This window comes from Podarcis vaucheri (genome assembly GCF_965113315.1).
Source record: "Podarcis vaucheri genome assembly, chromosome: 1".
In the NCBI taxonomy this organism is placed as follows: Eukaryota; Metazoa; Chordata; class Lepidosauria; order Squamata; family Lacertidae; genus Podarcis; species Podarcis vaucheri.
Window position 1 is genome coordinate 104,081,172 of NC_138759.1, and position 72,089 is coordinate 104,153,260.

A 72,089-nucleotide genomic window follows, 5' to 3' on the forward strand; every position below is an offset into this window, starting at 1 on the left:
TCTGGAACTTCCTAAAATGATATTACTTCCGTCTTTGCTGAAGTGTTAATTTTGTGTTAGTCTCTCGTAATATAGAAATGGATCTGAAAGTGAAAGATCTTAAGGAATAAATGCTCTGGAAATGTAGCTTTAAGAAATATGATCAGTGAAGATATTTGAAGGAGATGTTTATAAATCTTTGGATCCAGTGCTAACTCAGTGCATTCAACAATCTCTGCAACATAAGTGATAGTTCACAAGTTTGTGAATAGTACATTAGAAGTGGTGCATCTAAGATTTTTTAAGAATGTTAAGTCATTGTGAATTGTCAATCAATTCACTGTGGGTGAGAGGTCAGAAGTCTGAATGCTTCCTTGTGTACCAAATGCTCTGCACAGTTATGAAGGAATTGAACTGTGGTCCTGGACTGCTTGTGTATATTATGTACAGGCTTGTATGCCTTATTGCAACTTGTATGTGATTATAGGGTCAGTTTGTAGTTTTACCAGATGCCCTGAGGCTCATCAAACATAAGGTAGAGGGATCCACCATTGCTACTGTATCTAATTCTCTGTGTGTGTGTGTGTGTGTGTGCGCGCGCGCGCGTGCGCACGCACGCGCACAAGTAGAGGGGGGAAATTGAGATCTCTAAAATTCCTTGAGCAGGTATTCCAAGGGGAAGAGCACATGATTGACAACTGAAGTCTATAAAAACAGATAAACAGCCAGGAGGTGGTCAGATCAAATGGGTCTCAAGTGATATGCAGAAGTTTTGGGGAGCCTGGGAGGAGCACGTCAAGGGGAAAAAGCCCTATTTGTGAGCAAACAATCCTGCTAAGAGCCTGGTAAGCCTAGGAACTGTTGTAGATCATGGCTAAAGGATTGCAGTTATCCAGTTTGAGTTTGTTTTTGCTCCAAAGGGAATGTTTTGGGTTTTAGCATCACATTTATTTCTATGTAGAATTCACATGTCTTATAATCTCTCTCTCTCTCTCTCTCTCTCTCTCATATTTTAGCAAACTCAAATCCTAAACCTCGTGTCATCCCTGCTTATTCCATACCAATAGCTTTAACCTCACATCACTTAACTAGGCATTGGGGAGACTCCAGGGAAATTTTGGAGGCTATTTGATAAGGGGTAGCCTGGCAAATAAGTAATCTCTTATCTGGTGGTGGTGTACATTCAGCTGGGGAAAGGAAGGATAAAAGAGAGTACACTCTGTTGTGGCCAGGTTTTCACCTGGTGGCCAAGGTCCCATGAAAGACGTGGCTGCCACAATATAGAACAGCCAAGAAATGCAATATTTGCATCTGCAGACAGCTTTTTAAAAAAATGGGATTGAGGGACTTTTGACGACACCCACCAATGAAATGCATCCTCTAGAAGGTTGGCCAAGGGTGCTCAGGCTAACAAATATAGCCACCATGTGTGGAAAAGTTTATCATGGGTGCATAGGTGAGAGGGAGGAGGTGATAGGTCAGCTTTCAACTGCAAAATAAAACATGTTTATTTGCTAAGTGTGCAGCCTAAATCTCTGCAGCCTGGAAAGTGTGTCATGTCTTCTTCACTTTTGAGCCACGTTGATCCACTCCTGAAAATTATTGAGGAGAGCTGTTTACAGTGGTGATCTGAAATGAATTGTTTTGCTATCCTCCTCCAGTATGTTGTATGCAGGAGCCAATCTGGGTGAGTATCAGCTTGGTTGCTGTTTTTCCAAGGTGTACTGACTTGTTAATAATTTTGTCTTTACTTATTTGCCATGTTTAGCTCCTTTGATGTTCAGTTAGGCCACAGATGAAGAAGACCTTTGTGTCAAAACGGGTCAAGCCGATGTATATTGCATACGACTTCCCCTATTAAGCGTTTCTTCTTTGGGTGTTTCTATATGACAATGATTTTATTGTATGCTTTAAAAATAATAATATTAAATTTTCCAATTTAACAAACCAATAAAAACCACATCAAATCATTCCAATTCATTGTATGCTAAGTACTCAGCCCACTTTTGCGTCAAACTAATCCTGCCCCTGCTGTTGTCATGGCAAAAATCAAGTTACTGAATCATATTGTTTACAAAAACTTTAAAAGATTATTTATTTATTTATTTATTTTGCAAAATTCACTGGGGATTTAATTTCTAGAGCCCCGATGTGAATATTGGACAGGGGCGTGTTACTTTAGAGAAGAGAATGGGGTCAGCATTATGTGCCCCGATTTTGATTTGCCCTGTTTACAATAGCTCTCCTCTGCCTGTGTAGTGGACTTAATTTTATTCCCGCGCTCAGGCTGAGATGCGCAGCAGGGATTGCTTCCCCAAGCCAAGGCAATATCAAGTGAGAAGAAGAGCCTGCTGCCAGTGCAGGTAGAGGCCTGCATAATGGAGCTGTGACATTCTGAAAGAGGCTTTCTATTTTAACAACTTTTCGAGTGTGGAGTGAAAGACATAATGCAGGCGGTGTAATTGAAGTGGGAGAACGAAACATTAAACATGCACAGAAGGGATTAGAGAGGAAGACTTTGGGGGTTATTAAATTTTGGCTCAGTTGTTATCTATCAGTACTGTCGGGCGGGGGGTGGGGAGTTAAAGCTCTTTGCAAGAAGAGAGAAGCGAAAAAGATTATTACCTGCCTAGGAGTACGTAAAACCTTGTTAAACTATAAAAGTTATAGGAGGGGGGAGATCATTCTTTATTATGTGATATCGTGTTCTGTAAGCTATCTTTCCTTCCTCAAATTGACTAGGTCCTCTTTCTTCCATTTTTGTGTGTTTTTTTATAGAGCTGTGAATTCTGGAAATCATCTCATCCTGATGGGGGATTTAAGGTACGTACATGCCATTGTACTTTCTGCTAACGATTCATGATCACTTGACTTCAAAGGAAGGCTTTCCCTCCGACGCTGTATAGTTCAAAAACAGTAGCGTTAACATAGGGAACATGCGAAGCTTAATATTTAGTGCCTAATGAAACTTTTAATGAGAAATCAGGCACGATAGCAAATGTTAATGTGTCATTTCCAACCACGTCCTCACAGATAGAATAAACAAAGAATAGTGTTTTAAAATTGCAGCAAATCCATTCACAACTGAAGCTGGAAACGCACTAAACCTGTAGTGAAGATTTTGAAGGTTGCTAGGAATATTCTGCACTCCTTTTTTGAAGCGTGAACCCTTCTCATCATTAGTTATTTATTATTTATCAAATGATTTATGAAGCATGTTTAGGAACATAGAAAGGTGCGTTATACAGAATCAGACCATTCACCAATTTAGCTCTGTATTGTCTGTGCTGACTACTAGTGGTTCACTGGGGTTTTAAGTAGGGAACTCTCTCAGGCCTACTTGGAGATTGTGGCATTTGAACCTGGTACCTTCTGTATGCAAAGCAGATGCTCTTTCACTGAGATTTAGCCCTTCCTTCAGGGCATATCGCCCCTCTAAGACAGTATGCAAAACTCCACAGAAATACAAGACAGACAAATTAAAAACCCATCACCTTAAATGAAGTGGTAGCACTTCGTTCTTCACAACAGGCCTGACCTCTGTTCCTGCCACCACCTTCTGTCCTGGACACCATGTGTAGAATGGCTGCAGGTGTTTGAGAACTAAACTTAAGACTGGGGGAAAATGAGAACCTGAGAGAAACCTGAATGGATATGTTGGCCCATCCCTACTAATAATAATAATAATAATAATTTATTATTTATACCCCGCCCATCTGGCTGGGCCTCCCCAGCCACTCTGGGCGGCTTCCATAAAAACCAAAAATACAATAAAATATCACACGTTAAAAACTTCCCTGAACAGGGCTGCCTTAAGATGTCTCCTGAATGTCAGGTAGTTGTTTATCGCCTTGACATCTGCTGGAAGGGTGTTCCACAGGGCGGGCGCCACTACCGAGAAGGCCCTCTGCCTGGTTCCCTGTAGCTTTGCTTCTCGCAATGAGGGAACCGCCAGAAGGCCCTCGGCGCTGGACCTCAGCGTCCGGGCAGAATGATGGGGGTGGAGACGCTCCTTCAGGTATACTGGACCGAGGCCGTTTAGGGCTTTAAAGGTCAGCACCAACACTTTGAATTGTGCTCGGAAACGTACTGGGAGCCAATGCAGGTCTTTCAAGACCGGTGTTATATGGTCTCGGCGGCCGCTCCCAGTCACCAGTCTAGCTGCCGCATTCTGGATTAGTTGTAGTTTCCGAGTCACCTTCAAAGGTAGCCCCACGTAGAGTGCATTGCAGTAGTCCAAGCGGGAGATAACCAGAGCATGCACCACTCTCGCGAGACAGTCCGCAGGCAGATAGGGTCTCAGCCTACGTACCAGATGGAGCTGGTAAACAGCTGCCCTGGACACAGATTTGACCTGTGCCTCCATGGACAGCTGTGAGTCCAAAATGACTCCCAGGCTGCGCACCTGGTCCTTCAGGGGCACAGTTACCCCATTCAGGACCAGGGAATCCTCCACACCTGCCCGCCTTCTGTCCCCCAAGAACAGTACTTCTGTCTTGTCAGGATTCAACCTCAATCTGTTAGCCGCCATCCATCGCACAGGTTTTCGACTTAGCACACAGAGAATGAAGCTCAGAGAAGGAGGCTCGCCATTCTTGATTCAGTATGTCAGAGAATAAGACAGAATAAGACAGAAACCCCATGGTTCAATGCCATAGCATTTGTTCTGTCCAAAAAAGGGAAAAAAAGAAATATATTTCTTGAGGCCAATAGGCTTTCTAAGGAATGAGGCAAAACTCAGATATGTAGACTCTTGAGAATTTGTTAAATGAGTAACTATATCAAAGTTGGTTTTACAAAGTTGTGTGTTCCTTCCCCCTTCCTGAGCGCTTTGGGCACTGCTGACCAGCCTCCCTGTGCACGTGGTTCAGGGTCAACAAAGTAAAAAATGTCCATGACAGTGCATGTACTGTTTGTAGCATGTGAGCTACCTGTGGGAGCTTGATAAGGAATACATACGAGGATAAGAAAGAGTCACTCTTTATTCCTGTCAGTGGGCTTTGCTTTTGACTCTCTGGATCGATATTAGCCCAGCATTGGTTACTATGGGAATGAAGCTTTTCACTCAATAAACCCCAAGTTCCTTTTAAAACAAAGGTGAGCAAAATACTTTTAAAAGAAGGTTTTATCCATTTTGTGCCTTGAGGGACTCTGTAGCCATCACTTTAAAGGTACTTAGACACTTTGAAATGCAGAATATTATGATCTAGCTTTGGGCAAGTAAAGACTTAAAACCATTTGTTTATCCTAGAAATCAATGCCAAATTCATGTAGAAATCTATAGCCTCTGTGAGCAAGGCTGGTGCATTTGAGCTTATAGATAATACAGCCATTGCACCCATGTGTACATGTTGCACAGGACAACTCGCAACATTGTGTCCATGTTTGATTAGAGGGACTAGCAAACAAGAGCTATTAAACCAAAAAAGATGGGAACATTTCCCAAATTTGTATGCCTGTGCAAGGATCACATGGTATTTCTTGAAACATTCCATAATATTTTGCTTTCAAATGTTAATATAACTGCTTTACTGGTCATTGTCATTCAAACTTCCATTGCACAGGGCTGGATGGTGGTAGACTGAGTGGAAGCATCCCTCAGCCCAGTTTGCAGGGCTCTATCAGCCTCTTGTCAGCTACCTGTGGAGCAATAGCGGCACATCACTCCATTGGTGCAGTGCTCCAGCTTCTGCCTGCCAGACATGTGAGTGGCTGGAAGTGCTGTCAACAGAAAGTCCCAAAACAAGTCTTGGAGGGAATGGGGAGGAGGTGGGACTGCTTCAGCCCATGATCTGCCAGATCCTGATCCAAGTCCATCAATAACATCAGGCCTGATCTCTGGTGCATCATGTGTGGGAGGTCTCCAGATGCCGTGCTGGCTCCACAGGGCTGGGGGTGAGGTGAAGATCTGTGATCCAGAATAAAATTGATCCAAGTATGGTCAGATGTTTTAATATACGGTGTACAGTGGACGCTCGGGTTGTGAATGTGATCCGTGTGGGATGCACGTTCGCAACCCGCAGCGTTTGCAACCCACATCTGTGCACGCGCGGGTTGCGATTCAGCACTTCTGCCAATGCGCAAAGCACAATTTAGCGCTTCTGTGTATGCACAACCGCCAAAACCTGGAAGTAACCCGTTTCGGTACTTCCGGCGGGTGGTGCTGTGGGTTAAACCAGAGAGCCTAGGACTTGCCGATCAGAAGATCGGCGGTTTGAATCCCCGCGACAGGGTGAGCTCCCGTTGCTCAGTCCCAGCTCCTGCTAACCTAGCAGTTCAAAAGCACGTCAAAGTGCAAGTAGATAAATAGGTACCACTCTGGCGGGAAGGTAAACGGCGTTTCTGTGCGCTGCTCTGGTTCGCCAGAAGTGGCTTAGTCATGCTGGCCACATGACCCGGAAGCTGTACGCCCGTTCCCTTGGCCAATAAAGCGAGATGAGCGCCGCAACCCCAGAGTCGGTCACGACTGGACCTTTACCTTTAACCTGAAGCAGCTGTAATCCGAGGTATGACTGTATGTGTAAATCTATAAATTAAAAAAAGAAGTCCACCTTAATGTCCAGCTCATATTTTCCTCCCTCTCTCGTAATACTGGAACTTGGGCACATCCCAGCTGAATGCTGGACAGAGAAGAGAAACTGATTCTTCATGCAACACATCATTAAACTAGGGAATCTGCTTTCACAGGAGGTAGTGATAGCCACGAATTCGGATGGCTTTAAAAGAGAATTTTACAAATTCATGGAGGATAAAGCTATCAATGGCTACTAAGCATGATGGCTATATTATACTGCCACAGCTGGAGGGAGTGTGCTGTGAGTACCAGTTGCTGGTCATTGCAACTCTCAGCACTCTTTAAAAACTGCACTTCCCATGATTCTTTTGGGGAAGCAATGACTGTTTAAAAGTGCACACCCTGCTTTAAATGTTTAATACAGATGGGGCCCTGGTGCGGGAACAGCTTCCACATTAGGCAATAGCATGGTGTCTGTGTATGAGTTTTTTCTACTTCCATTTACCGTATTTTTCGCTCGAAAAGACGCACCAGACCACAAGACGCACCTAGTTTTTGGAGGAGGAAAACAAGAAAAAAAAATTCTGAATCTCAGAAGCCAGAACAGCAAGAGGGATCGCTGCGCAGTGAAAGCAGCAATCCCTCTTGCTGTTCTGGCTTCTGGGATAGCTGCGCAGCCTGCATTCGCTCCATAAGACGCACACACATTTCCCCTTACTTTTTAGGAGGGAAAAAGTGAGTCTTATAGTCTAAAGCCATTCAGAACTAAAGTTGTAGTGGTTTATGCAAAGGTAAGCATTCTTATCTTTCCCTCCCCCTCCCCCATCTGATCAAATCATGGGGAATACGGAAAGTGCTTAATTAAATCCAGAATTGCATTTTTGACTCTGTAGAAATTATCTTAAAAGTGCTTTGTTCCCCCCACCCAAGCCCTTAACTCGCTAGCACTTCGCCTTTCCCTTGCTCTTTGCAGTGATGAAGAGACGAAGCACTTGAAAAGTTCTCTTTGGGGCTCAATTCATGGTAATTCTCCTCTCTGCTCCCTGATGCTGATGGATCAGATGGAACAAGTGTTCTGGAAATAAATCACATTTGGAATGAGATCGTGACAAAAGAATGACTGTGGATGTTTCAGAGGCTCCCCTGGATGGTGCAGTTAGAGCAATCTGAAGTGCCTGAGCGACCGAGCAACTCTGTGGTGGGTAATTTACAACGCAATCTTCATTGCCAGCTTGCAAACTGAAGTGTTTCTCCGGCAATCACGGTGGTGTGTTCGGTCAAGGAATGCCGTGGAAGGAGGAGTCAGAAATTTGAGAAAAGAAATTATGATGACGCTGATGAGGGATGAATGCCAAAGGGTTGATGGGGGACGAATGCCTCCATATTGTCATGACAGGAACAATAAGGGATGGTGGAGCAAAGGAGCAACGACAAGGAGACTCTGCGCATTGGTGGCATTGGCCTTTAAAGATTTGTTCAGTGTATATCCCACCCTTCATCAGTTCTCAGGGTGAGTTGCATCAATGGCTACTAACCCTGATGGATAAGTTCTACCTGTCAGAGGGAGAATGCTTCTGAATACCAGTTATGGAAGCAGGGATGCCAACTTGAAAAAAAAAATTGTAAGCCCTGCTCCACACAATTGACCACAAGATGATACACGGCATACCATTTGAATGGCAATGACCGTTCATTTGGTGGTGGGAGACCACCTCAAGTATTTTATTGGGGGTGTGTGTGAAGAGACCTCAGCCCCTAGAAATTGGCTCCTATGTACAGAAGGAAAGAATGTTGTTGCATTCTGGTTCTGTTTGTGGGCTTCCCTCAGGAATCTGGTTGGCCGCTGTGAGAACAGGATCAGGTCCACTGGCCTGATCCAGAAAGGCTTTTCTTATGTTCTTATCTTCATGCTATAAAACCATGTAATAAAAATCAAAATAAAAGGCAAAGCAATTGCAAAACAGTAGCAACAGTAGCAACAGCAGCGAATAGCAATGCAATAATAAGACTGCAGAGAACTATCGCTAGTCACCACCAGTTGGACATTTACTCAGCTTCCCCCCCCCAAAAAAAAGAGAGAAATATTTGCCTGTACTGTACAAATCTAATTTGCCTATACTTGGAACACCCTTCACTGAATCAGGCAGACTAATATAACAGAGAAGCTCTTCCCGTGGTTCCAAACTCTGGAAGTGATAGAAGTGAAATATATGCAAGATCACTAAAAACCCAAATTGTACTGGAAAGGCATGCAGTGCAAAAGTCTGGCCACTGCCACATACATATTTAAAGTGGTGGGCATTAAAATTGCAATTAAGATACAGCATTTCACCAGAGTACCTTCAATAAACACAAATTAATAAACCAATCAGCAACAAGAGCAACTTCAGGAAAATTATAGCAAACATCATATAATCTCACAGAGATAAGTTAGGAAAGCCTAATGTGAATTTGTTTAATGTGCCGGTTAATTTGGGGCATTGGTGGTATAACCTTCTCCAAAGGTGCTTTAACGAAAATAATACAAGCTGAAGAGCAGTTTTATCTTTTGTCTTGGGGACATCATCACTTGGCTTTATTTATTTTGATTTCGTTCTTTCTCTGAGCAATTCAGGGGGATATATAGAGTACTGCCCACTCCAATATTATCACAATAAACTATGAGGTTGGTTTGGCTGAGACGCGGCAAGCTTTGTGGCTGAGCATGGATCAGAGTCCAGTATGAGACACACTCTACCATGTTGGCTCAATGTTCTGATTTCTTGGATTACAATGAAAATATTTTATAAACTGTTTATTTCATCTATATTTTGATCATTGTATTATGTCTGCTTCTTTTTATTGTCTGCTAATTGTATCAATATTTTCATGGAGGACACTGATGTTGATTCCTACTGACCGCTGTGGGTATATTCTACCTTCACTGCCCCTGAACAGCAGCTGCTAGGAATTGCAACTACAGAGAATGCTGTTCTGCTCAAGTCTTACTTGCGCGATTCTCTATGGACATCTGCTTGGCCAGTCTTAGAAAAATGATGGTGTGCTAGATGAACCTTTCGTTACATTCAGCAGTCTTTTCTCATCTGCCTGTTTACATTTCATCAGATACGACTAACTGTTATTGTATTCTCATTTCTGCATCAAAGTGAAAACCAATTTGACACAATTCTGTATGAAGCAAGTTTTGAAGTAGTTGACTTCCAAAAATTCTACCCACCTCGCCTCTTCCAAAAGAAATTTCAATCACCAGCAACAACACCATCTGTATCTGTCTCTCTTTTTTGTTTTTTTGTAATAACAAGAATATGGCAAGCAGTCCATTTCAGCTGCTACACATGCAAATGAGCATTTTTTTTCAAGGCTGTTAATCAATTAAACTGGAGTTTGGGCAATAAAACAACAGGGTATAGTGCAAACAACTACAACAGGGGTGACAGCCTCTTTGGACCCTGTGGAGACAATTGCAAACCAGAGAAGCTGTGATGGGCACCACATACACACACTGTAATAAAGCACACACTGTTCTATGGGCTTTCAAGCCTAATTTGAGTAGGGGAGGTGGAGGCACAGGCACAAATGTGCACCCACAGGTGCCACACTGGCAATTCCTGGGTTACCAGATGCACAAAAGTGACCCCTCTAGTATACCAGGCTAATTGTTAGCCACTTGCTTACTTATCACCAGTGTTTATGTTCTGTGTCACACATCACAGTACAGGTGTGTCAAGGAGCAAACATGGGAATAGTGTCTTACTGTCTTAGAGCCAGTGTGGTGTAGTGGTTAAGAGTGGTAGACTTGTAATCTGGGGAACCGGGTTCACTTCCCTGCTCCTCCACATGCAGCTGCTGGGTGACCTTGGGCCAGTCACACTTCTCTGAAGTCTCTCAGCCCCACTCACCTCACAGAGTGCTTGTTGTGGGGGAGGAAGGGAAAGGAGATTGTTAGCTGCTTTGAGACTCCTTTGGGTAGTGATAAAGCAGGGTATGAAATCCAAACTCCTCCTCCTCTTGTTCTGTGGTAGAAAGAAAAGGGAAGAACATAAAACAAGCTTGCTGGATCAGGCCAATGACCCAACGTCCTGTACTCTCAGTGGGCAACCAGGTGCCTGTGGAAAGCCCGCAAGCTGGATGTGAGCACAACAGCACTCTGCCCACTTGTAAACCTGGAGGTTTTATTAAGTTGAATGATGCGTGTTACAGCCTCCCCCCATCCTAGCCACAGTTTCTCTACTACTTCCTCCCTGGGGCTCCACCTACCAATGTAGAATAGTGACATAGAAAGTAGGGATGCATGAATCAGTTTCTTTCTGTTCTGTCACTTAAAGTGTGCATTTTCAATGTGTTTTGATACATTTTTTAGCTTAAAAACCATTGGGTTTGCACACTAATCTTGGATGTGCAGATCGTGTCAATCCATAAAAGAATTCACAAATATCAAATTCCTCACTTGTCCCTAGTTGAAAGTATACACATTCCCAGATAGTTTCCTGTCCTCTTCGTAGAAACCAGGGGTGGGAAGGACAGACAGTCTAATTCTAATCTATGTTTGTTCAGAAAGAAGCCTAATTATTGCCAATGGGACATACACCCCTTATAAGTAAGAGGGTTTTTTGTGCTGTTCTTGGCATCTGTCTGTATTGGGAAACAATGGGGGAGTGCTTCACACAAAAAATTGCTTGCCTACCCAAAACTACACCCACTAATAATGTCAGGCTGTGATAGCAGCAAAATATAGGAGGAGGAAGAAGATGTGAGCTTATTGGCCCAGGAAGGAGAAAATACACAAATCATTTTATAAGTGAGATATTAAATGCATCGGATCTCAGCATAATTTATGCCTGGTAATTCTTTCAGCACCAACAGAAAGATCTGTACCATGCTGACATCTCTAAATTGTGCCCCACCACCTCTTAGTGAATAATTCTGCAAAATATTTGTCCAAACTGAGAGTTTGTACCTAAACTAAACTACCTGGCATTAAAAACAAAACAGGAGAGCAGCATATATGAGAAGGAAAGAGACTGATAGGGAGAAAGTACAGCAAATGGTTGGGAAAAGGAAGAAAAAATATTAATGATGGCTGGAAGAAGAATCAGAATTTAATTTAGTCTTCCTCCCAAATTAAAAATAAAATAAAAATAAACACCTATTCTGCCCAGTATCTGAGGGCCTCTGGTACTGCCCTCAGACGTGGAAATAAAATCACTGTTGGCAACTGCACTGGTGTGACTGATCATGTTTTCTTTTCAAACCAGAGGGCTGACTATTGCCAAGGATCCATGTCTCTGGTAATTCAACCTTTGACCCAGCAGTCAGTGTTCCAATGCAGGTGTCCTCCTAGAATGAAAAGTAAATTGCACTGAGCTCAGATTGGCAAATAAGAACCTTTGCACCACTCTGTGCCCACTCAGTTTTAAAATGACTCAATTTGGTGTTTTTTCCAAGGTTTCCATGGCAAATGTATGCAGAAAGAAATGTTTCCTTTAATTTTTTTTGTAATATTGAGCTAGATATTCATGTTAACAAATCTCTTAATGTGAATGTTCCTTTTCTAAAAGTGGAAATTCACAAGGAAGCAGACAAAAATGCCCCTGTAACTTCTAGTAAGATATTCAGATTCAAAACGGAGCAAGATGCCTGAACCTTAACAATAGTGGAAAGGGTAAATCTGGAAGTACAGGAGATCATCATGATACGTGCCCTCCCCAAAAGCCATGGTCAAAAAAGACAGTCCAAAACACACAAAGACACACACCACTACCCACTAAAGAATGGCAGCAACACAATACAATAGTTACCTCTGAGTAAGCTCCACTGACCTGACTTGGTTGATCTGACTTGGTCCACATCCATACCGTGATGCCTGTAGTTTGTTAAAAGTGCTGAGAGTTGTTAGGAGACTCCTGTTCCCCTCATAGAGCTACAATTCCCACATTTTCCTGTCAAGAAAGATTGATTGTTATACCACTCTGGGAGTTGTAGTGCTGAGAGAATAGAGTGGAGTAGCGTGGGGGGGGGAGCACAGGAGTGGTTGCCCCAGGTGCCAAATTGTTAGGGGTGCAAAATTTCAAAACCTGGTGCTGCCTCAATACAGCTGCACTGGGCTCCATTGAAAACGACTTCTCTATGCAAACCAGGAAGTTGATTCTGGTCCAGATGACAGAACGGCTCTTAATCTCTGTGGCTGAGAACTCCTGGGTTCCGTGGACACTGTTGGGCAGTTGAGCGCATGCATACTTCACCTGTTTCCATCCTTCCTTCCCACCCCCATCCCCTCGTGCAGCCCTGGGCACTGGCAACCCTTGCTATGCCACTGCAACAGTCTCCAAATACCTCTTTAGCACACTTAACAAATGACAGCTCCCAGAATTCTCTGGGGAAAGCCACGACTGTTTGAAATGATATCATAATGTTTTAAATGTATGTTGTGAATGTGGCTTTTGTATCAAGCTAGTTCCTATCTTTCAAGAGAGACCTTGAAAAGTTATTGTGGTACAAAATTCGCTTTTGCCAAGTGCTTCTGAGGTGCTCCTGGAATATGAGCTATGACCTTCTGGTAATGTGGGAGCTTCAATAGAAGCTATGAAGTTTTGTTTTGTTTTGTTTGTAAAGGAAGTCACCGTTTCTCCTTTGCTGATTGGTCCTTAAGGCATGTGTAAGCTCAAGTCCTCTGCTGCGGGTTGCTTCCTTTCATGCTGCTGATGTGTAGATTGGATGCATACAAATGGTTTGTTGCTTTCCCAGTCTCAAACAGCTAGACTAGCTGAACATTTCTTTCTTCCCCTTGTCTGGGAAACATGTACTCCTTATTATGAAAGGTTCCTGAATGGCCTACTGTGTAATAGCTTAGCTGAATGAAAACAAATTTAAATATAAGAAATGTGCTGGCTTGTTTTTTTTTCTCTCTTTTTTTAAAGCGAGTTGTAAATACTCTTAGAAACAGTATGGGGCCTTATTAAGTTTGAACCTCAGGTCTTTCAACTTCCTGGTGAAAAAGAGAACAAATGGAAAATGCATGAGAAAATAAGTAACCTCTGTGATTTCCCACTTTAACTCGAGCCCAGATATATTTGTCAGTTGTTAATTACAGTCATATTTTTCTAACACCTTTAAAAAAGAAACAGCAAGCGAAAAATTTCAAAGAGAGAAGCTGAACCAGCTGAGAAAAGTTCAGGTTTCTCTAAATATGCGGTAACCCGTTGGGTAGGGACGGTTTTGTGCTTCTTGAAAATCACGTCCTCAGTACTGAGAAGTTTTGATTACTTTCCAAACTCATTGAAACAAAATCAGCTATTCACTTCAAAAAGAGACCACCCTGGCGTTACTGCACAGGCCACTCTTATTATTTTGTTTTTTAACCCACCATTTGTTATAGATGCCAATCTGCTTAAACATCTACCCCACTCCAAGCATATTTGGGACAATACTGTATGTTAGTAGAACTGAAAACACTGGATTCAAAGGGGAAAGAGATCATGAATTGCCAGCAGTGGCAATACAAGCAGTAGCACAGTAGCTAGCAGGGCTCCTAACAGCGACAGTCTTTGCTTATGGCTGTTGCAGATTCCAGTAACAAGCAGTCTCATTGTGGCTAACAGAAAACCATCTACTGTGGCAGCCTTTCCCTTGTCTGGTTTTGTGTTGCTGTTCACTACAAAAATCTCCCCTATCCTGCTACACTGATGCAACTCTTTCATACTAAGGCTGAATATATTGCCCTTGGCTGTACTTGAGGGATGATTCCAACAGATTCCACATGAAAAACACCTAAGTCTCTGTAGAGATGGCAGCACCGAATCAGTGGTGCACACCCTCCTCGCGTGTACTCTTCACCAAGACCTGAGGAAGGAGATTATCACCCCTCTTTTATTTTCCATTCCGGGTCGTCCAACCACTGCCACAGTGACTTTTCTCCTGGCAGATCTAGAGGAGCAGATGACAGCAAAGGTTGCAAGGTGTTTAGCTGGGGCAATCAGAATAAGGTCCACTATTTGACTGCTGATTCAGGACCCTAAACTGTGCTTTATTACAATTTACTTTTTATTTTGTTCTTTGTATATCACAATGCTCTTTTGTTGCTATGGCCGAAGGTAAATGCAAATACAGTCGTACCTCAGGTTACATACGCTTCAGGTTGCATACGCTTCAGGTTACAGACTACACTAACCCAGAAATATTACCTCGGGTTAAGAACTTTGCTTCAGGATGAGAACAGAAATCACGCTGCGGCGGCGCAGCAGCAGCAGCAGCGAGAGGCCCCATTAGCTAAAGTGGTGCTTCAGGTTAAGAACAGTTTCAGGTTAATAACGGACCTCCAGAATGAATTAAGTACATAACCAGAGGTACCACTGTAAAGTTTCATTCATTCTTTCATAGTAATATGTGCAATAGGGTTGGGCCTTTTGTTTTGAATTCAAAATGATTAGAGCCCCTTTGGGCCACTCAGGGGAATTATGGCAGAGCTTGGAGAACAGAGCAGCGAGAAGCGGAGTATGAAATCATTGTTTTAACACTCGGGTGGCCCACAGGGGTTTCAAGTGGATGTCACCAGTCCAACATGGAAGCATGGTCCTCTCCATTTCCAACTACATTGACCAGTCAGACCTTGAGTATGACCATGTAGTCTTACCTGAGAAAACTATAAAGGTAAAGGTAAAGGTACCCCTGCCCGTACGGGCCAGTCTTGCCAGACTCTGGGGTTGTGCGCCCATCTCACTCAAGAGGCCGGGGGCCAGCGCTGTCCGGAGACACTTCCGGGTCACGTGGCCAGCGTGACATCACTGCTCTGGCGAGCCAGAGCCGCACACGGAAACGCCGTTTACCTTCCCGCTAGAAAGCGGTCCCTATTTATCTACTTACACCCGGGGGTGCTTTCGAACTGCTAGGTTGGCAGGCGCTGGGACCAAACAATGGGAGCGCACCCCGCCGCGGGGATTCGAACCGCCGACCTTTCGATCGGCAAGCCCTAGGTGCTGAGGCTTTTACCCACAGCGCCACCCGCGTCCCCTGAGAAAACTATACAGAGGTGCTATTTTAGCTGATGCTTTCTCTTTGTGGCACTTTCTAATAAAGGAGAGAAGATCTGACAATTTTGGTTTTTTTCTGTTTGTCATTTTCCCTCATCTCCAGTATTCCACATTTCCGCACCATCTTGCAATTTTATACATGAAAATTTCAGTGCAAATTTCTCCTACTATCCACATTGCCTACTCTACGGATTTTTGCAAAGCAACATCCTCTTCCATAATGGATTTCTATATGTTGTTTTCACTAACATAAGCAAACTTTATCCGGGTATAAGATTTGAAGCTGTCAGGGTGGAGCAGGAAGGTGGGGCAAAGCCACCTTGTTTTTCTGGCATCTGACTTGAAAGTAAAGCAAAACAAAAATCCCTGAAAGTTACAAAGCTGGTGATACCCAGTGCTATTTTGCAGGAACTTACCATGAATGCCTCCCTTGTTCTCTTACAATGGCAATGGCGCCCACCTGAGAGGTGTCAGAACTCATTTCCGGTGAGTTCCAGCTGAAAGAAAACCCTGCTAACACCCAAAGTCAGCAGCTTGGTTACTGTTTATGAAACCATTTGTGGACCATGACACATGGTGGATAGGTTTCATTTGACTTGGTGGTTCCCAAGTTGTGTAAACAGAGATAAGGGGTGCAAAGTCATCATGGAGATGTGCGTGTTGCTCAGTATCAGTCATGGGAGAAATATCAGTGATGAAAGAAAAATTTCCTGAAAAGATAGCTTGTTTATCTCTGCCAATGGTCTTCCTGTAAAATGTACCATTACAAGTGTGGGATGGGTTCCAGATTGCATTTTTTCAGCTGTGGGGCAATGGGAAGGCACCATCGGCCTACCCAGACTCTCCACTGAGTGTGTCTCCAGTCCCCTTGAAAGTGCCCCAGAATCCTTTCTAACATGGCAGGGTTCTGCAGCAGCTATTAAGGGGAAACAGTTCCCTGAAGAGTGAAAGCTTGAAAGCCACTGACTTAAATATAAGCCTAACCAGGCGCCTACATTTCTCTCCGTACAACTGTGTATATTTATTTGCTTGCTTTTCAAAGCCGTACTCAAGGGGGCTTATGACTAAAGTAAAACACAAATGTCATAAAAGCATAATAGGCAGCAATTACAGCGTGCATAAAGGTATAGCATGCTCGCATTGTAAATACGGTAGGATACAGCATTACAGCTCTCAGAAGACCATTGCAAAGCAGGGAGAATTGGTCGGGGCAGAATATCCATACAATGAGGTTTTTTTAGCCTGCCTTGCTGCCTGAAAGATACAGGTAATCTAAGCAGGGACCGTAAGACACGCTTCACCTCACATGTGTGAGGAGGGCCAAAGTGCTGTTTGTTTGCATACTCTCATTCTAATCACATAATTATCTGACAAGAAGTCGGTAAGTATAGCAGGAAAAGCATTTTATGCTGCCTCTAGATAGTATCACCACTTGTAATTTTTTCCCTCTCCAGAAGAAAAAGAGGCCAGTGTGTGTGTGTGTGTGTGTGTGTGCGCGCGCGCGCGCGTGTGCGTGCAAAGCTATTATACCTAAGTGGGCTGCACACCCACAATTATCTCACTGAAACAGGAAAGTAAACTGGGTGGCAAGGAAACAGAGGCCATTCAAATGGCAGGTAATAGAGCAGATCTAATTAGCGTTAAGTACCTGTAATCCTAGGAGATTTACTTTGTGATAAAAGCGAGAGAAAGTCCCTTAGGTATGAGTAATATGTCCCTCGCCAGGTTGGCTGTGTCAGGTGTACTGTGTCAGCTCCAGTGAATACAGCCTATTGATCCAGGAGGGCTGGCATTCTCTGCCACAAATTGAATTTAAATTGCTTACACGAGAAAGACATCTGGCATACTAAGGTTTACCTACTTCATATTCAAAATAATTTCCCCAACCAACAAATAGCTTAGTTAAGCCACTTCCCCATCCTGTGTATTTATTTGGAAGATAAATCTAGGGTTCCTCCTGCCCATTTATTTTTTAAAAGTTCTGTTACAGACAGATTTCTGTGACCAAATTATACTACTTATACCACAGTAGGTAATAAAATGATAGGACATCTGAGCAGATACATTAATGTCAACTAAATATATTAGGAATGTGTTTACCTCTACAGAGTACAGCACCTTTGCCTTTGATTTGATTAGTAAAGCAATATAATAATAATACACTAACATTCCATTTCCCTTTCACAAAAGACTGAGCTAAATAATTGCCTTTTGTTTTTCATTGCAGGGTTATTAAATCAGCATATATTCTTTTGGCACAGCAGCAGCTTTATTACTTTGAGGCAGAAGATGCTTTAATTAGAAAAGTTACTGTTGGAATAAAAGGTGCTTTCAGTCACACATCACAAAATCAGACGAAGTTAGTAGCTCTCTCTTTCTGTAGATATACGGCTGCTCCAAATTGTTTCTCTGACGTCTCAAAGACGTTTAGTCAAGATAGAGCAGAAAACAGCTGTTGAATTGTCTATATTTTTCAAGTGTGGCCATTGCTTAATTTTCTGTTTTTAAAAAAGGTCTCAGGGCTGAGTGGGAGCTATGCCTCTCAAACCTAGATAACCTCCTAAATTCCGAACTGTCGCTATAGTTCAGCCTGCTCCAGCCTCATGTTTTGCAGCACTCAACAACTCCAGTCAACACTGCTATAGGTTTTGATGAGGATAAATCACTTATCATAGGTTCAGAGCCCCACTCATCTTTACTGTTGACATTTTCCATAGTATTTTCCTAGTCTTTAAACGTATGGATCAGAGGTAAAAAACAAACTCTTGTTTGGCCACACATAACATCACAGGTTCAGGTCAGTGCTTGCAAGTTCAAAGAAAGCACCGAGTGCTATCTCAGTGTTGTCAGGACAAGGTTCTTTTGGACTATCGTTCATAAATTTGAGCAAACGCATAGATCTGATGACAAGACCAATTTCTTGTTTGGTCACATACTGCATTTCCCATATTCCTGAAATGTTTCCCTCAGAGTTTTGGTGCAACTTCATCTAATTCACACAGAAAAGCTGGAGATGGGGTGGAAGAATCTGGTTCTATCTAGTCCATGTCAATTTTGCATGCATTCCTTCACAAATCCATTCTGTGCCATTTCTGCAAATAATCTGTAATGTGTATGTGTGTTTATGTGAGTACACACACACACACACATTTATAATTGCATTTATTTTTAAATGCATATTAAATACATGTTCTTTTCAACCGAATACGTATTGGAATATGTATTTTCTCTCAAAGTATGTGTTTTTAAAAATAGTTCCCCCTAAAATAGGCCTATGAATATTGGTCAAAAACCATATCACAAAATTCAGGAAAGCCTGGCATGTGAAGGATTGTTAGGTTCCTGCCTGTGTATTAGTCCAGAAACCAATTTCTTCTATACCCCTAAATCAGCCACCTGGACCTTTGAATACCATGAGCAGAATGACTTTTCCTCTCCTCCTTATGCATGTCCCCTGTTTAGGAGCAGATTTGGGCATGGCACAGGGCAGGAACCAGGCGGAAGGGGGAATGTCCTACCATGCAACTATTCTGCTTGTGGATTTATTTAGTTGAATACTGCCCAAGGTTCCAATCTGGGCTTTATTGCTCTTCATGTCCATTCTTAAGTGGTATAAAGTGGAAATTACCTATTTGTATCAGAGAACACGCATACAGATACAAAGCCCTCTGAATTGCATGAAATCAGTGTGACTAGTCTGTGGATAGCTCTGTAATTTTATAAATTAAGAGAGTGCAACTTTCACAGCCCTGAGTGCAGGATTCGTAACCTTAGAAGCAGATGTTATGGCATCCGTACATAGCAGAATTAGGTCCTAGAGTCCTGGAATGGTCAAGTCAGCTGTGCCACCTGCAACTTGAAGTGACACAGTCCACTCTGTCACCTCTGGTTTCTCCTGCCTTGAGTTCTGCTGTGTGTGTAGAGCAAGCCTCAATGAATGTGCCCCAAAAATCCAATGAAGAATTCAATTTTCGCCATGTCTAAAATTCCCCAGTGAAATCACCTCCCTCCCCTCTCTCAACAAAATAGATATTTTCATTTTAATAGGGACTATTGCCCAGTAATTTTTCTTAAGTGTGTGGCTGATGATCTTGTAACTGCACCAAGTATTCATCTGCAACTTCAGAGTGACATTTTAAATTGCTTTTGAAGGCCCTAAACTGCTATTTGGACAATGTCCGCTTCTCAAGAAAGCAAGATACAGACTAGACAGCTGCTTTTTTTCTCACTCATTTCACTCTCTTATTGGTTAACTTAGTGGAAAAAATGTAAATTTTCCAGGGACTTTAGGTTGGAGGTATCTCAGCCAAGGTGGATGTATGCTTGACTTGAGGCCTAATTTAACTCCCATGTAGTATTGATTGACTCGGACCACCAGGGACACTTACAATCTTCCTTTGCTAAAGGTAGACAATAGTATGAAAGTGAAGTGTAATAAATGCCTCTGTTCAGTCCCATGTCGATCTACAGCTGCTGCTTTCACCTCCTTTTTTTCCTTGCCATTTTGAGTGCATCAGTATTTCACGTTTATTGTAGTGTGATGAAACACCTTTCAAAATGGCCGGAGGGACACTCAGCAGTAAGTGCTTAAGCAATACACATTGGAGTGAACGGGGAGACATTTGAGGTCAAGGAACTTGAAACAGAAGCTGAATCAGCTGAAAGCAGAGGTGCAGTATCTTCTGCAAAGTAAATATAGATTACAATCCTGAAGTCACATCGATCTGCTGTGGGATGATAGGTCTTTTGGCAAGAGGCAGAGCCTAAGGAAATGAAATATCTTACACTGATCTAGGATCTAAGTGTCACAGACAGGTTTAGTTTTATTTAAAAAGTCCAGCTATAAGTTAGCTCACTGAGTGCATGAATGGGGAAGAAACATCTTTAGAAATACACCTGGATCTCTCTTATTCACAGTGGAATCGGAGTTATTTGGACACTTTACAAATAAACAGAAAACTGAAATTTGGTACTGTTGTAATGTATGGTGTCCTGATAACTGGAAGTCTGAAATCATCACTATACTGTGCTTCTTATTCAGAACACAAAATCCTTCTTCTGGTGTCACAACTAGGATAAACATGAGGGGGGCAGTGGGGATGAGTGCCCCTCCATCAATACTCCCACCATATTCCAACTCATGAAAGGTGTAAGTCTGACACAGGGAACCGCCTATATTCATGGGGTCTCCTGATGAATGCAAGAACTCTAGTGATGGGAACGGCAACATAGGGGAACAGAGATAGCAGGCTGGTCTCCACTGCCTCATTCCTCATGTGTTTGCCTTAATTCTAATGCCTGAAGAGGACTAAAACTTACCTCCTAATAGGAAGAAATATTATTTCTTTTTAAAATCAATTTTTATTTAAAGTTTTCATCATTAAATACAATGTCAATCATAGTTGTTCTCCGATCCAATATGACCAATTTCTCCCCAAGGTTCCAACAAATCCCAACAGTGTGGTAGCCCATAATTATTTATTATATCTTCATTAATTCATACCCAATTCCATAAATCCTAGTCCTATTTCCTGTTGGCCATGATTGTGTATCCTTGTTTAAAGATGGGAAAAAAGTCATCTCCCTCATATCCCCATTCTTTTCCCAGGCTGATCACCAAGATCTTGAGGGCTTTTTCTTCTGTGTTCACTTCAGCTTGTACTCAAGGGCCTCTGTTGCTTAGCTTTGTCTCTGCCATCTCCAGTTCTTTCTTAATGTTTCTGTTCATAAGTCCATTCATTTTTCCCAGAGTAACAGCAGTATATATAGGAGCAGTATATATAGGAAGCAGCATTCTTGCAGATAGCAAGTTAAATCACACCTCTGATCAGATGTAGAGAGATGGAATGTCCATTTTCTCAGGTACACTTGCCCCAGCAATACGTGACTTGAGACAGGGAACATTTTCAAGAACTGTTAAGAACATCCCATATATGTTATAAACCAAGGTGCATGAATGCTGGCTTTGTCTACCTTTAATAATTGTTATATTGGAGAAGGGAGGACATGAAGTTCAGGGGCACCCAAGGAGGTGCCTATGCTTGCAGAATGCAATCTGTATTTGTGTGCATGTGTGACACCAGCCCTAAACCATAGGAAACTTTTAAAGCAAAGCAATTCTAGACCTCCATCTATTCTATGGCATGTGTTGATAGATATATAAACTAGAAGTAATGCATTTTTCTACTAGCCCAAGGGCAGACTGCAATGTGCCCAAATAGGCATTTCTTTCTGGAAATGCCTGGTCACATTTCCAAAACTTTTAGTTGTTCTCCTGCATCAGTCACTAGAATAGAAACTGCCAGTAGAGAGGGGAAACCCATAATTGAACATATAAATATTAAATCATGTGATGTGATGTTGCTTGATAGTTATAGAGACAGAAAGTTTATGTTCGCAAAACTTGTTACTCAAAATGCAGCAGAAAATTGTGGAGACTTTTGTAGTTAAATAAATAATAGGAGACCTTTCAGTGACCTTGTGAGAGTCATGTTTTCTTTTTCTGCCTTATGGGACTCTCACTCATGGAAGAGTAGATTGTGCATGTAGTTTATTTTTTTGATAGGCTTTTGCAGACATATCACAATCCCTAGTAGACAATTCAAACCTGGGTATCCCACAAATGAGAAGCACAACTCAGATCATTTGTTTTGTACATTGTCACCAAGATCTATCTAGTCCTGTTTTCCATACTATTGGATATTAATTAGCAAATGGGTTTACAACATTCAAATCCCCTCTAAAAATATATTTAAAAGGTGCAGAAAGTTGAGAATAAATATGAGATGTATCAGTAGTAGCATTTACAAATAAAGGGCCATATTCAACTAAGCAGTTGTATTATTGGGATCCAGTGCAATGTGTCCAGCTAGTGCAACAGAGCTTTCTACCTCTGACATTGCACCCCACACAATCTCCCAAATCAGCTGTGGGAGGTTCAGATTACCCCCAGAACAGTGAACAGGGATGTGGGGTCTGTGGGAGAGGTGAGATTGTTCCATCTGGCAAGGAAAAATCTTTGTGTTGATGGGACATTCATAATAGCATAGCATTTAATTCCTCCCAAAGCCTGTGAAAAAGTAGTGGGCACCAAGGAAGTGGGCATAGATCAAAACAAGAGACTAATCCTAAACAAGTGGGAACTGCAACAGAATGTGGAGCAGGCTTCTTCACTGTTTTCATCAGGCGTGTCAGTTTCCAGGATATTCCCTTGCAGTCTGGTTTTCTATCTCCCTCCCTGCTGCAACGGTGCTTGGAATTGAAGCCATGGGAAGTCAGCACCCATAACAAGCTACAGTTCCGAGGACTGACTGTTAAAATGGTGCATACTGTAAATGTATTATGTGGAGACGAATTTTGTATTGATTTGGCTGTCAAAATTTGTCCACCTCTTACATTTCCCCCCTTCCTAATCCTTTTTTGCACTTGTGAAACCTTGGGTTCCCCCCAAACCTGCTCAAACCCCACTCTTGTGTGTTGGTGGTGGCATTTTGTTTACTTAAACTATAGCATTCAACATTGCAAATAGGCTGTGGGGATGTTACTCTTATGGAATCATGTGCAGCCAAAGGAAAGGACATGCACAATTCAGCAAAGTGAAGGATTGAAGCCCCACTGAAGGGAAGGACTTAGGTAAAGGTAAAGGGACCCCTGACCGTTAAGTCAAGTTGCAGACGACTCTGGGGTTGCGGAGCTCATCTCGCTTTATTGGCTGAGAGAGTCATGTGGCCAGCATGACTAAGCCACTTCTGGCGAACCAGAGCAGCACATGGAAACACCGTTTACCTTCCCGCCAGAGCGGGACCTATTTATCTACTTGCACTTTGACGTGCTTTCGAACTGCTAGGTTGGCAGGAGCAGGAAGCAAGTAACTGGAGCTCACCCCTTCACGGGGATTCGAACCGCCAACCTTCTGATCTGCAAGCCCTAGGCTCTGTGGTCCCGGAAAGGACTTAGATTCCCCTATAAATCAATGGAACCTAAAAAATTCTCTCTTGTGGCAGGATTGTGCCTGTAATATAGACATTCTTCCACAGGGTGACCAACAGGTCTGGTCAAGATAACTTTGCTGACATTGATGACTTGTATATATTAGGAACAGCCTGTTTAAAATACTTATCTCTGTTGAGCTCCTGGCTCCTTTCTGATATTTAGAATAATGTGTCTTGCATTGCCTAAAGAGAACATCAAAAAGATCCACTCTTGTTTTTCTCTTAACAGCAATGGTATGGTTTTATGCCCTCTGCGCTTTTGTAGGTTTTATATTGTTATCATGGAAAAATATGTCTTGTAATACCTCAGGGGAGCATCCCATAAAGTGTTTCAGTGTCAAAGGGCACCACGTGGGTTTTCTTGGGCAGCTTTCTCTTTGATAAGTTCTTTCCATTGCACCACTCTGCTCTGCTGCTTCACTGATTTCCCAGCTGTTCGACTGTCTTAAGTCAAATGTGACAAATCAGAAGCAGTGCAGCTTGAATTTCAGAAGTTTTAGGGGGTGGGGAGATGCGATATCATGGATTCCACAAAAAAGCAAACACCCAACCAGGAAAACACATAATTGCTCGACAGACTATGGGTTGTATATATATGTGTGTGTAAGAGCATCCATTTTGATTTGCTAGATACCACTGTCTTAATATAGATATATTTAAAAGGACTGGGATGCTGCTTGAACAATCCATGAGCCCAAATAATGGTGTAGCCACAGTTGAGAGATGAGTAGTCTGTGGGCTAATGTATTCATAGGTCTTCCTTCCTTCCTTCCTTCCTTCCTTCCTTCCTTCCTTCCTTCCTTCCTCCCTTCCCTTCCCTTCCCTTCCCTTCCCTTCCCTTCCCTTCCCTTCCCTTCCCTTCCTTTTGTGTTATATTTTTTTTAAAAAAAACCTATGTGATGGTAAGGTAAAGGTAAAGGTACCCCTGCCCAAACGGGCCAGTCTTGCCAGACTCTGGGGTTTGTGCGCCCATCTCACATTTATTGGCCGGGGGCCAGCGCTGTCCGGAGACACTTCCGGGTCACGTGGCCAGCGTGACAACGCTGCTCTGGCGAGCCAGAGCCGCACACGGAACGCCGTTTACCTTCCCGCTGGTAAGCGGTACCTATTTATCTACTTGCCCCCGGGGGTGCTTTCGAACTGCTAGGTGGGCAGGCGCTGGGACCGAGCAGCGGGAGCGCACCCCGCCGCAGGGATTCGAACCGCCGACCTTACGATCGGCAAGCCCTAGGCGCTGAGGCTTTAGCCCACAGCGCCACCCGCGTCCCTTTATGTGATGGTAGAAGTTCATAAATGCATCTTTCCCCTGATTCCTGTGTCTGCTTCTCCAGTCTGGATACCTGAGCGGTAAAAAGTCACATGAACTGTGCCCAAGAATGGAAGTCCTGGGTGTCTGAGCTTTGGTTTGTTTAGGTATAGGGTTTGGAAGCCCGAATTATTCTCCTTAATTTAGACAGACATAAGCACAAAGTAGTCTAACCAGATTGAAGGCCAGTAAGAAAGAAGTTACCCATCACCAGTTACAGCTGGCATGAGTGGTGCAAAAAGAACCATGCCACGTTTAAAATATGGCTGCACTGAATATTCGCTCTCTTTGATTTTGAGAAACCCAGCCGGATGCGCGGGGTATGTATGTATGTATGTATGTATGTATAAATAAATAAATAAATAAATAAATAAATAAATAAATAAATAAATGTTGTTGTTGTTGTTGTTGTTGTTTGGAGTCTAAAGTAGTGATTCAATGGGCATTGGGGACTAGAACATTTGGGATAAAGTTGAGGCCATCACGTGTTTAATTTTTTTGGTATACGTATTGTGACATTTTCCCTTTCCTGGGGAAATATCATTTTCAGGCAAAAGATTATTCACTGAAAGACTGGTCCCTATAAACCTAAAATTTGATAAACCCTATTTAGTTACTTTTATGTTCATTTCCTATATAGGATGATGCTTGCTCAATTGCTCCATGCCACACAGGATCAGCATCAGGCCCTGTGTAGTGCTTAGAACAAAGCAGGAAATTACTGTTTGATTTTAAATCACATTTTTCATATATGTAATCTCACCAAACAGTGTGAACTCATTAGGAGTGTAGAACTGCTGAATTTTATGCTTCTAAGGGTATTTTATTAAATCTGTACTCTAATTTCATGAACACTAATTTATACTTGTACTTAGAGCATAATTCTGTAACACTGGTTTAAGAAATCTCATATATTTGAGGAAGCCTACACAAATTTATATATTTAATGAAAAAGTGACAGATCATGTAGTAAACATCTTCCTTCATCCATGGATTTGGCATACAGTATGAATTCATGCCTCCTATCTCACGCAGAGTATGTACAATTCCTTGCAGATAAGTGGGACTCTAATTCAAAAATATTGAAGCACTGTGGAAAGATGAGATTCTTTAAAAGTTATGATCCTGTAGAGCAAGAGTAGCAGAAGGTACACTGGGTGCAAGCTGTAAGATCTCTGGCTATTTACAGCAATCAACAAATATTTATTTGTTTAACCTTAGCAACCATTTTTCCAAAGCTCCCTGCCCTTCCCTAAATTAAGCTACTGAAATGAAGAACGTTGCAGGCTCAGTCCCCAGGAGTGGACTTTTGTCAAAAAAGGACTATCATAGAATCATAGAACTGTAGAGTTGGATCAGATCAGTTCTGTTACTGAAACAAATTAGTAAATCCTATACTCAGAAGCTTGTTGTCTTTGTCCATGGAGTTTTCTTGGCAGGGATACTGGAGTGGCTTGCCGGTTCCTCCTCCAGGTGGATCATGTTTGGTCAAAACTCTCCACTATGACGTGTTCATCTTGGATGCCCTGCTCAGCATAGTTCATAGCTTCTCTGAGTTATCCAAGCTCCTTCGCCACGGCAAGGCAGTGATCCATGAAAGGGTGATGTATGGAAGTGAAAGCTGGACCATAAAGAAGGCTGATCACCGAAGAATTGATGCTTTCGAATTATGCTGCTGGAGGAGACTCTTAAGAGTCCCATGGACTGCAAGAAGATCAAACCTATCCATTCTTAAGGAAATCAGCCCTGAGTGCTCACTTGAAGGACAGATCCTGAAGCTGAGACTCCAATACTTTGGCCACCTCATAAAAAGAGAAGACTCCCTGGAAAAGACCCTGATGTTGGGAAAGATTGAGGGCACAAGGAGAAGGGGACAACAGAGGACAAGATGGTTCTCAAAGCTACCACCATGAGTTTGACCAAACTGTGGGAGGCAGTGGAAGACAGAAGTGCCTGGCATGCTCTGGTCCATGGGGTCACGAAGAGTCGGACACGACTATACGACTAAACAACAACAATACTCAGAAGCACTCTGTTCCTTAAAGACGATGGCCCCATTGAACCACTATTTTGTACTGAGCTCAGGGGGTTAGGGATATCAGAAACTGCCTTATTCTGAGTCAGTCCATTTAGCTCAGTATTGCCTGCAAAGACTGACAGCAAAAGGGCTTCAGAGAGGGAGCCTTTCTCAACCATCACTATAAAAGGGCCTTATAACAGTCCCCATTGGCTACTGCTGTTCTGGGACTACCTATGTAACTGATATCACCCATGCCAATATCCCACTGGCTCCTAGAGGAAGTACAGAATAGACAAAAAACCAGTGATTCAAAGCAGTCAGGCACACCAGGAAAACCAAACCAAACCAAAGCAAACCAAACCAAACCAAACCAAACCAAACCAAACCAAACCAAAACCTACTTGGTCCCTAAGTGATTAAGTTTATCTATACTGCCACTATTAGGGCAGGCAGGCAGGGACTGTGGAGAGGAGTGGGAGTAAAGAAACTAAAGAAGTGTCAGTGTGCATTTATATAGAACATTTGGCCTTACCCCTTCTGGCCAATCTATAAATGTCTGACACCTCTCTCCAAGGCATGGACATTGTTGCCCCTATTCCAAGACCCAAGGAGAACATGCCTACAGTTGGCCCAAATTTCCTAATCACCATGACAGAAAAGTCAAGCTGTAATGGGGGCAAGTTTGGCAAATCTTCAACAGAAACTGGCTGCACTGACTGGCTAATACCTGCAATATCACTAACTCCCACCTCTACCACAATATATATATATGGAGTTGTTTTGCCCTTTCAGAAAAACTCTTTTCTTAAACACCCCCCCCCCCAAAAAAACCCCTCAATGAACAAACAGATATATGCAGGAACATCCATATGGTGTTTTCTTTTCTTTTCTTTTAAGCAGACAGCCCACTCAAAATGAAGAACTTACTTCAGCGCCGAGTACAAATTCTAGAACCATCAAATGTAACCTATCAAGTAGATTTCCTACAGAAGCACTTTTATTTTGGCTCAGATTAAATAGATGCTTGGTTGGTTGAACCCATTGTTTCCTTGGAGAAAAGGGAGCTTCATTGGGAAGCTGAAGAATTTAGCTACATCATTTTCAAACACATTGTCAAAGGCTAATTATGGTTTCTGTATCCATATTTATTGCTGAAGGCAATGGATAAGGGAACTATAATGTTGTACTGTATTCCCTCTCTCCAAATTAGTAAGGGAAACTATATACATTAACATGTGCAGAATACATTTTAGGTCTGATCACTTTGAAAGCGCTATAATAGAGGCATAAACATACTATGAGGTAACAAAGTTGTTTTCTTCAGAATCAACAAACAGCTCAGTTAGCAGTGGCATCTAACATTGATTTTGCTAGTCTAGCTGTAGACTATGCAGGAGTGCTTTTAACTAATAGGAAAGAGAAATGCACTGAACATCTACTGCATAATTCTGCAATCGAGACATCTCACAAGAAAAGCTGTGGCAATCATATATTTATCTTTTCCTCATGCCGTTGAACAAACTCTGAATTATGTCCTACAAATAATTTGTTCCTCCCATAGCATGTGGCAAAGGATTTGATTTTGAATATTCTGGCTTTTGATCATGTAAGCCACAAATCACAATTTGCCTTAACCTTCCCTGACAAATTAATTGACCAGCTAGGAACATAGGAGGCTACCTGTTCAACTTTTTGCTTGTTTTGTGACCTTCCAACAAACCTTCCTATTTCCATTACCAGATGCCACCTAATTCCATAAAGCATGAGTGGTCCACCTGGTCCCTACTGCCCACTACGGCACAATCTGAATCCTCCTTCCATCGAGCACTAGTGGGCGGTAAGGAAATGTTACCATCAAGAAAGATGCATTAGTGGGCGGTAGGTATAAAAAGGTTGATTACCTCTGCAATAAAGTGTTGAGTTGTGTTACTGACTGAGCATGGAGAGCAAGCCTTCACTGGTAATGGTATGGTAAGCATTGACTGAAGCCAGTATTTTCTTAGCTCTGACAAGCAATTTATGTAGGCAGCTTAGACAACAGGAGGCAGTGATGGCCACCAACTTGGATCGCTTTTAAATAGGATTGGACAAATTAATAGCTATCAGTGGCTATGGCTGTGCTCTGCCTCCATAGTCAGAGGCAGTAATGCTTTTGAATGCTAGTTGCTGGGATGGGAAAGTGAACCTGGGAACTTCTGTACAAAAAGTAGATGCTCTGCTTCATAGGTGTATGTGTGGCTGTTCTCCCAAACCTGAGCTGCAAATAAAAATAAAAAGGAGCAGGGATCTGCAAATTAAACCGCAAAGTCTCACCTTAGATTGCTCTAGCTCTGAGGTGAGCAGTTTGAGGCTCGCGGCACAGAAGCAATCAAAACAGCTTGTACTAACAATGGAAGGTATTCAGCTATGTTTTACTCTTGTGTAGATCCATTTAAATGAATGAACATGACTAAGGCCACATTTACATCATACATTACATCATACCACTCTAAACAGTCATGGCTTCCCCCACAGAATTCTGGCTGCTATAGTGTGTTAAGGGTGCCAGGAGTTGGTAGGAGCCCCCTGTTCACCCCACAGAACTATTTTCTCAAAATTCTCTGCAAAGAGGGATTGCCCATTAAACCACACTGGTCATCCCTAGATCAGAAGGGTTCCCTTCTGCCAGATAAATGACCAAGTAGAACTATGTTTCTTATGTATATGTAATTTCATTTATTCTAGTTTGTTCTGAGATTTTAAATTTCGTAGTTGGTGATTTTATCCTGATACTGGTCATTGACTGTAATAAAACAACTTACTTACTTACTTACTTACTTACTTACTTACTTCACACAGGGAATTATAGCTTTGTGAGGGGATTATGGACCTCCTAACAACTGTCAGCACCCTTAACAAACTAAAAGTTCCATAATTATTGGGAGGGAACCATGATTCTTTAAAGTAATACCACAGTGCTTTAAACGTGTGGGGTGAATGTGGCCTAAGTTAGGTCCATTAATTTCCACAGGTCTGCTCTGAGTAAAACTTAGTTGAATGCCACCCAATGTATTTGGTAACTTTCTCTCTCTAATATGTATTCTATAACATGAGTAAGTGATTCCTTAAGGCTTCTGCCACCCCCACTCCCGTCTCCCTGACTCTTTTTCTCCTTCAGTATTATTGGTATCTGGACTCATGCAGAACCATAAAGCAAAGAATGGATCCCGTAGTGTAAACTTTCTGACAGAAGCATTCTAGCAACTTAAAGGGGGTGGGTGGGAAAGAAAGTCTCGTTTATTTCCCTCCTCGTTTTATGTCACTCATCAATCGAACAGGAGACAACTCATTTCATTTCTGTGACATGCCATGATGGACTTGTGTTGCAACCCTGACTTATTTTGAGAACTTCAATTTCTCAAGCTGAAAGCTTGAACGTCCCATGCTTGGAAGGGCTATTGATCCGATGGAGATGGACAGCTCAAGAGGAACTGATACATTCCTTACAGCACTTTTTCACTGACCACTTCATAATGTAGACTTTCTTGGTATTTGTTGACATCATTTTTTAAAAAAAAATTCTGATGTTCCTTTGTTGCTTTCTACTTTGTTCCTAGTTTGTATTGACAACTACACTCTCTGAAGTAAGTACACATTGTTGCATCCACAATGCAAACCATCGTACCTGGAAATAGTTGATTTAGCTGGAATAAAAGCTACCATTGTACACATGGTATCTGCAGATTTGAATGGTATAAAGCAGCCAGATTCAGCACCTTCAGTACCCTGTGTGGAACCACTTGCCCCCTCCCTATTGCCACTACCAGAGGCATATAATAGGACTAGGCAGAAGGTCATATGCCCTACCAGCCACTACTTATTACCTTTCCAATATGTCTCTGTTGTTGCTGACAAACTTATCAGGAATTCTAAACTTTAAATTATAGATGTATCTCTCATGTAGACCTATGTGAATTACGTTCCAATATATATAATGATACAGTTATTTTGTATGTTTCAATGTTTGCTTTGACGTCACGTGGGTGGCGCTGTGGTCTAAACTACTGAGCCTCTTGGGCTTGCCAATCAGAAGGTCGGTGGTTCGAATCCCCGTGACAGAGTGAGCTCCTGTTGCTCTATCCCGGCTCCTGCCAACCTAGCAGTTCGAAAGCACACCAAAAAGTGCAAGTAGATAAATAGGTACCGCTCCTGTGGGAAGGTAAATGGCGTTTCCACGCACTGCTCTGGTTTCACCAGAAGCAGCTTGGTCATGCTGGCCACATGACCCGGAAAAATTGTCTGCAGACAAACACTGGCTCCCTCGGCCTGTAAAGCGAAATGAATGCCACAACCCCAGAGTTGGGGTCATAGAATCATAGAATCATAGAGTTGGAAGAGACCACAAGGGTCATCGAGTCCAACCCCCTGCCAAGCAGGAAACGGTCCTTTACCTTTACTTTTTTTATACATGTTTGCTTAGTAGCATCAGGTAGACCGAGTAGCCTAGTCTTGGTGAACCTGATTGGGAGTACTCCAATATGTTAATACTTGAATCTTTCAAAAATCTTGCAAAAAAAGGGCCTGCTTAAACATGGAGCAAAATAAGGTGGTCTTGAGGAGCAGTTGTATGGCACCCCATTAACTGTTACAGTCTCGATGAGCCACAAAGCCAAAGACAGCACATTGTAAGGAGAAGTGTGATAAATGATGATGCTTATTGATCAGTGCAGTGCAAGTTTAACATGCCCCTTTGACCAGTTGTCACAGAGGTGGGTTCTCTTACCCAGTTAAACTGGTTGAATAGATTGTGAGCTGCTGGAGAAGCGTAACAGTGCAATTCTGTGCAAGTTTACTCAGAAATAAGTTGCACTTTGTTCAAGGATGCTTCCTTGACTAACTCAAGTTACATCCCCTGATTTCTCTATACTTGATTACTAGCAACTGAATGTTGGAGAGGGGTCCATTTAAAAGTATCGTGTTTGTGATGGTGCCCAAATGATGGAGGCCTGAGGTATTAAAACAGCGAAGGCAGTCTTGTGGCTTAGCTTCATCCCAGGTATATGGTATTGAGCATATCTTTGTATACTGAACTGAGCAATGCTAGATTGGCTATGGGTCCGCAAGGCCTTTTAATGGCAAATCCAGTGCGACTTAAATGTTTTAGCGCAAAGTTCAAGGGAAAAATAAGGATACAGTTCTACAGAGATCTCTGTAAATCTTTGTTACAGGCATGGATGAACAATCTATTATCATCCACATGGTTTGTAGATGACCTCTATCCATAAACACACACACCCATCTCATGCCTTAAGTGCAGAGGCACGACTCTGGGTCTATAATATATAAATGCACAATTTAATAGTTGAAAGACCTGGAAATAAAATTGTTCTGATATAAATGTCAGTTCAGTTCTATTTTGTCACAGCAGGCTGCCCTATCCACTGGTTTCCTCTAAAAGCCAAACACTATTCAATCAAAGCCACTGCTGCCTTGTTAATTACTTGAAAGCACACAAAAACACACACCAGAAAAACAAAACAGCTATTAAAACCTTTCCTGATATTGATAAGAACCTTGTTGGTAAAATTGAGGTATGATCTGGCCTTGGACCCTGGCTTTGTCAGCATGGTTTAAAGGCAGTGTGTGTGTGTGTGTGTGTGTGTGTGTGTGTGTGTGTGTGTGTTATGGTTGTACTTTATTTCTGGGCATTTCTGTCGACGTTTTCAATTCATAAAGCTCGCCCCTTTCTGTTGTTGTTGCAGAAATGGCTGTTCTTCAAGTAGAGTGCTAAAGTCCTTAGAGATGGTGAGTCCAGGTAGCCTGTGGTCCTCAGTTAAGAGCAGATATTAAGCCTTACTGGATCAAGCCCAATCCCTATCTAGTCCAACATTCTGTTCTCACAGTTGTCAATCAGATGTCTATGTGAAGCCCAGGAATAAGACAAAGGTGCAAAAGCATCCTCCTCCCCATGATCCTTAGCAACTGGCATGTAGTGGCATAGTGCCTCTGATACTGGGGGTAAAATCAGGATAATATCATTCTTCTGAGGGCCAATTGACGGTGGTGGGCAAGGTCCAGAGGCAAAAGTGGGAAGAGAAATTAATGTCAATGTTACCTTTGCACAGCAGACTGGTTTTGACACACACACACTCAGGACTCAGCTACAAATAGTGGAGTTATTTGAATACGCTATAAACATGCAACACCAGATGGCGCCAGAGAGCAGGAAATTTTAAAATGAGATTTTCCATACAGATTTATTTTTCTTTTGCTATATCAATCTAATTTCTGACTTATTTATAGCATTTCCCCTTGTGTCTAGATCCAACCTCAGACACCCCTCTTGATCCTCCATTCAGCAAGCAAGAGGTGCTACCAGAGTTCTAGGACATATTCCAGCAAGGGCCACCATATTTTATTTTTCTTTGGGGTTCTTGTTGCTTGTTCTATCCTACATGTTCTAATTTTCTTTGAAATGCTTAAAAAAGAAAAAGACCCATTCTGCCCAGGCAAAAAACATTCAAGGAGAGTGAAAAGCTGCATGGAGAGAGTGGGTGGGGGAGGGTGTGAGACGAGAGAGTCCTGAGGGCCAGAGAGAGAGGCTTGGGGGCCGCATTTGGTGACTGGAGCTGAAGGTCTTGACTATTGCCTTCACTCTTTGACCAGAGTATGCCTCTGTTCGGTTCCTTCACCCCAGAGCAACACACATTTAGAAGTGGGTGTTCATTGTGGCAGGGTGATGCTTAAAGGTTATATCAAATTTCAAGAATGAAGAAAGCGCTATGTAAATTTGATTTCAATGGGAGGGGGAAGAGGTGGGAGAGAGTAGCTTGTCTGAATAAATTCAGCTGCTGTGTAATTGTTCTAGCTGTTCTTAGAATGTTAAAACAACAACAGCATCCTCCTTTGAATAATCAGAATTTCAGAAAGAGTGGGATGTCTACATATGCAAGATTACACTGACATTGGGGTTACACCAGGATGCGGAACAAATTTGGGTCATAGGCTTATGAATAAATAAGGTCTGTGCAATGGCTGTTTTACTCTATACGTGAATAAGGTTTTAACATTCACTGCTAGATATCAGTGCAGATCTTACAAAAAGTCCCTTCTCAATGAATGTTGCAAATAACAGTCCACAATGAAGATCTGATCTGGTCTTCAGTGATATTTGTAATCTGAGAACAAGTGAGCAGCTAATATTTGATACTTGGAGATGAAGTCATGTTCTGTTTGGTTATAGGGGGAGAGTCCCTTCCCTAGCTTTCTATCCTGATGCTATTGCTTCATTTGCTTCTTTGATTCATCTCCTTTTCGTAGCACATCTTTCTTTTCCTTTTGTATGCAGACAGTTACAGAAGAGTCCACTTGTTGGGCTTTGTTAGTCATCCAACAAACCTAGTATTCCCATCCTACCTTTCTGCTTAAAAACAAGAACATGAAAAAAGGCTAGCAATGCAAATTAAAACACACACACCAGTCAAAGCTCTAAAACGAAAAGTGCAATCCTGCTTATATCTACGCAGAAATAATCCCCATTGTGTTCAAAGCTGCTTACTCCCAGGTAAGTGTGTTATAGCACTGTAATCTAAAAAGAAACTATTTGAAAACTAACAGGGTAGCAGGGTTCTTGTTTTTTAAAAAGTGGAAAGATGGGGGGAATCAGGATCCTGCCAGGTTAAATGCGTACTGGAATAAGGCTGACGAAATATTAAGCTATCTGTAGCACACAAAAATGTAGTTTTTCTGAATTTTGAATCATTTGTGCTCATCTTCAAATGCTTTAAATTTAGATTGATTCCAGATTCTGCTGTCCAGAAAGGTGGATATGCATTTGATAACCCTTTCCTCAATTAGGCTATGCATGAGTTTTTCTCCCTGCACATACCTTGGGTGAATGAAGAAGGAATTGGAGATTATAATATTGGTATACGTCCACATACAACATCATTGGGCAGGTATGGATGCAAACACTCTCACACAGAAATTGCGGGGACCACCTATAACTGTTTTCAAGAGGACACACGGCAGGGTAATGAGGAATCAATCTGCAATGTGCTTTTATTTTTGGAATGAAAACAGTTTCTGAATAAGCGCTTTCCGGGGGCCAAATATATGCAATAGACCTAGAAATGGAGTGAACTGAACCTAAGACTGGAAAAATTATAAACTGAGAGACACCACAGTTAAGTGGTGTGCAAAATGTAAAATAATAGTGATACGTAGGTAAAATCAGCAACGTTTAAAGCATGCATGCATCCATCTCTAAATTATTTATATTAGATATTTCTGATTGAAACTGGGGGAGGGAAATTTAAGACTCCTATATACACTCTTTGGGACTGGGATCACATACAGCCATTGGCCTTGAAATAAAGTAAATACAGTTTTAATAGGTCCAGTTGGATCATGAGATAATGAAAACTCATCAATTAAATCTAATACTTGAACAATATTCCATTTTACACTGGTTAATCTTATTGATAATTACGTCCATGCATTTTATTCTGCTACCAACACTGGATTTTGGTTGTTAACGTCTTTCACGCATAGCTGTTGATAAAGATGGATATAAATTACAGAAGACAGAAACAGATGACAACCAAATACAGGGGGAAGAAAAAGAATTTATGGTCCTTGACACTATATCTCTTATTTCAAGGAGTCCATAGATATGCCCGAGTGGACATTTTATTTACCCACATTTGAACAGTAGGATTTTAAAAAAAATAATATTTCCATAGTCCCAGAAACTATATGGCAAAATGTTGGTATCCAATAGATAGACATATTATATAAGAGCTGCTGAAGAAAAAAGGTTTTGCAATTCCATCTAATCTTCTGTATGAAGAGCTATTTATCTTATTTTGACTTTGTTTGCCCTGCCAAGAGGGCAGGTGAAATGACAGATTTAACCAAAGGTGCAGTGGTATGCATTGCTTCAAGGAGTCATGACCTGTTTCTTTCCCTACATTCTTTTAGGGACAAATCTATAGGAGTCTGATATGATGTTTTCCAAATGTAACTATAACTATGTTGTACATTTAATAAAGGAAATGTTTGAAAGGCACGTGTCTACTAATTAGATGTTATGCAACTACGTTGTGTTTCTATCATAAATAATTGCTGGATTGTCTGCCCAAATTTCCTAATTTCTGTTAGAAAATGCAAAATCCACTTGAGAAGGTTGACTTATTTCTTGCCCTGCCCCTTTTAGCTTCCTAATCAATTGCTCTGACATTTGAGGCAGGATCTTCACAGTCACTTGAAATTTCACTTTAGGTGATATTGATGAGAACCTCAGAATATAAAGAATACCCCATTTTCCTTGAAACCGTTCTAAAGTTTCACCTCCAAATTCTCTTCAAATTTCACTTTAGGTGTAATTTCAATGAAACAGCTCAAATAAGTTCCTGTGATAATTGGTATTGTTTCATGCACACCTTGAGAAATAAGCAAAATTTCCCCTTATTCAGTGGGTCAATTTCACTGCCCCCCGCCACCAAAGAAAGTCATCACAAATTTTATTTTACCTGCTTTCTTCTCACTGCTATGTTAAACTCATCCAAACAACAACTAAAAACACACCCTCCAGCTAAAATAAAACATGCCAAAGTCAACCTTGTAAAGCCATGAAAGGAAAGGACCCCCAGACATTGCTTTAAGGGATGGGGAACTTGTGTACCTCCAGATTTAATGGACGGCTCCCATCAAACCCAATCTGGCACCAATAGTCAAAGACAATGAGAGCTGGAAGGCTGCAAGCTCCCCATTGCTGCTGTAAAGCAAAGCATATTTGGTTTCCTTAACTCTTGTTTTCTGTTTTGTTTTGGGGTGAGTTGGTCCTCTTGACTTCTTCCTCTTATGCAGTGCTTTTTTCTTTTTAAAAAATGTCCTGTTGGGAGCCACCCAGATGGGCGGGTTATAAATATATTATTATTATTATTATTATTATTATTATTATTATTATTATTATTATTGGGTACTTTCATTTTGACTCAAGAAAATCACCATTTTATAGTTCAAACAGGGAAAAATAAATAAGAAAATGGACAAAGTACAAAGATTCACAAAATGTTTAGAGGTATGCGTACCTCTACGTATACCCCCCCCCCAAAAAAAAAAACACTGTTCTTATGTCTCTTTTTTGCAGGAATCTCTATCCATTTGTGTTGTTCTCTGATATATTTTCAAAGACAGAGGAAAGTTCTTCTTGCACATAGAATTGTATCATAATTCCTGACTGCCCACAGATTTCCTACACCTTTCTCACTATCCCGACAGAGGTTCTGCTTAAGGAGAAACCTTCAATTTCACCTCCAAATGGCTGCTCCTCCATTCAGAATGACTCTGGACCTTTCCCACCATCACTAGCACCCCTTTGCTAGGCCTTGCTGAGCCAGGCTGAGGTCTGGTAAGCCAACATGAGTTGACAACATTCTCAACCATCCCACAGCACTCTGTCAAGTCTAGCATATTTCAGTTCACGAAGGAGTGACCCAGAAATTATCCAGGCCTTTCCTGTATTATTTCCAGACATACATGGGATTCAAGCCAAATAATTTGGTAGGCCTGGATTATTTTCAAGCCATAAATATGGGAGGCTGCTCATCCCTAATTATTAAGGTAGTAAGCCAAGGAATCTCTATAATATGACAGAAAAGGGCATTCTTCTTTTGCTAATATTTAACAGTAGTGTGGCTTGTGGTGGTTGGAAGATGCAGAAAAGAAAATCTAAAACTTCCTTCTGTTAAAGGGGCCATTGGAAACGGTATATCTAGTAGATCATCAAAAATTATTTCCACATACTTGGCAATGTTAGGGAAATGGCACCAGAGATTCATTTGCCTGACTTTTCAAGAATCGTGGACTTTTGAATCACTGTTTCTGTATTAGCATTAAATATAGCAACATTCTGATTTCAATTATTGACAGCTTGAACTAAATTAGATACTGCCTAAACTAGTTTCAGTTGTCTGTTACTCATTGAGTCATTCAGATGTTGGATGCAATCCATCAGCTTCTACTGTGAGTCCACATGCACACCCACACACCACCCACCCACCCACACCCACCCACACCACACACACTTATTGCTATTCTTTCCACCACTGTTTGGCTTCTTTCTGACTTCCATGCCTTTCTGATGTTACAGTCTGTTACATTTCCATTTGCACAAACATCATTTATGCTTTCATTTCTTATTCTTGATAAGCTTTCTTTTCCCACTGGGTATGACTACTGAGAAGGCCCTCTGTCTGGTTCCCTGTAACCTCACTTCTCGCAGTGAAGGAACTGCCAGAAGGCCCTCGGAGCTGGATGGGTCTTTTTATCCAAATATATATTTGCTTATAATCAGGGTTGCAAGAAGAGCAAGCTGGACAATGTCCATCAAATGATCCAGTATGTGTTCAGACCATTCATATTTTAAATGCCCAGTAAAAATACTCCATTATATTTGCAAACAGCTATTTGTAATGTTAAAAAAAGAATTTGCTAAATCTTCTGTACACAATGAAGCTATTCTGCATTAAGAAAACAAAGCTGGAGTGGGATTCATAGTAGCCAATAGCCCTCACTGAATCCATTTCACAGAAAGCCTCGCTATATTGCAAAACGAATAATTTTCCATCTCAAGAAACAAATATGCATGCTTCTCATGATACACACAGTATTATTTCTGGGAATACTACAGCTGGCTTGCACAACCTAGTTAAAATATTACAATTTACTTGACTGCACGCATAGTCGATTCAGAGTCAAAACTGCCACTTACTACATGGGAGGAAAAACAATGACTTCCATGCTACTGGAAACATCAAAGGTACTTTTTGCACTACTCCCCCTCAAGGCCTCCTGGGAAAAGCCCTGACTCATAATCTTTCCACTGGTGACTAGAGTTCTTCTTAGCTCTGGCGGAATCATATTCTGCTACAGTACTTCTACTGAAAAATCCTCAACAAGCAGAATGGATTGAAAAATTCAAGCATGACTAAAAAGTACATTCCCCACTAGTCAGTGAATTTTGCTCCCTATTTGTCACTGCCACCTTGGAGAGCGGTGAGCATTAATAATGCATGGGTGCTAGGAATGTATTAGCAACTAACCTTGCGAAGAAAATCAGCTGGGGACCCAGAAGAGCTGTAAAGAGAGAGAAAGAGAGAGAGAGAATAGAAAACTGGGGAAAGAGAGAACAAAATATAAAAGGGGGGAAAGCAAGTCAGTGCTCTTGAGTCCTCCCTTATTTATTGGAGAGAATTGCCAGGTACATGGGAAACTATGTATCATTGTAAGGCCAGGATGGAAGTCCTAGCAATGGGGTTGTAATTGAGTTCATTGATCAAATTCAGAGAGACCTTCTCTTCCACCGACCGGTATCCCACCTTCATCTAACTTGAGGAATACCAGGGGCAGCCAAGGATACTTCTGTATGTAGAGTGCCAATGCTTTGCAAATACCATGTTTCAAGAAAATGCATCGGGCTGATATTGTGTCTCAGAACTGCATAGGGGTAGGGGGCAAATCCTTCTGGAGATGTATTATCTGGTCACAAATACATATGCCTGGTTTCGTTTAGAGCAACTAGGTCAGAAATAATGTCAAAACCAGCATAAAGCCATGCCTAGAACAGATACTGAATGCATTGCTTTTTCAAGATCTGAACTTGTTGCACAATTATCTTCAATCTAGAATAATTTAACTCCGCAACTTGTCTCTCTGTTACTTGAAGATGATGACTTCTAAATTTCAGAGCATTGCAGATAAGTAATAAGGCATTATGTATAAGCCTCAGAAAGTAGTTTATTCAGATCACTTACATGTAAACTGTTTCAGTTGCACAGGCTCCATATTGTCACAGAGATTCTCCATCCTTTCGTAATAAATAGCACTCCCTATTATGTGAAAAGTTCCAGTCACTAGTGGTGGATACTCTCAGAAACACTTGCTGCTTTGAAACTCTCTGCTTCAGTAGGAGCTTCTATATTTTAGAGGGTGCTGCATCTTTCACTGGGGTATGAAGAGTCACCATGAGAGAAGACGCACTGCATTATCAGTTAACGTGTACCCATATTGTTATCCATTGACTCTAGTTGGAGTCAATGGATTCATATCCAAGAAGTTTATTTGTTTCTTTCCTTGCATGTGGATGTTTATGGATCCCTCAGAAATATTTCAGCAAGGACATGGAAAGCTGTCTGCCTAAGGCTTCCATGGATGTGAGGGCGATCTGGCTGCGACATCTGTCATCCCATTGATCACCAGGGTTGATTCGGCTGATCTGGCTGGCTAGGTGGTGTCCCCTTCCTCCCTCACCGCTCCATGTGCGTCCCTCCCGAAGCTGCGCGCTCGGTGGAAGAGGACGACCATCCCAGATAGAAGGAGTGTACCATTCTTACACTGGTCTCAGAGAGCTAAGTGTTGCTGCTCCATCTTGCTGAGAAGATGGCTTCTGTGTCATAACATGACTCCATTGCACTATAATGGCTCACAGAGTCCTCCCAGCTACGACAAAGCACACTGCAGGGGGGATGGGGACAACAATTTCCCTGTCTCTGCTCCACCTACCAACTGACCAGTGCTGAAAGAGCCTACTGCAGTAAGATTTCTGTGAGTAGTAGCACCGTGTGACAATTACTACTGCACTTTTAGTATTCTGGACTGGAGGGCAAGGGCTGTTTCTTACACTAGTGGATAACTGCAGGAGAAGAAGGCTGAACAATCCTAAGAATGTTTGTTCAGGATTATGTCACATTGAATGCAGCAGGACTTCCTTCTTTGTAAGCATGCATAGGATCAGAGATGGATTTAGGGGAGTGTGACCTGTTTGATCGCACTGGGCTTAGAGCCTCGGGGGCATCACAAGGGGCAATACAATTATGATGTTGAATGGAAGGTGAAAGGCAGGGGCCACCAAACTTGGGCATCACACAGGAAGCTACTGAAATATGAGACCCCAAGGTCTGCCACTGATAGGATCACACTGTAGCTTAGTTTGCCCCAACTCAGTCTAATAAGAGAAGTACCGTATATTTCAGATTCATTTACTGATGATAAAACTATTACATGTGGTGTTATGCAGCCTGTAATTATTATTTTAACTATAATTAGCCAAGAGAAATATTATGCTTGTACCTCCACCCTAATGATTCATTTTCACAAATAATTTATTCACCTCATCTACATTTGTACCATGAAGGCATGATCTCAAGTGTGAAAAAGAACAAACATGTTTTTCTCCTCTCTCTCTTGCATGTGAAATAAGTGTCAAATCTTAGAAATGCTTATGAAGGGCTAAGCCAACTCAGCTGAGTAGAACTGGAAGATCGCAACCCCTCTTTAGGATTACAATTTTGCAGCACGCTTATTTATTCAGCTCTTGACAAAATGGTCATCGGTAATATATGAAAAAAAAGGAGTAGCAATTCCATATAACTGATCCGGATTATGGTCTGATTCATATATCCCGGGATCAAATCAGAAACTGGGATGGCTTCTATAAATCTGGGACTGTCCCTGGAAAATAGGAACACTTGGAGGGTCTGTCATGCATTTAACCCAGTTTTCAAAACTCCTGCGTTTTCATCAACCTTCCTAAAAGGTCTCAACTAACCTGTTCCTTTCTTCTCACCTTTGTTTGATGCAGAAGCCTAAAAGAAGTTGAATAGCACCTGCTGCCAAATGGAGCTTCCACAAAACATGCTTATGCAGGCATTTAGGGAAACCACATTCTGACATCCTAAGAGGATCAGATGCTTAAGACCGGAAGATTGTGAAGAGAATTGGTTCAGGAGCAGTTTCCCCTTCTCATTACAATGGCTCTCAAGAGAAATGAGTAATTTTGTGCCATTGTTTTCTTGATACAACAGTCTTTTTTCTGAATTTAACTGCAGCTTTTTCCCATTACCCCCATCCCTCTCCCCTTAATCCTCTCTTTTAAATTCCCCAGTTTGTGCCATATTCATATAATTTATTCTATAAAGATTTGTTGCCGGTGATCCTTTTGAGTTTCTTTCTTGTATGTGTGTGTGTCTTTTTAAAAAGCAACAACCTTCTAGCCCAAGAGTTTATTATGTGTGTTATTCATCCCACAGATGAATGGAAAATGGGCTTTTGTAACAAAATCTTGCGTGTTAGCTGGTAAGATGTTTATTATTGTACTTCAGGTTCCCTTTGAAATGGCACAGTTGGTATTGTATCAAAGTCTGCATTTAGTATGTCACCGAGGAATTGCTGCCAAAATTTCAGCCAAAGTAAAATGGGAAGTGAATTTTAGGGAGTTTCTCATCAGGCAAAAGAGAAGCAAGCAAGCAAGCAAGCGCGCACACACACACAAGTTCCAACAAAACAAGGGCAATTTATCTGAGGGGCTTTCTGAACAACCCTGGTTGTTCCTCAGTTTCACCTACAGCAAATTTCAAAGTGGATACTGAGTGAATGGCATGAGGTTTTCATTGGGGTTGGTGGAGTCCTAGGGTACATTTGGTTTTAGCATCAGAGTTAGGTTGCCAATGTTGTAGTGCAATTTTTGTATATGTACCCAGGGGGTGGTTGGTAATTTTTTCAGAATGAGGGGCATGCATTTGTGTCAGTGACTACATATGAATCTCTCTGCAAGGTGGTTGATTGAGATCCAGGTACTCTTGGGTGAAACCAATTTTCTTGATACATTTCAATTGGGGTTTAGGCCTGGTTATGGGTTGTTTTTTGTGTTTTTGTTTTTGCACAGAAACTATTTTGGTCACCCTCTATGATGACATTTGTTGGGACAGAGATAGGGGGAATGTGACCTTGTTAATTCTCTTCAACCTCTCAGTGGTTTTCAATACAATTAACCATGATATCCTTCTGGAGCAGCTGTCTAAGTTGGGGATGGGTGGGACCACTTTGTGGTGGTTATGGTCCTACTTGGATAAACATTTCCAGACTGTGATGCTTGAGGAGTGCTCTTTAGCCCCATAGAGCCTTAAATGTGGGGTTCCTTAGGGATTTGATCTTATCCCCATGCTGTTTAGTACCTACATGAAACAGATGAGTGGGCTCATCTAGAGTTTTTGGAGTATGTTGTCGGCAATATGTTGATGATACACAGATCTACTTCTCCTTTACATCTGCAGGTGATGCAGTGGATGTAATGGACCATTGTCTTGCCTTGGTAATGGACTAGATGAGAACCATCACCTAGAGAAGACTGTGGTACTGAAACAGTATAAGGCAGCTTCATATGGTCATATTCTGTTGAGTGAATTCCTTTGACTAGGCTCTCCTTGGCTCGCTCAGAATTTAGCAAAAATGTAATCAGTGCATGACAGAAATATCTGGCAGGTCTGGTATGATCTGGCAGAATGAGGATTTTCCATGGAATCCTCCAAAAGCACTGAAATGCTGTGGCCCTGACCCAGTAAGGTAAATTGCTCTCCTCCCAATTGCCATGGCTGGTTTTACCCATCTGCAATTATACTTTCTGCTCACTTATTGGGATTTATTTCACAGATACATACAGGGCCGTCTTTATCATATGTGCTGCCGGGATGCAAAGATCCACCCAGAGCCCCCAAATTTAGTTTAGCCCCCAATTTAACTTTTGGAATGTATTTCTAATTACTCCAAAATGCGTTTCTTGCTTAGCATTCATTGTAAAAAGAAGAAAAAATACAGCTTGCGGAATTCAGAGTGTGTGCGTGCTCTAGGCGCGTTTTTGCAGAAATTGAAAACTAAAACCGCATGCTGAAACGCATGTGTAGTAGAGGCCTAAATAGTAAATAGTTAGTCAAAGAAAATGCCAAAAAAATAGCGAAAATAAACATTATTTTTTTAACGATTTCTCTAAACGAATTTGAACTGTAAGTGATGAAATTCAAACACAATTTGCAATGTTTCACTCGGGGTCAGCGGCACCTTTGACACGACTGATCTCACACAACTTGCATGCAGCCGGCAGGCAGGCGGCGTGAGATCAGTCGTGTCAAAGGTGCAGCTGCCCCCGCTGCCACATAGCAGCTCAATAACGTAATATTTTGTAAGAGTTAATTTCGTGTGCACGGTGCCATTCAGAATGACAAGCGCCGTCGTTGACTCGCCTGCCAAACTGGCGCTGCTCGTCTTTGGTAAATGAGCGCACGAAGTCAGAAGTCCTTTCGTGAAACAGTAGGTATACATTTTGGTAATACCCAGGTATATATGTATTTTGTTTTTCTAGCTTGATCAAAATTATTTATTATTTCATAACAGGTAGATAGCTAAGAGCTAGGCAGCTTCAGCAGCGGGCACCTGGCACCCCCCAGAATTCTGCGCCCGGGTGCCCCACACCCCTTGCACCCCTGGGTAGAGACTGCCCTGGATACATATAAAATGCATGGGTTGAGGTTGCTCATCTCAGTTTCCCCTTTTCAGTCCTTCTAGAGCCTGTAAAATGAGTGACCGTTCACTCCTGATGCCATATGCATCACCTTATGGAAATCACTGGTCCTAACCTTACTTACTTACCCATGCAGAACTGCAGGCAAGGGGACCACCATTTCCTAAGGCAGCTTATAAAAATAACTGTAACACAAAGCCTGCTAATGTAGAAGTGATTTGTCACGAGAGAGAATAAAAGCCTGTAATACCTCCTTCGGCTCTCTTCTTTCAAAATATTGTTGCAGACCATTTTAAGACGTAGCCAGTTTATTTTTGTAAAGATGGAACTTTCAGATTGCAAAAGAGGTTTAGAGAAACCACCGTCGTCCCTTTGAACTCAGGAGACCACTAGAACTGGGTACCGACCAGACTGACCAAAAAAACCATTTTGTTTGGATAACACTGGAAATGGAGTCGTTTGTCTTGGGAAACCTTGTAATAAATTGCGGCTTAGCTGATGTGAATTATTTCTAAAAGAGCAACACACATATAGACACACATCCCAAATGTGAGAAGTTTAATCTTTAAAAATCCACTAACATGGCTGAGAGGAATAGAGCTATTTTAATTTTTTTTACTTCCACTATGGGTTTTCTGAATAAATATGCACAACATGCCTAATTTACATCATATTTTAATTGCACCGAACATCCTTATCAAGAACTAAATGCTGTCTTTAGAGATTAGTATTAAGTTGTTTAATGACAATCAATTTTAAAAAATATGTATTGATACTGTAGAACATTTTCCCTGATAGTAATGCCTTTCAGGAAGACAGCCTGTTTTGTCTTCTGAAGACCCTGTATGGCTTTCCTGAGGGGCAATAGCCTGTAATCTCTTATAATTCTTAGAAAAAGGAAAGATTAAGCAAATGGATGATTGATGTGAAGCAGCAGAAGAAGAAATCTACCACTCCGTGAGATGTTTAATGTTGTCCTTATTGGCAAATAGACTTGTAATTAGAGGTGGACTGTAATATTTCTGAACATCTCTTAATCTGTAGAGAACACTATTTAATTTTTTCTGCTTTGGAATATAGTGGGCAATGATTTGAATTTATTACCACTGTTGTCTTGACGACAGTCTAGAATTCTCCTGAATTCCCTCTCAACAAGCAGTTCTCTGAAGGCAATTTGCTATTTTTTCTTCCAAATTTCAGAGAAAACGTGCATTTGCAAGCCAGTCCTAAACCACAGCTGTGCTGGATAGAACAGGAAAGGAACTGCTTTTTTGGTCTTGAGTTTCAGTCCTTACTTCTTGAATTGGTATCAGAATCCCAAGCAATTTATAAGTTATGTTGATTCATCATATAACAAACTTTCTTTCAATTAATGTATATTTAGGATCATAGCCTATTTCTCTATACATGCTGAATATAATTTTCCTGTCAACATAACTCAAAAACTAAAGGACTGCAGTTAAATAAGGGAGACATATCTCCCAATGCCTGGACTATAAAACATGGATCAGGAAGTACCCCTCAAAGTGAGAGAAGAAAGAGTAAGCATAAGTTTAGCTTGTTGACCAAATTATCTTTTGCAAATCCAATGTGGGAGTGGGGAGGATATTTCATAAATTGGAGCTGAATGAATGACATATTCTACAATGTGGGGCATTTCAGAAATAGTTTTCTATGTCGGTCTCCTTTCCGTTAAAAATTCTTTGATTTCAAAGGAACCATGTGGTAAGCAACAAATACTTTAGCAATCTGAGGCAAGATTACATATGTACTAAAATTTGCTTGTGTGAATTATTGCACAAAATAGACATATTTGGATTTATAAAACTATAAGATACCAAGTAATGTTATGGTCATCTATTTTATTACATGTGCTCCTTGAACCTTTTGTTCATTTGGAAAGTGAATGAGCCATGTCAAATAAAGAAAGGACAGGGAATTCAAATTCTGCTGCCTGGTGAATTGATTATTCCCGAAACCCTCTTGGCTTATCTATTGCTGTTGGATAACACCACATTTTATTAAAGATCTGTGAACTGCTTTTTTGAGATGTTTCAAAGCCTCCCCCTCCTCTACAGACAGTAAGTTTTGCAAATTCCTCTTGGCTTTGTATAGGTGATAACAGGAAACAAGAATAATGAGATAAAATAAAGCCTCTTCCTTCAGGTTTTTTAATTGAGGAACAAATTATTTCATAGTTTCTCATTAATTATTCCCATACATAGATTCTAATGACAAGGTGCCAACTTTCACACTTTAAACAGGTTAATTAATCAGGTAGTAATGAAGTTGGGTGATACCTGGGTGTTGGTGCATTGAACAATCACATCTCCTAATAATGTGTTTAACTGTCTGTAAACCTGAGAGGATAAGTTGAAACTCTTTTGAGATCTGCATAAATAAATCCATGTTAGCAGACAAGAAGCCTACTGTGAATAATAGTAATACTAAATATACTAACTATATCATCATGATCATCATCACAACTTCTCCGTAATGCTTATAATGCTCTAGTTTTTCAGTGTAAAATCTTGAAGTGACAAATGACTTTGTCCTATACCTTAAACCTAACTGTATTTATTTATTTAAAAAATTACATCTATTTTGCAGAATCATGGATTCCATTTTATATTTCGTTTACAGAATCATGAAGAAGAAGAAGAGTTTGGATTTGATATCCCGCTTTATCACTCCCTTTAAGGAGTCTCAAAGCGGCTAACATTCTCCTTTCCCTTCCTCTCCCACAACAAACACTCTGTGAGGTGAGTGGGGCTGAGAGACTTCAGAGAAATGTGACTGGCCCAAGGTCACCCAGCAGCTGCATGTGGAGGAGCCGGGAATCAAACCCGGTTCACCAGATTAGGAGTCTACCGCTCTTACCCACTACACCACACTGGCTCTCATGGAGTTTCTTCTGCTCTGGACAATGCTTCCTTCCAAAAGGAATCAGTTTTCATGCATCCAGTCACTTCAAATTCCGCAGTAATAATACCAGCAATATTTCATTCCTGGATGCTCCAGATTAAAAGGATTCCAGACAGCAGGGCTTTAAAGACCTCATCCTGAGAATTTTGAGAACTGCTGCCAGTCGGAGTAGTCAGTAGTGAGTTGAGTAGGCCAATGAACTGACCTCCTCTAAGGCTGCTTCACAAGTTATTGGAACAACAACAACAACAAAAATTAAACTGAGGGAGAATTTAAAAAATTCAATGCACTGAAACCTTCGTTCTTATTCATGGCTTTATAATTGAAACTAGGGCTGGACTGAATCTTTCTCAGGCAGATTGTTTTTGTTTTTGTTTCGGTCTCCAGAAGCCAATAGGAAGAGTCATTGCATATGAAAAATGATCCAACAAGAGAGAAAATTTCAGTAAAATTCTTGTGTGGGGTAAAGGGCTTCTGTTCCACTTACCTTACTTTCAAGGTGGCCAGAGGTGTTTTTGAGTGTCTACTCTTTCCTTCTACAAATAATCTCTCCAGTGACCTTCACTCTGTTGCATCCTTGGGTGGGTGCCCTTGTTTCCTGGGGAAGAACCATGGCATTCTCATCTGGGCTTTCTTGTGAGTACAGGGTGGGTGAAGGAAGGCTACCTGCTGTGTGCCTGACAGCCAGTCATTTTTTCAAAAAGTGAAGTCTTCAAAGTGTCTTGAAGAGGAGGCAGGAAAATGGAAGCTGTTTTCATGGGGAAGGAAAAGTTTCAAAAAAACTGTGGGATGGTTTTTGGCACGGCATGAAACAAAACTGTTTCATCTCCTTAGACAGCAGTCAGGAGACGCTTTTGTGGGGAGGGTAACCAATCATGCTGTGAAAATGTATTGTATGGAAATGTATGTCTACATCACCCTCAAATACTAATAATCAGCATGCTAATAGGGAACCACTTGATGCCACAACCAAAGGGAACAACTGCACTAAACTCAGGAGTGGAAATTAAAAGGAATTTCATGATGGGATTTCAGTCAGGATAGGTGGAAGCCAGAGATTTTTCTTGAGTACACAGACTGCATTTCAAGGAGAAAGGCCATAGATCGGAGCTGGGAGGCCTATCAGTACTAGTGTGTGTTTGTATTTGCATGTGCAAGAGAGTATTAAACACATCAGGAGGTAGTCATATAAATAAATAAGTAAACAAGCAAGCAAGCAAATAAATAAATAAATAAATAATTTTTTATTTATACCCCACCCTCCCCAGCCAGAGTCAGGCTCAGGGCGGCTAACACCAGTAAAATTACAATAAAAACATAATTTAAAATATGGGTTAGAATACGATTTAAAATGCAGCTTCATTTTAATAGTAGCCCATAGATCAAAACCATAAGGGGCGGGAAACATAAGGGTCAGAGTGAGTCCAAACCAAAGGCCAGGTGGAACAACTCTGTCTTGCAGGTCCTGAGGAAAGATGTCAAGTCCCGCAGGGCCCTAGTCTCTTGTGACAGAGTGTTCCACCATGTCGGGGCCAGTACTGAAAAGGTCCTGGCCCTAGCTGAGACCAATCTAACCACCTTGTGACTTGGGACCTCCAAAGTGTTGTCATTTGTGGACCTTAAGGTCCTCTGCGGGGCATACCAGGAGAGGTGGTCCCATAGGTACGTGGGTCCTAGGCCGCATAGGGCTTTAAAGGTCAAAACCAGCCCCTTAAATCTGACCCTGTAAATGTTACTTGGAGCAGACCTGTTGAAATTAATGGGCCTTATTTAGTCATGGTTGTTAATTTCAGGAGGCCTACTCTGAGTAAAACTTAACTGACTACCACCAAGTATTATCAGATCTTGGATCTTGGTCTCAGTGTGCCTTTGCCTATGCACCTGTAAGAGGGACACTTATTCACCATCACACAAGAGCCTTGACTGTTAGCCATAGATGGGGAAATGCTGGACTGAAGACTAGACTGAATGGATCCAGAATTGGTCTCCAGGTGTCTCTTTACAGACTCACTGTTAAAACTGTGTTCATGGAAGACAATCTTACTTTGCTATGGGTGGTCACCGAAGAAGAAGAAGAAGAAGAAGAAGAAGAAGAAGAAGAAGAAGGGGAAGAAGAAGCAGCAGCAGCAGCATATGATGCGCTCTAATTGTGGCCAGAATTTACAACTGTGGACCAGGGCACTTCACAACAAATCTACTGTAACATTTTGCAGGACTAGCACCTGTACCTTTAAATGTAAAGTTTTAATTAGGCACATATTCAAAAAAAAAAAAAATCAAGGGAAAAATACAAAAGGCAGGTTAGAGGAACACCTGAAGGGAAAGGTAGGCTTGCCTGAAAATCTGCTATAGGTGTTATATATGTTTAATCATTGGATAGTATTTATTTTTAAAAATTTGCTATGGCATAGGACCTGCTACATGACTTTTTCAACCTTTTTTAATATGACAAATGAGGAAAAATTATAGCAACTGGCTATTAATTGTTAAGGCTTCTCCAATACTTGGAATTTAGGTTCTCAGGACCAGGTGGTCTGCAAGATTAAACTACTGGGGCATCTTGAATGTAGTTCAGCTGCTAATGTGTCTCAATTCAATAACCCTTCTCCATTGTATCTTACGGAGTACAATTACCAGCCATGATCTTCAATCGTGCCTCATTGTTGGGTGCAGGGCATAATCCTCATTCATGACTGAGACTAAAAGTGGTGATATGGACACTACAACACAAAAGCTCTCCATGCTGCTTAGGAAAGAAACTGGTATACAGAGTTTACCTCACACTGCAAATGACATGTAGATGCATAAACTGTCATAGCATTAGCATATAATATGCTTTCAAAGCATTTGCAAAAGATGCAGCTTCTGTCATAGCTGGTAGAGAGAGGGGGAGGGTCTCTCTCTCTGTGTGTGTGTGTGTGTGTGTGTTGGAAATGAAAACATGTACCTGTATATCATTAGTTCAACTGCATTCCATTTATTCCCTTTCACCAAATAAATTACCTAAATGGGGTTTGCATTGTTAGCCATACTTCATCGAGAGATTGGGATAATTAGGTTTCAACTACAGGGATGTTTTAAAAAACGCATTGAATTCAGAAAAATTGGTAAGGAAGCCACTGCAATTAAAAAATAAAGGACAAAAGTTTCCTATGCCTTCCTGGGTAATTTGAGGTGAATTCAGTCTATGGCATTAGAAGTACAAAAGGTAACTAAAAATGCCATTAAATGAAATGTTCCAAGTCCAAGCAATTTCCTTCTTAGCAGAAAGTAAAATGCAAACAGAGATTACCGGGGGGGGGGGATCCCTGCTGTGTTTAATTTAAGTGTATGTAAGCCTTTTACTCACAGTTATTTTGTCTGGAGATAATCATGCCGATCCTCAGTGGTCAGAGCTGTGAAGCGTGCACTGAGAAACGTTGCTTGCCCTTTGATTCCACCTTGCTTTGGTCGGCCATGGTTCACGTCATAACAGGCTCAGCTCATTCATCTTCTGACAGGATGGGATTCTCCTATTTCTATCTCCATCTGTTTGTTCCTGTCATCTCCAGACTGTTCACAGTCTGGAACACTGAATGTACACGTGCAACTTACAGTGATCATGTGGCTTCTGTGCAATTGTGTACACAGACAGGCACACACTATCATAACTATATAGGACAGAGTCCATAATTTCTTTAAAACATGCCAGTCAGAAGTTGTCGGTCCTGAGTACAGAGAAAGAAAATAATGACTCAAATGTCAGTCAGGACCTGTCGCTCTTCACTAGAAAAGAGAAACTATAGAATGATTTGTTATTTTTCAGTCACACTGAAAAGTTGAGCATTCAGTCTAGAACATGGGGTAGTTTCATGCATCATATTGGGGTTTTCCCATTGCAGAAAGGTTTCCTTATTAATGTTCTACAGAATATGCTCAAAATCCATCTTCAGACTTTAGTTTATACTCATGTGACTTCAGGCAAATTCTTCTGCAAGTGTAATTTAAAGGTAGTTGTAGAGATATGAATGAACAATTGTATTCCAGTAGATAGCAAGTAGAAGACATGCAAATATACCAATAAAGTAACATTTTTGAAAAGAAAAGAAAAGAAAAGAAAATGGACACAGTAACCAAAATCTGACAGTCACTTCATTAAGCTACAGTGATGCCACAGGTCTCTGAGCTCAAAACTTTGCAGCACAGTTCTACAAATATTCACCTGGGAGTCGTCACCAGAGTCTTCTTAGGTATGTGCATTTCACCCTCAGTTTATTCAGATGAACACCCTCCCTCTTTCCTCAGACAATAACTGGCGGAGCTACTCTGATGCTATACATCCAAGATACATTCCGAATGCACAAAATGCATGGGACCAAACACCTCAGATGCAAAATCTTTGCACAAAATTCATAAGGAACACAAGAATCTCTGTGTGGTGGTCTTAGGTGGGAAAGATCTGGATTCAGAACAAACCAAACCCCCAGCCAGGTGTTATGTACCAACATAATGACCATTGCTTGAAGAAAAGGGTTGAGCAGTGCACCCTGACCCCTCCCTATGTGTCGCCTGGTCCCCTTACCCTCCAGACATGGAAGGTAAATGTCCGCAGCAGGGAGTCTTGCTGTAGTTGTGTGCAGTGACTTGGAATCCTGCATGGTTTTAAGTCATGCAGATAGTCTACAGGGGATCTTCTCTTGCCACGCATGGAAAGTGACCAGGGTGGAATGGAGAGCATGGATCCAGTTAGCACGGTTCATGCAATTTCCATTTGGAGTTCAGCAGAGCTTAACAGAAGCTTCTTTTCCATTAATTTTGGTGGGCTTCTCCCCTACATTAATGCCTGATCTCGCCAGATTCCTTTCTATCTCAATTTCATTCTGTGACTGAGCAACTTACTTGTCTTGAATGGGGTAACTGTGCCCCTGAAGGACCAGGTGCGCAGCCTGGGAGTCATTTTGGACTCACAGCTGTCCATGGAGGCGCAGGTTAACTCTGTGTCCAGGGCAGCTGTCTACCAGCTCCACCTGGTACGCAGGCTAAGACCCTACCTGCCCGCGAACTGTCTCGCCAGAGTGGTGCATGCTCTAGTTATCTCACGCTTGGACTACTGCAACGCACTCTACGTGGGGCTACCTTTGAAGGTGACCCGGAAACTGCAATTAATCCAGAATGCGGCAGCTAGACTGGTGACTGGGAGTGGCCGCCTGGACCACATAACACCGGTTCTGAGAGATCTGCATTGGCTCCCAGTACGTTTCTGAGCACGATTCAAAGTGTTGGTGCTGACCTTTAAAGCCCTAAACGGCCTCGGTCCTGTATACCTGAAGGAGCGTCTCCACCCCCATCGTTCAGCCCGGACACTGAGATCTAGTGCCAAGGGCCTTCTGGCGGTTCCCTCATTGCGAGAAGTGAGGCTACAGGGAACCAGACAGAGGGCCTTCTCGGTAGTGGCGCCCGCCCTGTGGAACGCCCTCCCATTAGATGTCAAAGAGATAAATAATTACCTGACATTCAGAAGACATCTTAAGGCAGCCCTGCTCAGGGAGGTTTTTAATATGTAACGCTGTACTGTTTTTAACACTGATTGGGAGCCACCCAGAGTGGCTGGGGAAACTCAGCCAGATGGGCGGGGTATAAATAATAAATTATTTATTATTATTATTATTATTATTATTATTATTATTATTATTATACCTTTACAACTGCACAAATCCATGTTTTCTTAATATTTATTCTAAGTTTTCTCTCCTTGTATTTCACACCACATTTTCTCTAGTTCTATTACCTTGGTCCTTGAGCAATAGAGAAGAATTGTTCATAGCATTTTTGATGGAAGAAACAAAGAGAATGAGAATGACCAGCGTGGCAAAGTAGTACAGTTATATAATGCTGAACACGTCAATGCTTCATTGGTCAAAGTTTTGTTTTGAAACTGAGCATGCCATGTTCCCAAACCAGTGGGCTTCTTCTGTGCACATGGAACTCCATAAGCACAGACTTCCTCATTCATTTCCGTGTCAAGGACTGTAGAGTGGAGCGCTGCCAGATTTATAAGTGAATGGGCAATAGATAATAGAATAACGGAACCTTTGATTTTTCTAAGGGTTATTCTGGTCCAAATTCTGTCTTGTACACTGTAGCATCATCACAGGAAGACACACAATCTGCAGATAACCAGAAACATAAGGAAGGGGGAAGCAGAAAAATAACACATCTCTAATATTAGATTCTAAACCATAAGGGTTCATCTAGTCATTGGTACTCTTTGGAAGGACAGGAAGTAGAGCAAATTAACATGGTCTGTGTCTTCAGTGTTTGGTTGTTTAGGTAAAAGTCAAAGATGGCACATCACTGCAGTTTATTGAGGGGGGCAATAATGTTTATTGATGTCTATTGTCTGCTGGTGTACTGATATAGAACAAGGAAGTGCCATCATGTGTTGCTATGATGAATGATGACATTCCAAGTTACTCTACAGTCAGATGCAATGTCAATGACAGAGTTTACTTACAAAAGGCATTATCTTGGCTACTACAATAATAGTTGCTAAGTCCTTTGCTGGCTGAGAAAGATAAGTAACAAACACACCCCTGGTTAGAAAGCCTCATATCTTTTTATTTTTTTTTAAAGGGTCTCCTGCCTAGAAAGAAGAATCAAACTCCAGACCATTGTACATCAAAATGAGCATGTGTGTATGTTTCTATTATGGTTTTGGAGATGAACTGATAAATTCTGGCAATGACAATTTCAAGGGTTTGTTTGTCTCTCAGGAAGGTAGATATTCACCTCACTGACAGGATTCAGTGCCTCCCAATTCACACCCTTGGGATCTTATGCTGTGCCTAGATTGGAAGCTCAGGTTGAAACAATGAGAAGACTGTACAATATAATGACTGTTTTTTTTCTTCCCCTGAGCAGTTTCATTTCTGCTCTACATACATGCACAATGTAATTTGTATGCTGCCTTTCCACAGTTCAACCCTTGCTCAAGGTGGCATGCAACATGAAAGAAACACATAACTACAACATAACAAACGGAGTCATAAACAATAGATAAAACATTCAAAAATACACAACAACCTGAACAATTTCCACATAAAGCACAACATGATGTAAACCAGCTGTTGTTGGACCACAACTCCCATCATCCCTAGCAAGTAGGACCAGTGGTCAGGAATGATGGGCATTGTAGTCCAAAATAGCTGGAGGCCCAGGTTTGGGAAACCCTGATATAAATTAAAGATAAAAAAACCCAGCAGCAACCCCAGCACAAACAACAACCGAGATTTTTTTTAAAGCTCCTCAGATCTTACATCAACATGTTGTTGTTTAGTCATTTCCAACTCTTTGTGATCCCATGGACCAGAGCACTCCTATAGAATCATAGAATCATAGAGTTGGAAGAGACCACAAGGGCTATCGAGTCCAACCCCCTGCCAAGCAGGAAACACCATTAGAGCACTCCTATAGAATCATAGAATCATAGAGTTGGAAGAGACCACAAGAGCACGCCAGGCACTCCTGTCTTCCACTGCCTCCCGCAGTTTGGTCAAACTCATGTTGGTAGCTTCGAGGACACTGTCCAAACATCTCGTCCTCTGTAGTCCCCTTCTCTTTGTGCCCTCAATCTTTCCCAACATCAGGGTCTTTTCCAGGGAGTCTTCTCTTCTCATGAGGTGGCCAAAGTATTGGAGCCTCAGCTTCAGGATCTGTCCTTCCAGTGAGCACTCAGGGCACATCAACGTAGATATTTTCAAACTGGATTCCAGTTCTAATGACAAACGGCTGAGGGTCCTCCTGGAGTAATTGGTATCAGGAACCTATTGGATAACTTTGGCCCAGTGAATAGTTTAACCCTGCTATTATATAGCCTTAATGCAGAGGGCACAGATGCTATTAGTATCTGAAAGCAATATAAATCTACAGGGCTGGAAGGTGAAAGAAGAGAAGAGAAGAGAAGAGAAGAGAAGAGAAGAGAAGAGAAGAGAAGAGAAGAGAAGAGAAGGATTAAAAATATGAATGGAAATTTTCCTTCACAGGAAAAAGCAAATTTATTGCAGAAACACTCTTTTTAGAATGAAAATTAAGCTCCTCTCACTAGAGATGAAGACAAATCTTGAATTGCACTAGCTTGAACAAAGACAGAAACCTTACTCAGGGCTAAGAGACAGCAGGAGTGGTTGGGGTACCAGCTGGAACAGAGATGCACATCAAAGAAATGAAAGCCCTGTGGCTGGAGCAATTGCATGGAAACTATAAACTAATATTTTTTAAATATTAAAACAGCCTTTTAGACTAGAGAAAAGATTCGTTTTTTTCAAAAAATCCATCTGCCAAAGGTTAACAAGCACACTGAGTGAGTACAGTGCCTAAGAACACAAAACCTTTACCTTGAAGATTCCTAGGTAACAAAGTGAGTTGTTTTATCCCCACTGGTTCAAAAAACAGCTTGCTGTAATTTCATTCTTTTCTCCCACCCCTTGCGCTATTAAAAAAAAAAAGTCTGTGTTAAGCTGCACCGGTTAGTAAAGTTTCACAGAATGTTCTGCTTAAGAACAAGGAAGCATATGCAGCTTCTGCCTGATTCCATGTTGAAGCAACAGCTTGCTTTTCAGCATGACTTTGGCTTTTTCCTGCTAAGCTAAAATTAGGATTTATAGAGTTAAATATAAGAGCTAATTCTCTTTCCTAGAGGGAGGGGGAAATGATCTGAACGGATCTCATTTGCTATCAGTCTGTGCAATCTCTTCTTTGCCAACATGGCAATTCAAGAAAAAAAACCAGGCACCCATTATAGTTATAAGATCTACTATGCTTTCTTTAAAAGTCAGTTTGCACGTACCTCCCACTTGACTTAAATAAGCATGTGGTTGTTTCCTAACAATGGCTCATTAAATTCAGAACAACATCTGCAGAACTTACCTTCAAATATTTCAGCTTGCTGAATTCCAAATGGGTTGTTGTTGTTGTTGTTGTTTTTAAAGGTATATAGGCCGCACAGAGAAAACTGTACATACTTCAGGTATTATATACTATTTTTTCAGCAACAACAAAAATCCTAGTGAAACACCTGAAGCTACCATTGCAGGGACATACCGGTAGTTTATTCATCATTTTCCAAATGCCTTTACTGTTAGTTCTGATCATAAGTTAAAGTTATAGCTTGATGAAGCAGCAACTTGAGTATAGATTCCAGTCAAGTTTTAGAGCAGTTTCTGCCTTTATATGGAATAGCAATGTACCTATATTTTCTTGCTTCAATTGATGATTATTGCCATGCTTGTTCATTAGAGAAAATCCTGTATACAATTTAGCTAGTCCTGATGTCAAGACGATGATGCTTAGTTTTCACTGAACAGGTGAAAAATTCAAAGAGATGAATTTCCCTATACATTTCATATTTTTTCTTCTGCTGCTGCAATCAAAATAATACTGACTTGGAAACAGTTTCACTCTTTTATTATATATTTCTCACTTGGTTCATCCTCAATCTCTTTTCCTTTTTATATAGGTTATTTCACTTGCTCCCACCAGCAATTTTGTATGTCTACAGAAGTCCTGATATGTGTGTGTGCACACATGCACACGCATATGCTCCCCATGATAGTATAAGAGCATTGATAGCTGAAATTGCAATAATATTATTGTATATTTGGGTACACATGTTTAGAAAAACAAGAAAGGACCACAGAGGTCCAGTGGAAATGGAGAACTGAAATGGCTACAGCAAGGAGAAATAAGTGTCATGCATTATGCTGTCCATGGAGGCACAGGTCAAATCTGTGTCCAGGGCAGCTGTTTACCTGCTCCATCTGGTACGTAGGCTGAGACCCTATCTGCCTGCGGACTGTCTCGTCAGAGTGGTGCATGCTCTGGTTATCTCCCACTTGGACTACTGCAATGCACTCTACGTGGAGCTACCTTTGAAGGTGACTCGGAAACTACAACTAATCCAGAATGCGGCAGCTAGACTGGTGACTGGGGGCGGCCGCCGAGACCATATAACACCGGTCTTGAAAGACCTACATTGGCTCCCAGTACGTTTCCGAGCACAATTCAAAGTGTTGGTGCTGACCTTTAAAGCCCTAAACAGCCTCGGCCCAGTATACCTGAAGGAGCGTCTCCACCCCCATCATTCTGCCCGGATGTTGAGGCCGAGGGCCTTCTGGCGGTTCTCTCATTGCGAGAAGCAAAGCTACAGGGAACCAGGCAGGGGGCCTTCTCGGTAGTGGCGCCCGCCCTGTGGAACGCCCTTCCAGCAGATGTCAAAGCGATAAACAACTACCTGACATTCAGAAGACATCTTAAGGCAGCCCTGTTCAGGGAAGTTTTTAACGTGTGATATTTTACTGTATTTTTGGTTTTTATGGAAGCCGCCCAGAGTGGCTGGGGAGGCCCAGCCAGATGGGCGGGGTATAAATAATAAATTATTATTATTATTATTATTATTATTATTATTATTATTATTATTATTCAGAGTGGGCATCTATTTTTAGGGGGGGAATCAGGAGAAGTCAGGAGATGATAGAAAATGAGGAAGTCTGTTTCTAGGCTTTCAGCAAAAATCAAGATAGGTACTACCTCCCGCCTGAGGAGGGGTGGCACTCATTTAGGGATCCCTGACCAATCAGTTACTGAAGATTAATGCATTGATTTGCATAGGCCAAGGAAGAGAAGTTGACGATATTCGGGGAATAAGAGAGTAAGGAGTACAATCCATTCTTTGTCTTCAATCCCACCTATGCGAGTGCTTCCCGCTGACTAATGGTTTCACAACTTTGCCAGTTGAAAGTAGGCTTGTTTCTGGAATCTTTAGAATCTATTTTGTATTAGGGTATAATCCTTCTTACAGATAAAACTCTATTATGTTAACCCATTCCTGGTGTCAGCTGGCACTGTCTGAATGCTAGCCTACCCCAAAGATTAACTACACTTGCAGTCATATAATTAGATTAGGACCACACCGTCAGAGAAATTAGTCACTCCTAGAATTGTTTCTTCAGCATCGTCCCACTGTTCCCAGCTAACTGCCTCATATACCCGGTTTCTTTGGGGCGTCCTGAAAGGCTGTACGTTCATATTACAAGGAATCAGTGTAACTAGAGAGATGACAGCTCCCTGCCCCTGAGGCTCTCTGTCTGACCCCCCGAGGCCTATCCAAAGGCCACCTGAATCAAACTAGCACGGCAGAAAGGGATGATCACCTACCATTTCCAAAGGAAAATGTTTAGACCAAGGTGACTTTTATTGAACGGTGTATGGGATGGATCCTGTAAAGGAAAGAAGAGTGGAATTGCCCACTGGCCTCCCACAACAGGGGTCCTGTGCCTTGGTCAGTGGCTCAACAAATAGCAGGGTGTTGTGTATAGTGTCCCATATTGCGCTCTGTTAGGAACACTTCTGCCTGAGGTAATAATCTGAAGTAGGGTGGTCTTTATTCCAGATTAGTCAATGCGAGACTCTTTAGACTTTGCCTCTTTAGACTTTGCCTCAAGACAGAATTTTGCTTTGGGAATGTGGCCCTTCACATAAAAGGGCTGCCCACTCCTGCCTTAGAAGATAGTGCCCATAGGAATAGCATCTCAGCCCACTGATGTGTCCTGAGATTATAGCTTGGATGCATTGTCATCTGTGAGTAATTCTCAATTATATCCTTTTCTTTGAGCTGCTGCTCATTTTTTAAAAATAAAAAAATAAAAATTGATCAAGTAATAGTAATAGTAATTTATTATTTGTACCTCACTCATCTGGCAGGGATTCCAGTATAAAATGGATCACAAGGAAAATGATTGCAGTGTATTAGACTATGCAAACTTCTTCAACAACCTTTTCTCTGCTCTAAGCTGAAATCTAATCAAGGTAGGCTGGGTCACACAAATCCCGAGCAAGAACATATTATGGTAAAAAGAAATCTGTTGGAGTGTTGCCAGAAAATTACACATTCTTTTTAAAGTAAAATAAACACTTGACAAAGCTGCTAATCATCCCTAGCAGAAAGGACTTACAAATTCAATATGAGAATGACATGCTTCCCACTGGTCTTAGAAGTGCCACAGTCAGATGAATCCATTTTCCTTGGAAATCATTTAAATAAACTTTCTATTCACAGAGGTGGAAAAAAGAATGAATGATTGCAATGCTTAAAACGCCATGTTAAAACAGTATTCGTTCGCCAGCAGGTATGATCAACATTTGGTTTTCTTCATATCTCTATAAATATACACATGTATATATTTACATAGGCATTAAAATTGTTCTGTTTTCATCAATATGCTGATTCACTCCCGTTTTCCCATTCTGCGCAGTTGAATTAAAAACATCAAACTTCGCTTGATCCGTTTGTTGTTGAAACACATACACCAACACACTCCTGCATCAAATAGTAAAAGAACAAAGAACACATATTTATCTCGATTAAGACGATGTCATAAAACCTCTTGACAATTAAATTTGAAATAATCTTTTGTTGAGAGCGTGTCAGGAAATTTACCTGCAGTAAAACTGTGGCTGGGGACTTGAAAACTGAAAACAAACACTTTTCAGAAGTTCCCTGTACAAAGAGGGGAAAGGAGGGAGAGAGATTATAGAATTTAATGATTAAGAATGTGTGCAGTGCAGTCGAAGTGCATTTGTTTCCTTGGAAACAAACTAGTACTGTTGCACTGAAGAAATCTGTAAGCATTAAATATTTGGTAATCAGGCCCCAGGAGAATACATTGCAAAAATTTGAAAGGGATAAATATTTGATATTCTTGGCCATTTTCTGGCTGTACTTGATGAGGCCTGCTGTCAATGGGTGGTGGTTCTAACGCCGGAGAAATTGATATGATATGTGAACCTGCCCTGCCAACAATACAGCCCTGAATAGCTAATCCTTCTGGTGGGGCCTACAGCTGTGATCTCATAAAGATTTAGATCACTTAAGTACCAAGCTGATGGCTAGGGCAGCTACATGCAAATAAAGGTAGACAGAAAATGTGCAGTAAAGAGCAAAAGGGGGTAAGGAATAATAAAGAAATGTTCAAGAGGCACAGCCTGGACTGTGCCTGCTTGTGGGAAGTAAATGTGTCCAGTAATGATGGGAAAGGAAACCTGCAAATTAACATGTGGTCTATAACTTACAGGAAATGAAAGCAACACAATTGCAGCCCAGTGACTTGCACTGGAAGAAAACTTGATCTGAAGCAGCCCTGAAATTACCAAACTAGGGTTTGTTTGTTTTCTAATTCTTGTTTTTAAAATGGTCTGTGACAAAAACATGTACCCAGTCATGCTAACATTCCAAAGAGAGCCAACCCGAGGTTTCCATCTGTAAACAGGAATGCAGACTCCTGTGATGTCATCAGAAAAATGTGTTCTGTTGACATTTCCTGTCTAGTGTAACAGACCAAGACATGTGGGCAGATAGGGCAAACATCTGAGCTTAGCAATGACTTGCCAAACTCAGCCAGGATTTTTCCCCATTCTTTTTTCACCCTTCAGCTAATAGCAGTGTTTCCTATCCTAACCAGAAGCACTTTATTGTTCCTGCTCAGCAGAAAGTAATTCTATAAAAAAATCTGGAAAAATAAAGCTGCAGTGCTTCATATAATTTTCCCCTAGGTGTACGCCCTGTGGATTTTAATGGGATTTCTTCCTGATCGAGAGTCCTGTGTGCTTGACTGCATAGGGAGCCCTGCATATTCTGACCATTCAGTTCTATGGAAAGGGCAATGCATGTTTCAGAGCTACTGCACATTGGAGCAAGCTGAGATGCCCTTGTGGAATGGGGAGCTCTTTGTGAATCTCAGCCCCCATACCTTTGGCACATTTTAAGTTGGCGGACCAACAACACCCAAAGCAAACCCAGCCATGGTCCTGCACCCTTTAGTTAAACCAAGGCTAGACTACTGTTACTGGCTCAGTGTAGTTTGCCTTTGAACAATAGAAAACCTTGGTGCAAATTGCAGCAGCAGCAGCAGCTGGTTTTAGGGGGAGTGTGTCATGGCTGTTGCACTAGTTCCACTGGATTCCTGTTGATTTTCAAAGGGCTGTTGTCCCCCCCCCCCACTTTTAAAGTCTTGAATGAGCCAGTGTGGTGTAGTGGTTAAGAGCGGTAGACTTGTAATCTGGGGACCCGGGTTTGCATCTCCGCTCCTCCACATGCAGCTGCTGGGTGACCTTGGGCCAGTCACACTTCTCTGAAGTCTCTCAGCCCCACTCACCTCACAGAGTGTTTGTTGTGGGGGGAGGAAGGGAAAGGAGATTGTTAGCCGCTTTGAGACTCCTTCGGGTAGTGATAAAGCGGGATATCAAACCAAAACTCCTCCTCCTCCTCTTCTTCTTCTTCTTTAATTGATTGGGAGCAGACTACCGAAGGGATCATTTTCTGTCAATCTACGCTCCACCCCTTGGGCATTTGTTTTTCCCTTAGAGCTAACCCCTTTCTCCCTCAGCACTTGCTTTTTCTTCTGGTGGCCCCATCCTCCTCCTTCCCCTGTAGCTCCTGCAACTGTCCTCCTCTGCTTGCCCTGGCCCTTGTTTGATTTACAGAGGCAATGCCCTCCCCTTACATTTATTCTACTTACAAAAGTGCTTGGATAGGGAGAAGCAAAGTTGGGGATGCAGCAGGAGAGTCAGGTTGGGATTCCAACTGTAGCCAGAGAGAAATCCACCTACATTCCATTAGGGCTGACCCAATACTACTACTACTACTTCTTCTTCTTCTTCTTCTTCTTCTTCTTCTTCTTCTTCTTTCGCAGCAGAGGAGCAAGTGGTGTCCTTCAACCATGTGAAAGTATACAGTACCCAAGTTATTTTGGTACTTGAGGCAGAAAATCCCACAGGCATTTCTCCCTTCCCTGGCAGTAAGAATACTACTAATGCTACTATCACCACCACTAAATCATCGTAATCATTGTAATCCAATAATTAACCATCTGGAGCTCAAAATCATGCTGCACGAAGCTGCTGACTCATTTTGCCTAATGGTAGGGCCGGTACCCCTTGAGGTGCAGTCCTATGCTGGTATGACATTTTACATGTGTAAATGTCTTAAATGTCACTTCAGTATCTTTGTTAACTCGTCTTTTCTACGTTCCCTCCCTTTCTTGTTCCTTTTTTCCAGAGTAGGTTTAAAGGCTGAACTCATGCAATATGGCCAGTTATGAGGGTAGGTTTTTCCTCTGGCTCCCAGCAGGAATGCGTGGGGAACCTTTTCCTTTTATATTGCTACAAATAAAAGCTTCAACATGCCAGCGTATGTGTGTGGAAAAGTTTATTTTCATATATCCATGTGGTAATGATATATCAAAGTCTGACTTTGAATCTATAAAGAGGAGAGAGGGCTAGAGGCCTCATCAGATGCTACTGTAGAATAACTCTTTTTTTCTCTCCAAAGGACAGTTAACACACATGCACACAAATGTGGGTGATTCCTTGAAACCGCATCACATCTTGTTCCTGTTCCATGTTCAGCAATCGGAGGACACAAACAAAATAACATGCACAAATAAACACACTATTTTCTTGATCTTGGAAATGGAATTGCCTGGCTCACAGCACTGTACACATTGAAAAACCATACAACAGTCTTGTTCCATAGTTGTTAAAATCAACAACCCATTCACTGACAAATATTTGGGTTGCCTTTTCAAAACTTAGTGCACAAACTACAGCATCATTGTTTATAAGCAGACAGTTAATTCTTGGGTCACAGCCTTTGGCTGATTTATACTACTACTTGGGTTTGTCAGTGCCCCATCCTAACCTCAATAACGCTGCCACTGCCACCACCAATCTCTGTTCTAGTAACTAAACTTACAGTTCAGGCTAAGTGGACTAGGATGGCTTATGTTTGCTTGGAATCAAAGAATTGCACAGCTGGAAGGGACCCAAAGGGTCATCCAGTCCAACCCCCTGCAATGCAGGAAACACAGCCATCCAACCTTTGTTTTGAAACCTCCAATGGAGGAGAGTCCATTGTTGAACAACTCTTACTACCAGAAAGTTCTCCCTTTCTTGTAATCTGAATTCATTGGCTCAAGTTCTACCCTTTCGGAGAAACCTAAAACTCCATCTTCTGTGTGACAGCCCTTCAGATATTTGAAGATGGCTATGATATCACCTATCAGTCTTCTCTTCTCCAGGCAAAACATACCCTTTCTCCATAAGGCTTGGTTTCTACACCCTTTATCATTTTGGACACTTTCCTCTGCACACACTCCAGCTTGTCAGTACCCTTCTTAAACTGTGGTGCCCAGAACTGGACACAGTGTGGCAGGCGAGGTTTGACCAAGGCAGAACAAATAGAATGGTACAATTACTTCGCTTGATATTGAGCTAGCCACCTTTCCCACTTCCAAACACGGCAGTACTGATATTTCAAGCCACAAATTTATTTCACTTACTGTCAGATGCTATTCAAGTAATAATAAACTGTGTGGCTCTTGCTAATTCCCCAAAGCAAGCAAGATAATATTGGCACCTAGTGGTTTGGGGTAATTCCCCCCTCCCAAATAATCATAGCAATTTTGATATGACTTACAGAGTAATATTATATCCATTGCAATAACCTTTATGGTGTACAATTGTCCCCCGTGAAGCTATGACAACAATGTGGTTAATGCTCACCATGTGTCCACCATGAAATGGGATTATAGTTTGCTTTGTTTACATTTGCTAAAGGTTAAAACCAATTATTCTAGGTAAAATATATGAAAGCAAGAGATACACTAGCTGGGTACCTGCTACCAGGTATGGAGTGTGGAACCCAATATATTTCTGGGTTCCTTATGAAAAATTTAGGCTAAATTGTTTTCTTGGGAAGGTCTTAGCTCAGGGGTATCTAAACTTTTTTCAAGAGGGCAAGATTTGATGAAGTGAACATGTGTGAGAGCTGACCAAAGGGCTGACCAAAGTTGTTGACCTTTTAGGATTGAAGTTGTTGAGCTTTTCATTGGATTGAAGTTGTTGAGTTGTTGTTAGGATTTTACCCTAGAAGTAAACTGCTACAGGGGTCAGATTAAACCGACCTGCGGGCCAGATTAGGCCGCCAAAATGGACTTTGGACATGCCTGTTTTAGCTGACGGCACTTTGCTTGGAGTTTCCAAATATCTCAAGCCAGACCTGAACAAAAACCCATCTACCCCTACCCAACCCACCAAAAAACAGAAGTGGAGCTAAGATATCTTTAATATATAAACTACAATTTGTCACAAATTACAGAAGTGTCAGACAATGCTTTTTGGGATAAAGCATGGTGTGCAACTGTTCATCCACCACGGTTTGTTTCTGATTAAATGTTTTCCCTCATCTCTTCTGCTGGAGTTCCTCAATGGCCTTGCTAGGGAGGTTCTGAATGCAAAACCTAAATGCTCTTCTGGTAAGTTGTCTCTCCTTACCCTGCTTCTCAGGTTGGTGTAATGCAGAGAGTGGCTAATCAAGTTTCCTTTTAAAAAATGGGGCAGGCGGGTAGAATGAGCTATCTATTGTTCTTCAAGTTCACTCAGAAACTTTGTTCCACTGGCAATTGATAGCTATAATTGCTCACCCTCGTCTGCCTCCCCAGCAACCTCACCCCTCACTTGAAATGTAGACAAAGCCACATTAGATGTTTCAAACTCTCTGTATACTTTATTTTAATGAACCAAATGTCAGTTAACCTGCTGTTTTTAATTGGTATTGAAAAAGATCCAGAGCAGATGGTGAAGTCCAGGAATTCATACTAGTAGTTGTATGCACTTTTTAATGTGCATTTTGACAAAAAGAGCTACAAATATTGCCAATATCCTGCTGTACAGAACACATCACTTATATTGTATGCCTGAAGGTTGGGCAGAGAGGTTGTATTATTAGACGGTTGTTTAACTGCATACAAAGACAGTATCTCCTAATGACTTTATAGGTGATATTGCAAAGAATGTCGTTTGGTCATGTAAAAGAGTTTAGCGTGGCTGCATTGTTAATTGCAACCCAATGGTTCAATTACAGAGCTCAGAGGAACATTTGCTATACAATTCACCCCCAGGGTCCTGTTCAGAAATTTCCCTATGACTTTATTATTTTCTTCAAATGATTCATCATTTCAAATAATACACCACATAATTTCTGCAAATAACATGTTGGTTTTGGTTCTAAAAACAATTAATAACTCTATCTTGTGTTTGGATTGAGATCAAGTGGAATATTTCTGTTCTGTTTAGCTGAACAGTGCATTAAATTGTGTTTCTTTTTTGAATTCCTGAGATCACAAAGGTAACATTCATTTGCAAGTTTCATAATCAATAATTTGCGAAGAATACCTGACAGTGAAGGGAAAAGAAAAGGAGGCCATGATCAAGACTGAGGTCTTATCTATGCTCCAATATCCTTCAGGGCATGGTCTTGCAGATTTGCAAATCAACACAAAGCATTCTCCAGTCTTTAGGGGGAAAACAAACAAACCAGGGCAATCTTAGTAAGCTCCACTTATGCACCAGAGCCTCATATGTGTACTAGACCCACCTGCCTGAACTGTATGGATGATATCAGACATTAGTCAAGCAGAAAGAAGACCCATAAAAATAAATGGAATTAAGTAACAGAAGTCGCTTGATTTCAACAGGTCTACCGTGTGTGTGACTTATTTGGATATGGTAAAGGTAAAGAACCCCTGGACAGTTAAGTCTAGTCGAATTAGCAGGAGCTGGGACAAAGCAACAGGAGCTCTCCCCGTCACATGGATTTGAACTGCTGACCTTGTGATCAGCAAGCCGAAGAGGCTCGGTGGTTTATATGACTCTCTGTCTTTAGGTCTAAAGAGCAAAGCACATGATGGTCCTTGATAAGTTCCAGCACATATTGAGACTCTTCAATGTGGGAATTTCATATAAAAGTTAGAAACCAAGCAGGGATCCTTTAAAAAGACCAGCACAGATTACATGCTTTTCACATGCTTTTCACTTGTTCACGGGAGAAGCACATGGGATTGTAACCAACATTTCATATACTCCAAGAAGACAATTAGAGGGGAGACGATAAAATGCCCTCTGCAATCAAGTTATTAGAATGAATGCAGCAATTAAGAGTTTGTGGGAACTTTGTTCTTCTTCCTTTCCGTATATGAAGGATAGGATACAGGCTTTTTCAGTAATCACTTGCATTTCTTGATTTCTCTACACAATGATTGCCAAGGTGGAAAATATTCCCCGAGCCATGTGGATGCGACACAGCCTCTCAAAACTATAATTGCCACAGCTCTGTGGTGTACACTTGGAATGAAAGGCAGGTCACCATCTCCTCCCTCTGGACTAATTAGATCACCTAATGTGGCCTGCTTATACAGGAACGAGGATGCTCCTCTGGGAGGTGGAAGTCCAAGAGAACATTTACTGCAGGAAAATAGAATCCAGGAGAGTTGAAACCACTGCCGCTCACCTTTTAGTGTTTGTTTTACCTGCCCTGCCAAGAACTGGGTAGGAAAAAATGATGGATGGGATAACGATACGCAGAAAGTGAACAATAAGAGATTAGGAACAAAGAGAGATTAGACGAATGTGTTTGCAACAATGTATTTCTTGAGTAAGAACACAGAGACCTGTACAAACCAGTCTATATGTAATGTGAGGTATTGTCAGGCTTCGGGGAATCAGACCCCTCCCATGATGGCAGCCAAGAAGCAGATAGACATTAAAAGTTCTTACCAATTAATTTATTCAATCTTCACAGCGAGAGATGAAGGCATGCAGTCTCCCCTAGATAATGACATTGCTCCAAGTAAAGTCCTACCCACTATGTCTCTCCTTTTCTATGTCATCCCTGTGTTGGCTAATTGAAATACTTTATTGTCACTTGTACAACTTGTATACAGTGAGATTACACGAGCACCCCCCACTCAGCTTCCTTAGTCTTAATTCCCCTCGTTTACTGATGCACACCCACCAAACCCGAAAGTCAGCTGCCCTGTTGTTATCTTTTCATTCAGCAGCCTAACAGGTCAAGGATAGAAGCTGTTCTTTACCCTGTTGGTGCGACTAATCATGCTTCTATATCTTCTGCCTGAGGGCAGGAGATCAAGAACGTGCCGGCCAGGGTGTGAATCATCCCTGAGAATTTTCCTCACTCTCCTGAGGCAACATTCTTCCGCTATTTCATCCAGCGGATTCATGGGACAGCCCATAATATCTTGTGCTGTATTCACCACCCTCTGTAGGCACTTCCTATCAGTTGATGTCAAACCAGTGTACCACACTGTGATGCAGTATGAAAGGACACTTTCTATTGTTGACCAGTAGAAGGAGATCATCAAATGTTCTAATCTGAGCTTTCTGCCTCTGAGCTCTCTGTTTTACTACCCTCAATGCTTGCCTGGCCTGGAAGAGGGAGGGGGGTCAGGAATGCTTTCCAAAGACACTGAGTCTGTCAGCTGACTCTCCCCTGGTGTTTCTTCTTCCTGCTGTTCCTCTTCCAATATTTCCCAACTTCTCCCTTCTGCAGCCTCCGAACTGTGCCCTTCTGAAAACCACTGTTATAAATCTATACTGTCCTCCTGTTCTTGGGAAGGTTCAGGAGAAGGGGGGCGGCCCCCACCATTCCTCCTCAGTCCAGCCCCTGACAGGAATGGAACAGGTGACTGATAAGCAAAAATCGGGAGCAAAAGCAGTTTGTCATATGGGGCAAAGAACTAGCTTCCCTGTACTTGTTTGGTGGATGGGAGAGGGACAGGGAGGTCAGTGCAGCACAATTGCAGTGGTACAAGCACAGGATTAGCTCTGCCAGTGTGTTTCCACTGCACCAACCAGCCAGGCACTGGCTGAGAAGTTAGCATAGCAGTTCACCACCACCACCCAGTGAGCCACGTCTGGTGTACTCCTGATTGTTAAGCGACCTGCTTCAGAAGATGTGGTGAAAGTACCTAGGGTTAAGGGAGGTTCCCATTTCTTTCAAGTAACCGCCTAATATACAGCTTCCTTTTCATATGCAGCCTGTTGGCGGGAGAAAAACGCCCTGGGATAATGCAATGCTTTAACAATGCGGGTGAAATGGACATTACATACAGCATGAAATATGAAGTGTGGTGAGGTAGAGGCACTAATTTTAATTTTGGAACACAAGCCAGCTGCATCTCTAAACTTCAGAGGAACTCAAGTGAACTGATAATAATGGCTGGCTAATGTTTCCTAGATAAAATTTAAATAGAAACTGTTCTTCCATTAGTTTAAGATGGTGATCAGAGGAGTGATGTTCTTTTAAGCAAAACCAAAAAAGAGGGGGAAACTATCTTTTTCACTAATGAATTTGAGAGCAGCAAAATACTCTGAGATGACTACAACAAGGAACTAGGCACAATTCGTTAATAGGCACAGTCTTTCTGGAAGGTTACTCGGCAAAGCTTCGTAACATATGTAGTCAAGTAAAAACATTTTTTTTAGACTGTCCACTTGCAAACAAGACTGGTTTACATGATAGCGTCTTCATGATGTGGCATGTGTATAAGAAGCCAAAGAAGCTTCTCTAGATGCCTGTAGTAGTCATCATTGGTTTTAGCAACTATTACAAGCACTTGCTAAAACCAATGATGACTACTACAGGCATCTAGAGAAGCTTCTTTGGCTTCTTATACACATGCCACATCATGAAGACGCTATCATGTAACTATTACAAGCACTTGCAGGGACGCGGGTGGCGCTGTGGGCTAAAGCCTCAGCGCCTAGGGCTTGCCGATCGAAAGGTCGGCGGTTCGAATCCCCGCGGCGGGGTGCGCTCCCGCTGCTCGGTCCCAGCGCCTGCCCACCTAGCAGTTCGAAAGCACCCCCGGGGGCAAGTAGATAAATAGGTACCGCTTACCAGCGGGAAGGTAAACGGCGTTCCGTGTGCGGCTCTGGCTCGCCAGAGCAGCGATGTCACGCTGGCCACGTGACCCGGAAGTGTCCCCGGACAGCGCTGGCCCCCGGCCAATAGATGTGAGATGGGCGCACAAACCCCACAGTCTGTCAAGACTGGCCCGTTCGGGCAGGGGTACCTTTACCTTTACCTTACAAGCACTTGCAGTATTTCTTTCCAGTATGCCTTCTCACTGTTGCAGTGACCTCGGTTGTTGTTGTTGCTGCTAGAAGGTACACAGAAGTCACTTTCTTGGCTGTTTTTATAGTGGCTATTCTTCTTTTCTCCTATCAAACTGAGGAAGACTGCTCTTATCCACAGTGTAGCATGAAACACAGTAAGTCCTTTGCAGCATGTACACATTTTCTACAAAGGAGAACATGCAGGTAAAAGGCTCTGCTTTCAAACTTTTGCATCAAAGTTTCAAACAGTGGAAAGTGGAGCTCTGCTTGAGATCTTGGAAAGCTTCTGCCATCTGGGGCTGACAATATTGGGCTGGATTGATGTATTCATTTGAAGGCAGTATGGAAGCTATGGTATGTCGCAAACACCCACAATTGGAGCAATGGTTACAGAAGCAATTCTAGGTTTGGGGGTGTTGTAGAGTGGCAGTGGCAGTGGTTTGCATGAATGCAACTGTTTTTAATAGGCAACTTTAGTCTATTGTTTTGCATCATATTAGAACTTACATGAATATCTATCCACACTTTATGTAACTTATTAATATGTCTAGTATGTATTATTAATAATAAAGAGCAGTGTTTTTCCAAAACTGCACTGTGTTTTGATGTCAAACACATAAGCATGCTTTGAAGATTTTTCCTCTAATAATTGTAAAATATTTAGACAATAAATCTTCAGATGATTTCAAATTAAATAATTCGGGTTATATTTATGTGCATGAATCAAATGTGACGTTTTCTCTCTTTTCTTGGGTTTGCACTGTTTTCAACCTCAACCTTTGCAAATGACATTTTCATTTAGAATCTTATCATTTCATAATTATTACCTTTCAGAACTCCTAGGGAGAGAACAAAAGCTTCCTCCTTATATTTCCATTGTTATGTTTCTTTGAAGATCAAATTAAATTTCAATCACAGCCAAAACAAACTTTTAAAGCACAAAATAAATGAGAAATGATGTTGGTTGGGTGTGTGTATGATTCCGGTTCTCATGAGCCCAGGTATGATCAGAATAATTTATTTTCTTTGTTTAAAGAAAGTAGACTCAGTTTATCTTTAATGAAACCTTGCGGAAAAATATATTTTTTGCCAAGATAAATGTTCATTTATTACATATTTGTCAAATCTGAAGAGCCCGTAAACTAAAACATTTGTTCTCTTCCTTTCTCAGAAACATAATGCAACCAGCCAATTAGATGCTTCCTTCACAAAACAATAGTCTTCTAGAAATCTAACCTGTGGCTTTTAATGCTTATTAAATGGTAAGCCATCCAAGTTGGTGACCATCACAACATCTTGCATATGCTGGTGCATATTCACAACACTGGCCTCCCCACCACTTTGCCCATCCCCTTTTTCTTCCCAGTAAAGCAGCAGCAACTCAGCTTTGGTGAGGTCTGGCGAGTGCTACCACGTCACCATGTCATCCATTACTTGCAACTTCTCTCTTCTCAATTTCCTACCATTTAGCGTTGCTATGAGAAATGAGTGGAAGGTTCCGAAGAATGGGCTGCATTATAGATAATGCCCATTCCCATGCTGGCACCAAGTGATATATTATAAATGTGGCACCATTAGCAAGGCTAAGACCCTGATGGTCTAGCAGGTCTGTATGGGTCGGAAAAGGTGATATCTTAGGTATCCTGTTCTTGGTCGTTCAGGACATTATATCTGGAGCAGCATTTCTATTGAGATGCACTATCTTCACTTTCTGGAAAGCACTGAAGGTAGTTCTAACCCTACAAGCTTTCCCAGCTGGATGAACACGTCTCTGCAATGAGTGTTCCTTTTCACTGTTTTTCAGTTGAAATATCTCTGTGTGGGGTTCCCTTTGAAGATGACTTAGGAACTTCAACTAGTCCAAAATCCAGTAGGTAGTTTGCTGCATGGGGCTGCTTTTAGAACTTGTACAAGCCTGTTCTAAAATATCTGCATTGGTTGCAAGCTCATGGGGAGGGGGCTAATGTAAGTTGCTAATGCTAGTGTTTAAAGCCTTAAATGGCTTAGGTCAGGCTTCTTCAACCTCGGCCCTCTAGATGTTTTGAGACTACAATTTCCATCACCCCTGACCACTGGTCCTGCTAGCTAGGGATCATGGAAGTTGTAGGCCAAAAACATCTGGAGGGCTGAGGTTGAGGAAGCCTGGCTTAGGTCCAAAATATCTGAGACTGCCTCCTTCCCTACTGACCCTCTTCAGTGTTAAGATCAGTGGAGGGGACCCTCTTGGTAGTTCCACCACCCTCTGGAGGGGGTTGCTTGAGAGATGGCATTCTCTGTGGCAGCCCCAGTGTTGTGGAATTCCCTCCCAATGAGATGCATCTAGCATCTTCACTATACAGTTCTTAGCAAATGCTGAAGATACACTTCTTTACCCTGACCTGTGACACCTCATATGTGTGTTTTCAGGATCCACCTTGTTCTTGGACTGTAATTTTAACTGTTTGTAGTACTGAATGTTAAAGTGTTGCAAATCTTCCTCAGACCTGCTGGCAAAGGACAGGAAATAAACAATAACAGCAACAATTCCTTTGCTGTTATTTTCTGTGCTATTTTAAACTGCTTTTAAGCTGTTTTTATTGAAGTTTGTTTTTCACCCTGAAACATGTGTTGAAGGCGATTAATAAATCAGCAAGAACAAGGAAGTCTTTAAAGTGGCTTAAGTAGCTAACAGACAGACAGCAAAGTACTCTTAGCAGAGGTGAAACAGGTACTGCATTAAACATTCTTGAGTCTGCATTCTGTTCTACTTGGGGCCTCTGTGCCAGTCCCAAGGGCGGCTCCTTACAGAGCACATTATAGCAATCTATATGTGGGGTTACCAATGCATGTACCACTGTGGTTAATTTGAGTACAGTACTGTGGGATTACAAATGGGAAACCACTCTATTTCAAAGACTGTGAATCCTTACAAAGTTCTCCCTTCATTTCCTCTGATGCTTGCTTTACTGATCACACCAGATGGATAAAGACCGAAGGAGAATATCAGCC

The 72,089-nt window shown here is 41.7% G+C and overlaps 1 long non-coding RNA gene across 1 annotated transcript; it reads right to left on the reverse strand.

Moving 5' to 3' along the window:
* Positions 1–12,297: 12,297 nt before the first annotated feature.
* Positions 12,298–50,634, reverse strand: LOC309519363. Its single transcript, XR_014213818.1, has 3 exons — positions 50,446–50,634; positions 47,584–47,694; positions 12,298–12,432 (listed from the first exon to the last, which is right to left on the reverse strand). It is a non-coding gene; the product is annotated as an uncharacterized lncRNA (long non-coding RNA).
* Positions 50,635–72,089: the final 21,455 nt, after the last annotated feature.